This window comes from Salvelinus namaycush, chromosome 11 (genome assembly GCF_016432855.1).
Source record: "Salvelinus namaycush isolate Seneca chromosome 11, SaNama_1.0, whole genome shotgun sequence".
NCBI lineage: Eukaryota > Metazoa > Chordata > Actinopteri > Salmoniformes > Salmonidae > Salvelinus > Salvelinus namaycush.
Genome location: NC_052317.1, coordinates 10,989,539 through 11,048,159, shown reverse-complemented (window position 1 = coordinate 11,048,159; position 58,621 = coordinate 10,989,539). Strand labels below are relative to the sequence as shown.

The 58,621-nt window shown below is 45.0% G+C and overlaps 3 protein-coding genes across 9 annotated transcripts; 2 read left to right on the top strand and 1 right to left on the bottom strand.

The window, feature by feature from the left end:
* The first annotated feature begins 27,652 nt into the window (after positions 1 to 27,652).
* On the top strand, positions 27,653 to 38,354 carry LOC120055808 (E3 ubiquitin-protein ligase MARCHF2-like). 7 transcript variants are annotated; one of them, XM_039003791.1, is made up of 7 exons: positions 27,653 to 27,997; positions 29,684 to 29,747; positions 30,159 to 30,338; positions 35,989 to 36,184; positions 36,276 to 36,485; positions 36,796 to 36,958; positions 37,614 to 37,726. In XM_039003791.1, exons 2-6 carry the CDS (start codon positions 29,695 to 29,697, stop codon positions 36,943 to 36,945), a joined length of 789 nt encoding a protein of 262 aa, XP_038859719.1. In that variant the 5' UTR covers positions 27,653 to 27,997; positions 29,684 to 29,694; the 3' UTR covers positions 36,946 to 36,958; positions 37,614 to 37,726. The 7 variants fall into 7 exon arrangements, with proteins under 7 accessions (XP_038859719.1, XP_038859718.1, XP_038859717.1 ...); XM_039003790.1 differs by having other exon boundaries at positions 27,654 to 27,997; positions 36,796 to 36,992; positions 37,614 to 37,725; XM_039003789.1 differs by having other exon boundaries at positions 27,655 to 27,997; positions 36,796 to 37,728.
* A 428-nt stretch (positions 38,355 to 38,782) lies between these two features.
* LOC120055510 (ras-related protein Rab-11B) lies at positions 38,783 to 46,815 on the bottom strand. Its single transcript, XM_039003373.1, has 5 exons — positions 46,625 to 46,815; positions 43,530 to 43,725; positions 39,714 to 39,907; positions 39,219 to 39,299; positions 38,783 to 39,075 (listed from the first exon to the last, which is right to left on the bottom strand). Exons 1-5 carry the CDS (start codon positions 46,662 to 46,664, stop codon positions 38,933 to 38,935), a joined length of 654 nt encoding a protein of 217 aa, XP_038859301.1. The 5' UTR covers positions 46,665 to 46,815; the 3' UTR covers positions 38,783 to 38,932.
* A 2,326-nt stretch (positions 46,816 to 49,141) lies between these two features.
* Positions 49,142 to 56,197, top strand: LOC120056278 (mitochondrial import inner membrane translocase subunit TIM44-like). Its single transcript, XM_039004525.1, has 13 exons — positions 49,142 to 49,171; positions 51,617 to 51,721; positions 51,857 to 52,030; positions 52,319 to 52,399; positions 52,979 to 53,128; positions 53,432 to 53,565; positions 53,721 to 53,806; positions 54,098 to 54,190; positions 54,410 to 54,534; positions 54,838 to 54,888; positions 55,362 to 55,451; positions 55,638 to 55,748; positions 56,007 to 56,197. Exons 1-13 carry the CDS (start codon positions 49,142 to 49,144, stop codon positions 56,124 to 56,126), a joined length of 1,350 nt encoding a protein of 449 aa, XP_038860453.1. The 3' UTR covers positions 56,127 to 56,197.
* Positions 56,198 to 58,621: the final 2,424 nt, after the last annotated feature.

The following is a 58,621-nucleotide window of genomic DNA, read 5'->3' as shown; positions in this document are numbered from 1 at the left end:
GAGGCAGCGAAAGAAGAGAGGCGGCGATATGAGGAGGCAGCACGGAAACAAGGCTGGAAGCCCGTAAGTCAAACCCAAAAATTTCTTGGGGAGGGGGCTCTCGGGTAGTTTAGTTGGGTCAGTCGGGAGACGTGAGCCAACTCCTCCTGTTTACCGTAAGGAGCCGGTGAGGGCGGATTTGGAGGAGAGTGACGCAGAGACAGTAAAGGAGTTAATGGAGAAATTGGAGGAGAGAGTTATGAGGGATGTATTGGTTTGGTGCATGAGGCACGGCATCCGTCCGAATGAACGTGTTGGTGACTTAATGTCACCGGGAACAGCTCTCCATACTCGTCCTGAGGAGCGTGCTAGCCGTCTGGTTAAGACAGTGCCTACAGCACGCACAAAGCCTCCTGTGCGTCTCCAGAGTCCTGTACGTCCTGTTACTGATCCTCGCACTAGCCCTGTGGTGTGTGTTCCCAGCCCAGTACCACCAGTGCTGGCACCACGCACCAAGCCTCCTGTGCGTCTCCAGAGCCCTGTACGCACTGATCCTTCTCCCCGCACTCGTCCTGAGGTGCGTGCCCTCAGCCCGGTACCACCAGTTCCGGTACCACGCACCAGTCCTATAGTGCGCCTTGAGAACTCAGTGTGCCCTGTCCCTGCTCCCCGCACTAGCCTTGAGGTGCGTGTCTCCAGTCCGGTACCACCAGTTCCGGTACCACGCACCAAGCCTCATGTGCGTCTCCAGAGCCCTGTACGCACTGTTCCTTCTCCCCGTACTCGCCCTGTTGTGCGTGCCCTCAGCCCGGTACCACCAGTGCCGGTACCACACATCAGGCCTATAGTACGCCTTGAGAGTCCAGTGTGCCCTGTTGTTGTTCCCCGCACTAGCCTGAAGGTGCGTGTCCTTAGCCCGGTACCTCCAGTTCCGGCACCACGCACCAGGCCTACAGTGCGCCTCAGCCGGCCAGAGTCTGCCGTCTGCACAGCGGTGCCTGAACTGCCCGTCTGCCAAGCGCCATCTGAGCCATCAGTCTGCCCAGCGCCATCTGAGCCATCAGTCTGCCCAGCGCCATCTGAGCCATCCGTCTACCCAGCGCCATCTGAGCCATCCGTCTACCCAGCGCCATCTGAGCCATCCGTCTGCCCCGAGCCGTCAGAGCCGCCCGTCTGTCCCGAGCCGTCAGAGCCATTCGTCAGTCAGGATCTGCCAGAGCCGCCAACCAGACAGGATCTGCCAGAGCCGCCAACCAGACAGGATCTGCCAGAGCCGCCAACCAGACAGGATCTGCCAGAGCCGCCAACCAGACAGGATCTGCCAGAGCCGCCAACCAGACAGGATCAGCCAGAGCCGCCAACCAGACAGGATCAGCCAGAGCCGCCAACCAGACAGGATCAGCCAGAGCCGCCAACCAGACAGGATCAGCCAGAGCCGCCAACCAGACAGGATCAGCCAGAGCCGTCATCCAGCCAGGATCCGCCAGCCAGCCAGGATCCGCCAGAGCCAGCCAGCCAGGATCCGCCATCCAGCCAGGATCCGTCCCTCAGTCCGGAGCTGCCGTCCCTCAGTCCGGAGCTGCCCCTTATCCTGGTGCTGCCCCTTAGTCCGGTGCTGCCCCTTAGTCCGGTGCTGCCCCTTAGTCCGGTGCTGCCCCTTAGTCCGGTGCTGCCCCTTAGTCCGGTGCTGCCCCTTAGTCCGGTGCTGCCCCTTAGTCCAGTGGGGTTAATGTGGAGGGTGGCTATTTGGAGGAGGCTACGAAAGTGGGTAGTGACTATGGTGGGGTGGGGACCACGACCAGTGCCAGAGCCGCCACCGTGGACAGACGCCCACCCAGACCCTCCCCTAGACTTTATGCTGGTGCGCCCGGAGTTCGCACCTTAAGGGGGGGGTTATGTCACACCCTGGCCTTAGTTTTCTTTGTTTTCTTAAGTATTTTAGTTAGGTCAGGGTGTGACATGGGGAATGTATGTGTTTTTGTAGTGTCTAGGGTGGTTGTAAGGTTTAGGGGGTTTATTAGAGTAGTTGGGTTTATGTTTAGTATAGAAGTCTAGCTGTGTCTATGGTTGAGTAGGTATCTAGGAAAGTCTATGGTTGCCTGAATTGGGTCTCAATTAGAGACAGCTGGTTATTGTTGTCTCTGATTGGGAGCCATATTTAAGGCAACCATAGGCTTTAGCTGTTTGTGGGGAATTGTCTATGTTGAACGTAAGTAGCTTGTGTGTGCACTTTCGTTTGTAGCTTCACGGTTGTTTGTTGTTTTGTATAGTTTGTATAAGTGTTTCGTTTCATGTTCATCTTCATCTTCAAAATAAAGAGAAGATGTATTTTGCACACGCTGCGCCTTGGTCCATTCATTCACCTCAAGACGACCGTGACAGAATTCCCCACCAAACATGGATCAAGCAGCGTGAGCGGAACCAACAAGAGCGGCAAAGTAACCAGGACTCATGGACATGGGAGGAAATATTGGACGGAAAGGGACCCTGGGCTCAACCAGGAGAATATCGCCACCCTAAAGCTGAGCTGGAGGCAGCGAAAGAAGAGAGGCGGCGATATGAGGAGGCAGCACGGAAACAAGGCTGGAAGCCCGTAAGTCAAACCCAAAAATTTCTTGGGGAGGGGGCTCTCGGGTAGTTTAGTTGGGTCAGTCGGGAGACGTGAGCCAACTCCTCCTGTTTACCGTAAGGAGCCGGTGAGGGCGGATTTGGAGGAGAGTGACGCAGAGACAGTAAAGGAGTTAATGGAGAAATTGGAGGAGAGAGTTATGAGGGATGTATTGGTTTGGTGCATGAGGCACGGCATCCGTCCGAATGAACGTGTTGGTGACTTAATGTCACCGGGAACAGCTCTCCATACTCGTCCTGAGGAGCGTGCTAGCCGTCTGGTTAAGACAGTGCCTACAGCACGCACAAAGCCTCCTGTGCGTCTCCAGAGTCCTGTACGTCCTGTTACTGATCCTCGCACTAGCCCTGTGGTGTGTGTTCCCAGCCCAGTACCACCAGTGCTGGCACCACGCACCAAGCCTCCTGTGCGTCTCCAGAGCCCTGTACGCACTGATCCTTCTCCCCGCACTCGTCCTGAGGTGCGTGCCCTCAGCCCGGTACCACCAGTTCCGGTACCACGCACCAGTCCTATAGTGCGCCTTGAGAACTCAGTGTGCCCTGTCCCTGCTCCCCGCACTAGCCTTGAGGTGCGTGTCTCCAGTCCGGTACCACCAGTTCCGGTACCACGCACCAAGCCTCATGTGCGTCTCCAGAGCCCTGTACGCACTGTTCCTTCTCCCCGTACTCGCCCTGTTGTGCGTGCCCTCAGCCCGGTACCACCAGTGCCGGTACCACACATCAGGCCTATAGTACGCCTTGAGAGTCCAGTGTGCCCTGTTGTTGTTCCCCGCACTAGCCTGAAGGTGCGTGTCCTTAGCCCGGTACCTCCAGTTCCGGCACCACGCACCAGGCCTACAGTGCGCCTCAGCCGGCCAGAGTCTGCCGTCTGCACAGCGGTGCCTGAACTGCCCGTCTGCCAAGCGCCATCTGAGCCATCAGTCTGCCCAGCGCCATCTGAGCCATCAGTCTGCCCAGCGCCATCTGAGCCATCCGTCTACCCAGCGCCATCTGAGCCATCCGTCTACCCAGCGCCATCTGAGTCATCCGTCTGCCCCGAGCCGTCAGAGCCGCCCGTCTGTCCCGAGCCGTCAGAGCCATTCGTCAGTCAGGATCTGCCAGAGCCGCCAACCAGACAGGATCTGCCAGAGCCGCCAACCAGACAGGATCTGCCAGAGCCGCCAACCAGACAGGATCTGCCAGAGCCGCCAACCAGACAGGATCTGCCAGAGCCGCCAACCAGACAGGATCTGCCAGAGCCGCCAACCAGACAGGATCAGCCAGAGCCGCCAACCAGACAGGATCAGCCAGAGCCGCCAACCAGACAGGATCAGCCAGAGCCGCCAACCAGACAGGATCAGCCAGAGCCGCCAACCAGACAGGATCAGCCAGAGCCGCCAACCAGACAGGATCAGCCAGAGCCGTCATCCAGCCAGGATCCGCCAGAGCCAGCCAGCCAGGATCCGCCAGCCAGCCAGGATCCGCCAGAGCCAGCCAGCCAGGATCCGCCATCCAGCCAGGATCCGTCCCTCAGTCCGGAGCTGCCGTCCCTCAGTCCGGAGCTGCCCCTTATCCTGGTGCTGCCCCTTAGTCCGGTGCTGCCCCTTAGTCCGGTGCTGCCCCTTAGTCCGGTGCTGCCCCTTAGTCCGGTGCTGCCCCTTAGTCCGGTGCTGCCCCTTAGTCCGGTGCTGCCCCTTAGTCCGGTGCTGCCCCTTAGTCCGGTGCTGCCCCTTAGTCCGGTGCTGCCCCTTAGTCCGGTGGGGTTAATGTGGAGGGTGGCTATTTGGAGGAGGCTACGAAAGTGGGTAGTGACTATGGTGGGGTGGGGACCACGACCAGTGCCAGAGCCGCCACCGTGGACAGACGCCCACCCAGACCCTCCCCTAGACTTTATGCTGGTGCGCCCGGAGTTCGCACCTTAGGGGGGGGGGTTATGTCACACCCTGGCCTTAGTTTTCTTTGTTTTCTTAAGTATTTTAGTTAGGTCAGGGTGTGACATGGGGAATGTATGTGTTTTTGTAGTGTCTAGGGTGGTTGTAAGGTTTAGGGGGTTTATTAGAGTAGTTGGGTTTATGTTTAGTATAGAAGTCTAGCTGTGTCTATGGTTGAGTAGGTATCTAGGAAAGTCTATGGTTGCCTGAATTGGGTCTCAATTAGAGACAGCTGGTTATTGTTGTCTCTGATTGGGAGCCATATTTAAGGCAACCATAGGCTTTAGCTGTTTGTGGGGAATTGTCTATGTTGAACGTAAGTAGCTTGTGTGTGCACTTTCGTTTGTAGCTTCACGGTTGTTTGTTGTTTTGTATAGTTTGTATAAGTGTTTCGTTTCATGTTCATCTTCATCTTCAAAATAAAGAGAAGATGTATTTTGCACACGCTGCGCCTTGGTCCATTCATTCACCTCAAGACGACCGTGACACAAACATTTATCTTTTCCAGTGATGAAGACATGGATGTCTTATGTATGGTGGGTTATGCAAAATAGGTCCACTTTGAGCACCTTTTATCTCTTTAATGTTTTGGCATTCAGGTTCCAAAAGTTACTTTCTGAGCAGTTCTACAACTGGCAAATGTGTATGGAAGGTTTCATTTAAATCAAAAGGGGTGCTGTCAAAAAGTGATTGAATTCAATTGGATTTACCCAATATCCATCTCCCTTTGTTGTTATCTTGCACAAGTAAATCAACAATGGACACTGCAATACAGTGATAGCGGAGAAACTGGCAACCACAATACAGGACATGGAAAAAGGGTAATGGGTTGCTATTGACAGTTGAGATGACGAATGATGGTACTGGACTGGCAACCAGTGGCGTAGGACGCACCCACGCAGCCCTCCCCCAGTTGCCAGTTCAAAACCTTGGTCATAATTCTGCATTTTTAGTCAGAATGCTCTCGATGGTGCAGCTATAACATTTTCTAAGGATCTGAGGGGCCATGCCAAATCATTTCAGCCTCCTGAGGGAGAAGAGGCACTGCCGTGCCTTCTTCACGACTGTGCTGGTGAGATGGACACTGAGGCTTGAAGCTCTTGACCCTCTTCACCGTGTGCACCCACCTCCTCCGCATTTCAATAATCCCATTGCTGCAATCTCGTGATTCTGATGAGGTTCTTGGCATGAGCTAAAGTGATCATGGTTTGGCATGAGCTAAAGTGATCAAAGTACGTTTATGTAAGTCACCTTGCCGTGAGGACGAGAGCACAGTAAATTAATGAAATATAATTACATAATTTTTTTCCAATACAAAGTTGTCTGCGGTTTCTCAAACTAACAGTATAAGAGAATCACAGTCGTGAAGAAGGCACGGCAGTGCCTCTTCTCCCTCAGGAGGCTGAAATGATTTGGCATGGCCCCTCAGATCCTTAGAAAATGTTATAGCTGCACCATCGAGAGCATTCTGACTGACTGAAAAATTGCCAAAGACTCCAGCCACCTGAGACATGGACTGTTCTCCATGCTCCCGTCCGGCTGGGGTTACTGGTGCATCAAGGCTCATACCAACAGACTCCTAAACCACTTATATCCATAAGAACGTTAAATGGCTAATAACTACTGCTCTTCCTCTCCCACAGACTACCCACACTGACTATGCCCATCCACAGGTCTCTACCCACTCAGACACAAACACCTTCATTATCACTCTTACTCTTACTCACACTCACAAATACATACTCAGATACACCCTCACTCACTACTGATGCCACAGACACACACACCTATGCTGCTGCTACAATGATTATTGATTGGATTTATTACTACCATAACCATTAGTATCTATCTATTTATCCTGCTACAGGTCACTATTACTCCTGTTTACATGTACAGTCTTCATTAAACAGTACCCGCAAAACACCAGTCTCAATGTCAACAGTGAAGGCGACTCCGGGATGCTGGCCTTCTAGACAGAGTTGCAAAGAAAAAGTCATATCTCAGACTGTCCAATAAAAATAAAAGATTAAGATGGGCAAAAGAACACAGACACTGGACAGAGGAACTCTGCCTAGAAAGCCAGTATCCCGAGTCGCCTCTTCACTGTTTACGTTGAGACTGGTGTTTTGCGTGTACTATTTAATGAAGCTGCCAGTTGAGGACGTGTGAGGCGTCTGTTTCTCAAACTAGACTCTAATGTACTTGTCCTCTTGCTCAGTTGTGCACCGGGGCCTCCCACTCCTCTTTCTATTCTGGTGAGAGCCAGTTTGCGCTGTTCTGTGAAGGGAGTAGTACACAGCGCTGTATGAGATCTTCAGTTTCTTGGCAATTTCTCGCATAGAACAGCCTTCATTTCTCAGAACAAGAATAGACTGACGAGTTTCTTTGTTTCTGGGCATTTTGAGCCTGTAATCGAACCCACAAATGCTGATGCTCCAGATATAATTTTACCTGTATTTAACTAGGCAAGTCAGTTACGAACAAATGTTTACCTTGTCAGCTCAGAGATTCGATCTTGCAACCTTTCGTTTACAAGTCCAACGCTCTATCCACTAGGCTACCAGATACTCAACTAGTCTAAAGAAGGCCAGTTTTATTGCTTCTTTAATAAGAACAACAGTTTTCAGCTGTGCTAACATAATTGCAAAAGGGTTTTCTAATGATCAATTAACCTTTTAAAATGATAAACTTGGATTAGCTAACACAACGTGCCATTGGAACATAGGAGTGATGGTTGCTGATAATGGGCCTCTGTACGCCTATGTAGATATTCCATTAAAAAATCTGCCGTTTCCAGCTACAATAGTCATTTACAACATTAACAATCTCTACACTGTATTTCTGATCAATTTGATGTTATTTGAATGGACAAAAATGTAACTTTTCTTTCAAAAACAAGGACATTCCTAAGTGACCCCAAACTTTTGAACAGGAGTGTACGTATACTGTGTATTACCATTAGTATATTACCATAAGTATTTATATATTCCTGCTACCAGTCACTTTCCATCCCTGTTTGCTTTCCAGCCACCTACACTGACACTCTTGCACATGCACACTAACACTCAAACACACTCACACTAACACTCAAACACACTCACACTAACACTCAAACACACTCACACTAACACTCAAACACACTCACACTAACACTCAAACATACACACACACACACTCACACCAACACTCAAACACACTCACACCAACACTCAAACATACACACACTCACACCAACACTCAAACATACACTCACCACTACGCAGGCACCCACCCAGCACTTATGCTGCTACGATATTGTTTACTATTTGTTTTTTTGTGTTATTATTATTTATTCTGCTACCAGCCACTTTCTCCTAATCTCTACCGACATGTACATACTGTCTCTACCTCAACTACTCCAGTATCCCTGCACATTGTACATTTGGTACTGGCACCGACCCTGTATACAGCTTACATTCTTTAGTTTTTATCTTCTTCTTCTTCCCCTCTTATTGCTTATTTTTCCTGTTGTTTTTGTTCTAATATTTTGATATTGAATACTACACTGTTGGGAAGGGCTTGCAAGTTAAGCGTTTCACTGTACTTGTGCATGTGGCAAATGCAACTTGAAACTTGTTATGCAACCATTCTTTCCACAATTTAGTGTGAAAACACGAGAACGTGTGTGTAAGTATCAGCTAACCACATCATATACTAGCAATGTGTCAGTCGATGACACAGTCGATGAGGTGGATACGCAACCATTGGTTGATGCATGCAACGTCTGAGCAGGGGAAAGTGATCATTGTCACTGGGTCATGTTTACTTTTGATTCATGTAGCTGACAACAACTTATAAGTCATAGCTGAACAAATTCCATTCAAATGGCAGACTGACCCCAGACATTTTGATGGAGAACCAATCGTTCATGGGAACATTGTGACACCATGAAACATTAATAACCCAATCATAATGCAATTACTTTGAAGGTCATTGAAACGGGCAATCTGCAGTTAATACATCCATTTTGGAACTTATACATTTAATTATATTTACCCATTGATTCTTGAAGAATATGCACTACATGAGCAAAAGTATGAGAACACCTGCTCGTCGAACATCTCATTCCAAAATCATGGACATCCAATATGGAGTTTGTCCCCTCTTGCTGATATAACAGCCTCCACTCTTCTGGGAAGGCTTTCCTCTAGATGTTGGAACATTGCTGAGGGGACTTGCTTCCATTCAGCCACAAGAGCATTAGTGAAGTCGGGCACTGATGTTGGGCGATTAGGCCTGGCTCGCAGTCAGCATTCCAGTTCATCCCAAAGGTGTTCGATGGGGTTGCGGTCAGGGCTCTGTGCAGGCCAGTCAAGTTCTTCCACACCAATCTCGACAAACCATTTCTGTAAGGACCTCGCTTTGTGCACAGGGGGCATTGTCATGCTGAAACAGAAAAGGTCCTTCCCCAAACTGTTGCCACAAAGATGGAAGCACATAATCGTCTAGAATGTCATTGTATGCTGTAGCATTAAGATTTCCCTTCACTTGAAATAAGGGGCCTAGCCCCAACCATGAAAACAGCCCCAGACATTTATTCCTCCTCCACCAAACTTTACAGTTGGCTCTGTACATTGGGGCAGGTAGCGCTCTCCTGGCATCCACCAAACCCAGATTTGTCTGTCGGACTGCCAGATGGTGAAGCGTGATTCATCACTCTAGAGAACGTGTTTCTACTGCTCCAGACTCCAATGGCAGCGAGCTTTACACCACTCCAGCCAACGCTTGGCATTGCGCATGGTGATCTTAGGATTGTGTGCGGCTGGTCGGCCATGGAAACCCATTTCATGACACTCCCGACGAACAGTTCTAGTGCTGATGTTGCTTCCAGAGGCAGTTTGGAACTCAGTAATGAGTGTTGCAACGAGGACAGGCAATTTTTATGCGCTTCAGTACTCGGTCATCCCATTCTGTGAGCTTGTGTGGCCTACCACTTCGCAGCTGAGCCGTTGTTGCTCCTAGACATTTTCACTTCACAATAACAGCACTTACAGTTGACCAAGCAGCTCTAGCAGGACAGAAATTGGACAAACTGACTATTTGGATAGGTGGCATCCTATGACAGTGCCACATTGAAAGTCACTGAGCTCTTCAGTAAGGCCATTCAACTGCCAATGTTTGTCTATGGAGATTGCATGGCTGTGTGCTTGATTTTATACACCTTGCAGCAACCGGTGTGGCTTAAATAGCCAAATCCACTAATTTGAAGGGGTGTCCACATTATTTTGTTTAAATAGTGTAACTTATAAATGCCTCATGAGCTTAGTTCAACTGTCCCAAAACCCAAAACACAAGCTTGTATTACTCCAATGTTTGTAAACAAAGTAAATGTAAGCAAACACTATATAGCCTCAAAACATGGTTAAAACTATCCATTTGATATCAGTCCTTGCATCCATAGTGGTTACATTTCTCCAGCCCCATCCCAAAGCTTTTCCCCAAAACAGGGACTGTCAGTAAGAAAATGTACTGTAGGTTAAGATTAAGAAAGTGCATTACACATTAGAGAAAGTGAGATGGTTGTGTTACACTCTGCTAAGTGCTAACACACATCTCATGATATCCCACCAACACACATTGAGACTTTGTGCTCCAGTCTCATGACTCCCACTGGACTCTGATCGAGGAGAAACCATCTAATGGGAAGCACGCTTCAAAGTGTTTTTATAGATTTAACTATGTTAGCCAATGGGTGGATAGAAGACTGTGCCATCAATAATAGTGACCTTTGGGGCCTCTGTGTAATATTGGAGTAATTAATACTGTTATATCATCTGTTAAAACCAATTTATTGAATGTGGGATTGAACACATGATCATAGTATATTATGGACAGCCTTTGAAACGTTAAAGGTAAAGCTAATAATATCCATCATCTCCAGCGCCATCCCAACATCAACATATGTAAAAATTGTGCACTTCTATGTTTTCACACGATGCACTGGTGTGATTTTGACCAATTTTGAGAAGGCATTGCCTACTAATTGGTTGATGATGTCTTTGGAAAAACTTAGAAACTTAGAGAAAGATCATGCCTACTCACAATTGTTTAAAATCACACGATGCACACCAGTGTCCTTGTAAACACTTATCTTTTTTACTACAGAACATAGAAATGCACCATTTTTACATACAGTGGCAAGAAAAAGTATGTGAACCCTTTGGAATGACCTGGACTTCTGCATAAATTGGTCATCAAATTTGATCTGATCTTCATCTAAGTCACAACAATAGTCAAACATAGTGTGCTTAAACTAATAACACACAAATGATTGTATTTTTCTTGTCTATATTGAATACATAATTTAAACATTTACAGTGTAGGTTGGAAAAGGTATGTGAACCCCTTAGGTTAATGACTTCTCCAAAAGCTAATTGGAGTCAGGAGTCAGCTAACCTGGAGTCCAATCAATGAGACGAGATTGGAGATGTTGGTTAGAGCTGCCTTCGCCCTATAAAAAACACTCACAAAATTTGAGTTTGCTATTCACAAGAAGCATTGCCTGATGTGGGGAGGCAGGTAGCCTAGTGGTTAGAGCATTGTGCCAGTAACTGAAAGGTTTCTGGATTGAATCCCCGAGCTGACAAGGTAAAAATCTGTCGTTCTGCCCCTGAACAAGGCAGTTAACCCACTGTTCTTAACTGACTTGCCTTGTTAAATAAATAAAATGTGAACCATGCCTCGAACAAAAGAGATCTCAGAAGACCTAAGATTAAGAATCGTTGACTTGCATAAAGCTGGAAATGTCACGTTCTGACCATAGTTTGCTTTGTATGTTTCTATGTTTTATGTCTAGGTTGTCTATTTCTGTGTTTGGTCAGGGCGTGAGCTGGGGTGGGCATTCTATGTTGTTTTTCTATGTTTGTGTTTTTGTGTGTGGCCTGGTATGGTTCTCAATCAGAGGCAGCTGTCGATCGTTGTCTCTGATTGAGAATCATACTTAGGTAGCTGGTTTTCTCACTATGGGTTGTGGGTAGTTATTTTCCGTTTCAGTGTTTGCACCATACGGGACTGTGTCGGTTTTCAATTTTTCCCTTGTTCTTTTTTTGTATTTTGTATTCATTCTTGATTAAACAATATTATGGATACGTACCACGCTGCATTTTGGTCCTCCTCTCCTTCCACCAACGAAAGCCGTTACAGGAAACGGTTACAAAAGTATCTCTAAAAGCCTTCATGTTCATCAGTCTACGTTAAGACAAATGGTCTATAAATGGAGAAAGTTCAGCACTGTTGCTACTCTCACTAGGAGTGGCTGTCCTGTAAAGATGACTGCAAGAGCACAGCGCATAATGCTCAATGACTTACAGAAATCTCTGGAACATGCTAACATCTCTGTTGACGAGTCTACGATACGTAAAACACTAAACAAGAATGGTGTTCATGGGAGGACACCACGGAAGAAGCCACTGCTATCCAAAAAAACATTGCAGCACGTCTGAACTTTGCAAAAGTGCACCTGGATGTTCCACAGCGCTACTGGCAAAATATTCTGTGGACAGATGAAACTACAGTTGAATTGTTTGGAAGGAACACACAACACTGTGTGGAGAAAAAAAGTCACAGCACACCAACATCAAAACCTCATCCCAACTGTAAAGTATGGTGGAGAGAGCATCATGATTTGGGGCTGCTTTGCTGCCTCAGGACCTGGACAGCTTGCTATCATCGACGGAAAAATGAATTCCCAAGTTTATCAAGAATTTTGCAGGAGAATGTTAGTCTATCTGTCCGCCAATTGAAGCTCAACAGAAGTTGGGTGATGCAACAGGACAACAACCCAAAACACAGAAGTAAATCAACAACAGAATGGCTCAACAGAAGAAAATACACCTTCTGGAGTGGCCTAGTCAGAGCCCTGACCTCAATCCGATTGAGATGCTGTGGCATGACCTCAATAGAGCGGTTCACACCAGACATCACAAGAATATTGCTGAACTGAAACAGTTTTGTAAAGAGGAATGGTCCAAAATTCCTCCTGACCATTGTGCAGGTCTGATCCGCAACTACAGAAAACGTTTTGTTGAGGCTACTGCTACCAAAGGAGGGTCAACCAGTTATTAAATCCAAGGGTTCACATATTTTTTCACCCTGCTCTGTGAATGTTTACACGGTGTGTTTAATAAAGACATGAAAACGTATGATTGTTTGTGTGTTATTAGTTTAAGCAGACTGTTTGTCTATTGTTGTGACTTAGATGAAGATCAGATCAAATGTTATGACCAATTTATTCAGAAATCCAGGTAATTCCAAAGGGTTCACATACTTTTTCTTGCCATTGTATGCTGGGGTGGCGCTGGAGATGATAAATATGAAGTTGAAACATTTAGAAATTTCCCTTTATTAACAAACAATGTTGACTAATGTCCTATTTATTAGAGATGCTCAGCTTGCCTCATGCTTTGCAGTGGTGTACTCATATTCATTGCCAATATTTTTGTCAGACCACTCATGTCACACATTAACCTGATTAATAATGAGTCCAAAGGGGAGAATAGACTACAATAGGATTTACAGCCTTGGCAACAAGGTCTACAGTCTGTCTGGAACTCAACCACTGAAGTGAGACTCATAGAATGCCATGAAGGATTTCTTTGAACTTAGAATGCCCAATCATTTTCTTGTTTGTTGAGCTCATCAATCTACTTTTATAATTTTTTAAATAGAAATTTCACTTAAGGACTCATGAATGGGGAAATTACAGTTTATTGAAGGAAGTGAAAGGACGCTTCATGGGCCTCTCCTTCCTCATTGGTGAGCAGGAGGCAAGTTCTTCTTCTGGTGATGGTGAAGTGGCGTAGGATACTGAACAAAATAATGTAGATCAATAGATAATAGCAAATATAGATAATACTGATCATGCATAGCACTACCTGCATGTTGTATGTCTCACCCTGGATGGCCTGAAGGTCACCCGGAGGATCCTTATTGGTCTCACCCTGGATGGTCTGAAGAGGAACGAGATCTACTTACCTTTTTGTTGAGACAGATCTTTGGAAGCTTTGTGGAGGAAATTAATATGTGAAAGGAGAGTTTTGAGGTGTCAGTTTTAAAAGAGTTGAAAAGACTGGTTGACAAAAAAACTATTATTGCCAAATCAGTGACAGCAGGAAATGTCAGGACTGAGTTGAAACGATTGATGGTTATGGCAGTGAAAAAAGGAACTCTTCTTGAGCCTCGCCTTCCTCTTTGTGGATTAGGAGGCAAGATGGTCCTCTTGTCGTGGTGCATTCTCTGGTGTTGTAGTAGTGCAGAATGCTGTGATCAAAGAATGTGGTGTTAGAAAATAGATGATAGCAAATACGCCTCATGATCATGCACAGCACTAACTGTATGCTTTTGAAAGCAAAGTAAGAAGTCTCCCACTGGGCACAAACTGGTTGAATCAATGTTGTTTCAACGTACTTTGACAACTTATTGTGACGTGTAATCTATGTGGAAAATGCATTGGATTTGAAAGAACGTCCTCAACGTAAACTGTTGTTGTGAGGGTGAAATTTCAACCACAGGATTATGTCATCATGGTCACCAAATTTCAACATAGACAAACCTTGTATTAAAATATGTTGAATTTGTAACTTTAAAACAACGTCAGATCTTTGACGGTATATCCACTATCAGAAAAAAAACAGTAGGCTGGGCAGCACCTACTGCAGAATATATCTATCAACAACTATCCTCAGGTCTCCCATTTAGGGTTTTAATCAAGCCCAGCTTTGCTATTATATTTGTCACTGACTGCTATCAATGTGCTATCGTGAGAATGATTGTTGAAAGATCTCCACTTAAAAACGAAATAGATTAACTGTTGCTGTCGAAGTGATTCCAAAGAATAGGTTTAACAGAGCAAATGAAATGTGACTATACTTTATCATTCATATATCATTAATGATGCTGTTTAGGCCTATATATCATTTGCAACGTCATCAACGGCTATGGTTTCAACAAAAAATAGACAATACAATAGGCTTAGGGTTTTTTCAAGCTCTGGTTGATTTCAAATGTAATGATATTTACTGATATTGAATTGTGTTTGGTTGTCAACGCAACAAAATATCAACATTTCAAGGAGATGTATCTTCTGATTTGATAGGATTATAGCTCCCGTTCAAATGTTGTTAATGATACACACAAAACAAAAATATAAACGCAACATGTAAAGTGTTGGTCCCATGTTTCATGAGCTCAACTAAAAGATCCCAGAAAATTTCCATAATATGCACAAAAAGCTTATTTCTCTCAAATATTGTGCACAAATTTGTTTACATACCTGTTAGTGAGCATTTATCCTTTGCGAAGATCATCCATCCACCTGACAGGTGTTGTGCTATATCAAGAAGCTGATTAATTAAACAGCATGATCATTACACAGGTGCACCTTGTGCTTGGGAAAATAAAATGCCACTCTAAAATGTGCAGTTATGTCACACAACACAATGCCACAGATGTCTAAAGTTTTGAGGGAGCATGCAATTGGCATGCTGACTGCAGAAATGTCCACCAGCGCTGTTGCCAGATAATTGAATGTTAAATTCTCTATCATAAGCCGCCTCCAACGTAATTTTTGAGAATTTTGCAGTACGTCCAACCGTCCTCACAACCGCAGACCACATGTAACCATGCCAGCCCAGGACCTCCACATCCTGCTTCTTCACCTGCGGGATCATCTGAGACCAGCCACCCGGACAGCTAATGAAACTGAAGAATTTCTGCACAAACTGTCAGAAACCGTCTCAGGGAAGCTCATCTGCATGCTTGTCGTCCTCACCAGGGTCTTGACCTGGCTGCAGTTTGGCGTCGTAACCGACTACAATGGGCAAATGCTCACCTCCGCCACTGGCATGCTGGAGAAGTGTGGTCTTCACTGATGAATCCCGGTTTCAATTGTACTGGGCAGATGGCTGACATAGTGTATGGAGTCGTCTGGGCGAGCAGTTTGCTGATAATGCCCCATGGTGGCGGTAGGGTTATGGTATAAGGCAGGCATGAGCTACGGACAATGAACACAATTTGTATTTTGTCGATGGCAATTTGAATGCACAGAGATACCGTGACAAGATCCTGAGGCCCATTGTCATGCCATTCATCCACCGCCATCACCTCATGTTTCAGCATGATAATTGACCCTTGTCACGTGTAACCATGCTGTCTAAATGCATATGATGTATTTGTAAAGCAATGAATTTACCATTTTGCAACTAAACACATTTTAAAGCAAAAATCTATTAATAAAAAATCTGAGAATAGCAATATTTTGCACACACATGAAGGTACTCATAAGCATTCATTAATGAAAAAACACAAATGTAAAAGAATTGTGGATAATGCGCTGTGACTGTCATATACCTGTTTATGACCTGTTTTCAACTCTTGCAAGAATGAGAATGAAATTGATAAAAAAAAATGTACCTTTATTTAACTAGGCAAGTCAGTTAAGAACAAATTCTTATTTACAATGACAACCTACCCCTGCCAAACCCAAGCCCGGACGACGCTGGGCCAGTTGTGCGCCACCCTATGGGACACCCAATACAGCCTGGAATCGAACCAGGGTCTGTAGTGACGCCTCTAGCACTGAGATGCAGTGCCTTAGATCGCTGCATCACTCGGGAACATAACATAGGCTGTCACAGAATCAGTCAAACAAAATGAACTTATAATTTTGATTGACAGGTGGTGGGCGACCATACACCATTGCAATACCCCTCTTCGAAATGGGGCTGATTTCCACCCAGAATGGGGCTGATTTCACAGTGTCCATGGCCAATACTCTATACAATACAATATCCTCCTCCTGATGAGTACTGGGGAATGATATCCTGTCTAAGGTGAATGAAGTTGTCACGATCTTTCAAGATCGAACCCAGAAGCAGACCAGGACAAGGAGCGTAGGAAGAAGGTGAGTATTTATTTACAGTGAAATGTGAAAAGGTAGATATATCCAGATGGCGTAGCGGGCAGCGGTGGTGAGTAGATGAGGAAATAGGTGAATCCAATGTAGTAGCAGAATCCTCTGTCAACCAGGCGGGAATGGAGTGAATGATCCAGGTGAGTAACTGAAGACAAAACAAACGGAGGTAAGTTCAAGGCAAGCAATACGTAAATGAAAACAACAAAACAAATTCTATCCAACTGGAGTCTGGTACTCAGGCACAACATACTGTTCATGGCTAACGATCCGGCAGGGAATGGAAGTCAGGTCAGAGCTTTTGAAGGGTAGAGATGATGATCAGGACAGGTGTGCAGATTACTGACGGGAAACAGGTGCGGGTGAAATCAATCTCCCAATGAGCTAATTCGCCCGGCAACCAGACAGGGTGCGTTCCAGGACACCTGAAACACACTCCAGGACAGACACACAGGCAAACCCAGACTCAGGAAGCGGGATTCGTGACAGTACCCCCCCTCCGACGAACGCCACCGGGCGGACTACCTGGAGCGCCAGGATGGAGGCGGTAGAAGTCACGAATCAGGTCGTCATCCAGAATCTGTCGCCGAGGAATCCAACTCCTCTCCTCTGGACCATATCCTTCCCAGTCCACTAGAAACTGGTACCCTCGACCCCGCCGTCTGGAGTCCATGATGCGGCGCACCGTGTAGACAGGACCACCTCCGATCATCCGAGGAGGAGGAGGCAACAGAGGACTGAGGTGAACCGGCTTGAGACAGGAGACATGAAAAGTGGGATGCACTCTAAGTGTTGCAGGCAACTTGAGTCGAACCACCACAGGATTTATGATTCTCTCCACTACAAACGGACCAATGAACTTAGGTGACAACTTCCTTGACTCCGTCCGTAGAGGAAGATCCCGTGTAGCCAACCAAACCTTATCTCCAACCGTATAAGCTGGGGCAGGAATACGGCGACGGTTCGCCTGTATCTGATACCGGTCAGAAACTCTAAGGAGAGCCTTCCTGGCCCGATGCCAGGTCCGGTGGCAACGACGAATATGGGTCTGGACAGAGGGAACCGAGAGATCCCTCTCCTGAGAAGGAAACAAAGGAGGTTGGTATCCGTAAAGGCATTGGAAGGGGGACATCCCAGTGGCAGATGAAGGAAGGGTATTATGGGCATACTCAACCCAGGGTAATTGAGATGACCAAGAGGTGGGATCAGAGGAGACAAGACAACGCAGCGTGGACTCCATCTTCTGGTTGGCTCTCTCCGCTTGACCATTAGATTGTGGGTGAAATCCAGAAGTGAGACTGACTGTAGCTCCAATGGCCAAACAGAAGGATTTCCAGACAGCAGAGGTAAACTGAGGACCACGGTCAGACACAATGTCACTGGGCAATCCGTGAACCCTGAAAACCTCCCTGACCAGGATCTCGGACGTCTCCGTAGCCGATGGAAGCTTGGAGAGAGGAACAAAATGAGCAAACTTGCTGAATCTGTCCACAATGGTCAGAATGACCGTGTTCCCAACAGAAGGGGGCAATCCCGTGACAAAATCCAGGGCCAGATGCGACCAAGGTCGCCGAGGAATAGGTAGGGGGTGAAGAAGCCCAGAGCTGGGCCGATTGGTACTCTTGTTCTGGGCACAAACAGGACATGCGGCAACAAACCTCCGGGTATCTTCTCCCATGGCAGGCCACCAAAAACGTCTGCGCAGTAGTGCCATAGTCCGAGCAACGCCAGGGTGACAAGCTATCTTGCTGGCGTGGGACCACTGAAGGACAGCAGAACGGACCGACTCGGGTACGAACAACCGACCGGGTGGACCGTTACCGGGGCCGGGCTGCGTCCGAAGGGCCGCCATCACATCCTCCTCTATCCTCCATGTAACGGCTCCCACGACAACATTCTGGGGAAGAATCGTCTCAGTCTTGACCCCACTCTCCTCCGTCTTAGAGAACATCCGGGACAGGGCGTCCGCCTTCCCGTTCTTAGACCCAGGTCGGAACGTCAGGGAAAAATTGAAACGTCCAAAAAACAAGGCCCACCTAGCCTGACGGGCGTTGAGACGTTTAGCCGATTGTACGTAAGCCAGATTCTTGTGGTCAGTCCAGACCACAAACGGTTGCTCCGCTCCCTCCAACCAGTGCCGCCACTCCTCCAAGGCAAGCTTCACAGCGAGAAGCTCCCGGTTACCCACATCGTAGTTTCTTTCAGCTGGAGAAAGACGACCAGAGTAGAAAGCGCAGGGATGGAGTTTACCGTCAGTGGAGCTACGCTGGGACAGGATGGCGCCCACACCCACATCAGAAGCATCCACTTCCACAACGAACTGACGGGAAGTGTCAGGTTGAGAGAGAATCGGGGCGTTGGTGAATCGGCTCTTCAAGTCCAGAAATGCTCGGTCTGCCTCAGGAGTCCAACAGAACTTTCTGGTGCAAGACGTCAGGGCAGTTAAAGGTGCAGCCACCCGGCTGTAGTCACGGATAAACCTCCGATAAAAATTCGCAAACCCCAGGAATCTCTGGAGCTGCAATCTTGTACCGGGCTGGACCCAATCCCGAACCTTCTCTTGGTCCATCTTGATCTCTCCCCTGGATATGATGTACCCGAGGAAGGACGTTGTATGGGCGTGAAAATCACACTTCTCCGCCTTCACGAACAGACGGTTCTCCAATAACCGCTGCAGGACCTGCTTGACATGCAGAACGTGGCTAGAAAGCTCCTTTGAGAAGATGAGGATATCATCCAGGTAAACGAACACAAAAATACCAATCATATCTCTCAAAACGTCATTCACCATACTTTGGAACACCGCCGGAGCGTTGGTCAGTCCAAACGGCATCACCTGGTACTCAAAATGTCCCATCGGAGTATTGAACCCAGTCAACCACTCGTCCCCCTCCTTGATCCGAACCAAATGATAAGCATTACGTAAATCAAGCTTCGTAAAAACCGTAGCACCCTGTAAGGAATCGAAAGCCGAGCTCATCAAGGGCAGGGGATACTTGTTCTTAACCGTAATCTCATTCAAACCCCGATAATCAATACACGGTCGAAGAGAACCATCCTTCTTTCTCACAAAAAAAATCCTGCTCCCAAAGGTGATGACGATGGCCGAATGAGACCTGTAGCTAGAGACTCCTTGATGTAGGTCTCCAAGGCCTCACGTTCCGGTCGAGAGATACTGTATAACCGTCCCTTGGGAAAGGCAGATCCAGGAAACAGATTAATCGCACAATCATAAGGTCGGTGGGGAGGAAGAGACAGAGCCTTCTGTTTACTGAATACCTCACCCAACTCGTGATATGTTTCTGGAACCAGGGACAAATCAGGAGGAGCAGAGTCACTGACCTGACTGGAAACAGCAGGAGAACAGGCAGTCCTAAGGCAGTTAGCATGACACTCAATGTTCCAACTAGTTACCTTCCCTGTCACCCAATCAAACGAGGGATTGTGTTCCTTCAGCCAGGGGTAACCAAGAACCAGAGGAACATGGGGCGAGGACAAAATGAAGAAAGAGAAACTCTGAATGATTTCCCGACACCAACATCTTAACCGGTTCAGTCCTCATAGTGATCCGTGCCAGACTACTGCCGTTCAGAGTGGTTGCTTCAATGGCTTCCGGCAATTGCTCCTTGGAAAGCCCCAGCTGTTCCACCAAGTCGGCATCCATAAAGTTGCCATCGGCACCTGAATCGATAAAAGCGTTCAGGTCAAAACTCTGATCCTTATTCATAAGGGTCGCAGGAAAACGGGGTCTGACAAGATCCTTGAGAGATTGAAACTGGCTCGCTAAAATTCCTCCCAAATTTAGCGAGCCGGGCAGTTTAACGGGCACTGTGGACAAGCGGAGTTGTAATGTCCCGATCTACCACAGTAGAAAGAGCTATTGGTCTCACGTCTACGTTGGCGCTCCTCCTTAGTTAGCCCGTGTCGCCCCACTTGCATTGGTTCAGAATCTGGTGGCAAGACTCCTCCACTAATCCCGTGTGGAGAATAACGATCAATACGTCCTGGTTCACCTCCTGAACCGAATGGTAACCGAGTTACAGATTGATTGGATAGACCCCACTGCTTCTCCCTCCTTCTCTCTCGGACTCTATTATCAACCCGAATAGATAAAGCGACCAAGCTGTCTAAGTCACTAGGCTCTGGATAAGAAATCAGCTCATCCTTAAGTTCATCTGACAACCCCTTGTAAAAAACCGCTTGTAGTGACTCCTCATTCCAACCACTCTCCACAGCCAATGTCCTGAACTCAATCATAAAATCTGCCACACTGCGATCTCCTTGGCGAAGAGAGAACAAACGTTTAGCTGCGTCCTTACCTCGGACTGGATGATCAAAAAGCTTCCTCATCTCTCCCGTGAACTCCTGATATGAAGCCGTGCAGGTTCCCTGTCGTTCCCAAACGGCTGAAGCCCATTCCAGAGCTCTTCCACGCAACAGTTCAATAACCAAGGCTATCCTAGCCTTGTCAGTGGCGTAAGAATGGGGCTGTAGATCAAACACTAACCCACACTGCATAAGAAACGAACGGCATTTTCCCAAATCCCCTTCATATTTATCAGGCGTCGGTACCTTGGGTTCACGAAATGGAACCGCTTCAGACACGGCAGGTGAGATGGGTGAAACCGGTGGTGAATGAATCACCTGCAAACTGAGCTGATCCTGGACTTGTGTCAAGCTAGCAGATAAATTCTGGATCGAACTCGCTATCTCCTGTAGCGCCGTATTGTGTTGTCCCAATTTCTTCTCCTGCAGGGTAATGGCATGGCAAACGGAGTCCAGGTCCGCTGGGTTCATTACTGGCCGGATCGTTCTGTCACGATCTTTCAAGATCGAACCCAGAAGCAGACCAGGACAAGGAGCGTAGGAAGAAGGTGAGTATTTATTTACAGTGAAATGTGAAAAGGTAGATATATCCAGATGGCGTAGCGGGCAGCGGTGGTGAGTAGATGAGAGGAAATAGGTGAATCCAATGTAGTAGCAGAATCCTCTGTCAACCAGGCGGGAATGGAGTGAATGATCCAGGTGAGTAACTGAAGACAAAACAAACGGAGGTAAGTTCAAGGCAAGCAATACGTAAATGAAAACAACAAAACAAATTCTATCCAACTGGAGTCTGGTACTCAGGCACAACATACTGTTCATGGCTAACGATCCGGCAGGGAATGGAAGTCAGGTCAGAGCTTTTGAAGGGTAGAGATGATGATCAGGACAGGTGTGCAGATTACTGACGGGAAACAGGTGCGGGTGAAATCAATCTCCCAATGAGCTAATTCGCCCGGCAACCAGACAGGGTGCGTTCCAGGACACCTGAAACACACTCCAGGACAGACACACAGGCAAACCCAGACTCAGGAAGCGGGATTCGTGACAGAAGTGAAGTCAATATCGAGTACGATGCCCTTAGCTGCTGGCACCTTGACCTCTTCCTTGTTTCCCTGGCCATCATCAGCCCCATGTGTGTCAACAGAACAGTAATGGATCCACAATAGACAATGTACAACAACATTGGGTTTATACAGATAACTTTCATAAGTCTAGGACTTGTTTTCAACTCTCACATTTAAAAAGCTACTGAACACACCGTTTGGCACGTTTGTTTGTCTGTTGCTCATTAGAAAAATGAGATTTCAGTCTTGGAGGTGTTTCCTGACCGATTCCACGTTTGGTTGGTGATGTTTCTCCCCCATGACACACAGCAGATGCGGAAGCCTATTTCACTTCCTCAAAATCCCCAGAACTCAAGAAATCTGTAATGAATTTTGCTATTTTTGCTGAGGATGTTTTAGTTGCGCAATTTTACACCGTTGGTGGCCTAACGCCCTATTAAGACACTATGTTGGTGTTTCCTTTATTTTGTCAGTTACCTGTAGATAGGATACCAACCTATAATCTACAATAGGCTATCTCATGCTTTTAACTAGACCCAGAAGATTAGAAGAATACCAATTATGCTCTAACTTTCTTTGACAATTTCAATAGTAATTTCTCACTGTGTCTTCCATTGCTCCAACATAGGACAGATCTGTCACCGGCAGGACAACGGTTGGGTTTTGGTTTTTGTGTCACGCCCTGGCCATAGAGAGGGTTTTAGTCACTATTTTGGTTAGGCCAGGGTGTGATTAGGGTGGGCATTCTATTTGTTATATTTCTTTGTTTTTGGCCGAGTGTGGTTCCCAATCAGAGGCAGCTGTCTATCGTTGTCTCTGATTGGGAATCATACTTAGGCAGCCTTTTTCCACCTGTGCTTTGTGAGTAGTTTTCTGTTTTGTGTCTGCACCAGACAGAACTGTTTTGTTTTGTTCTATTTTGTTATTTTGTTTCAGTGTTCAGTTTGAATAAATTATCATGAACACGTACCACGCTGCGCTTTGGTACTCTTCTTCAGACGAGCGTTACATTTTGAGTGTCAGTTTCTAGATCTATCTGTCTATCTATCTACAGCCATGCAATCCCCATAGACAAACATTGGCAATAGAATGGCCTTACTGAAGAGCTCAGTGACTTTCAATGTGGCACCGTCATAGAAAGCCACCTTTCCACAACAAGTCAGTTCATCAAATTTCTGCCCTGCTAGAGCTGCCCTAGTCAGCTGTAAGTGATGTTATTGTGACATGGAAAAGTCTCGGAGCAGCAACGGCTATGCCGCGAAGTGGTAGGCCTCACAAGCTCACAGAACGGGACCGCTGAGTGCTGAAGTGTGTAAAAATGTTCTGTCCTCGGTTGCTAAGCAACCTACTGAGATTCAAACTGCCTCTGGAAGCAACGTCAGCACAAGAACTGTTCGTCGGGAGTGTCATGAAATGGGTTTCCATGGCCGACCAGCCGCACACAAGCCTAAGATCACCATGCGCAATGCCAAGCGTCGGCTGGAGTGGTGTAAAGCTCGTCACCATTGGAACCTGGAGCAGTAGAAACGCATTCTCTGGACTGATGAATAATGCGTCACCATCTGGCAGTCCGACAGACGAATCTGGGTTTGGCGGATGCCAGGAGAACGCTACCTGCCCGAACGCATAGTACCAACTGTAAAGTTTGGTGGAGGAGGAATAATGGTCTGGGGCTATTTTTCATGGTTCGTGCTAGGCCCCTTAGTTCCAGTGAAGAGAAATCTTAATGCTACAGCATACAATGACATTCTAGATGATTCTGTGCTTCCAACTTTGTGGCAACAGTTTGGGGAAGGCCCTTTCCTGTTTCAGCATGACAATGCCAAATGCACAAAGCGAGGTCCATACAGAAATGGGTTGTTGAGATATGTGTGGAAGAACTTAACTGGCCTGCACAGAACCCTAACCTCAACCCTGTCGAACACCTTTGGGATGAATTGGACTGCCGACTGTGAGCCAGGCCTAGTCACCCAACATCAGTGCCCAACCTCACTAATGCTCGTGGCTGAATGGAAGCAAGTCCCTGCAACAATGTTCCAACATCTAGTCAAAAGCCTTCCCAGAAGAGTGGAGGCTGTTTTAACAGCAAAGAAGGGACCAACTCCATATTATTGCCCATGATTTTTGAAAGAGATGTGTGACGATCAGTTGTCCACATACTTTAGGCTCCTTGGGACCATCTCCCTCGATCTTCACAATGTAGTCAGACATTTTCAGAATGAAGTTATCTGAAGATAAACAGATATCTTATTTCCACAATTAAATACGAATTCATTTTCAGGTTTTAATAGAAATGTTTTAAAGAATGTAGCCTATAGTCCCACCACACGGTGGCAACAGACAATTCCCTGGGGCTTCACATCATCAGGGGCCTTGTGAAGTTGGCATCATTTGATTTAATAATACATGGTTTCTCTGTTATCTTGCCTTCCTCCTCCGGCATGCGCTATTTAGTGGCTATGACCATCTCTGGTTGTGACAAATGGAGCGGTTTCTGATTTCTTCCCCCAAATGTTGCTCTAGCTTTTGAACTGTTGGGGACGATTAGCTATTAAGACTCTCATGAACACGTATCTTCTATTCCCCTCTACGATGCTCACAGGCTTCACAGAACACATTTGAAGGGACCATGACAAAGCGACAATTGAAAACTGTGCAGATATTTTTTTCTCAACGACTTTCCAATACCTTTCTGATGCAATTTACTCACTTTTGAATGGAAAAAAAGATTGTTGCACCTTTTCTATGTTCAACTCATTTGACATATTTTCTTATTAGCCTTATGAACATAGACATTTGGTTGCTGTTTGTATCTGTGCTAAAATGGTTAAAAATGACCTAAAATGAAAACAATGATCAAATTGGTCGATATTGCAAATAAAATATCAGATATAGGTATTATCCCAGAATCAGTCCAGCCCTAACTAAAACCAAATAGAAAGTGTGTAGAAATGATAATGGACTGTATTAGCTTATATTTTTAAACAACAAGCCTTCTTCTTGCCCACAAATTGCTTTTGACAAACAAATCGATCTGGAAAAAATCTGTGCGTTGAAATCCCGAAGTGGCCCTCAAGCCAAAATGATTGCCCACCCCTTTTCTATGTGATGCCAAGACTTACTAGTGAAGGGCATTTCAACTCTCTTCAGTTTGCCTTTTCATTCTGTTTCGTTCACCTAAAAGCTGGCACCGATAGACATAGACATCGGGGGGGCTCAGACTGGCCTCTGCCTGGGACCTCCAAATCCCTAAGTGGGCCCCTGCCACCACTAATATCATGTATTTTCTTTGACATCCTTGTAGGGGTTCATCTTCAAAGTGCCCAGTTAGCAGAACGTTAACAGGGAACAGCAAACAGTTTATCAAAAATCGAGAACTCCGGTGGCAACAGTTTGCAAGCGGGCAAAGTTTAAACCGGAGAACGTTTTATTTGCCTAGACTCTGCCAGTCTTTTAACTTGCGAAGGAACACATTGATGGGCAACGCCGCTGGTGAAATCGCAGGGGCCTTCATAAACTTACCTCATTCATTGATAAGCTTGCATCTGATACTGTCTGACTTGACCTCACGAAGTCTGTGCTGGTGTTCTTTCCTGGCTGAAGTGACATACTGACTGAGTCCGTAATGAACTACCGACATCTGAAGTGCTGTCACATATTAGTGGTGTAGAGTCCACTCCAAAAATCCTGGAGTCATTCACCCTGTGTAACATTCACGTTCAAATTATGTATTTGTTGACCAGATTACATCATATGCGACATATGTGTAAACTAAAGCCGCGTTCAAGTGCTAGTCGGAACTAGGAAACTCAGAAATTTCCGACTTGGAAATTGGTTGAATGTGGCACGTGTATAACTACAACCAGTTAGCAAATCTGACATTTCCGAGTTTCCTAGTTCCGACTAGCACTTGAACGCGGCCTAACAAATGCATGATGCAATGAGGAGACATGCATGACAGCAACAAAACCGTTGACAAAGGTTTTCTAACTTTGCTAGATGCCGCGTTCAAAATAACTGGAACTTGGAAATTTCCGACTTCTGACTTCAGTGTGTTCAAGACGACTAGGGAAATTTTTTTGAACGGTCATCCATGTCGGGAACTCTGGCCTCTTTTTTAGAGCTTCGACTTTCCGACCTGAAGATCACTGATGTCATGAATTGTCCTTTGTTATTTCAGAATTCCCAGGTGTCTTGAAAGCACCAAGAAATCTTGTTCATTTTCTTTGTCATGGACCAGATTAAAATGGTTTCCTCCCTCTAGTGGACTTTCTTTAAATAGCAGCTCGTGGCTGCACTTTCTGTGCTTGTGATGGGAGCAGAAGACGAATCCAGAAAGCAGTTTTGTTGTTGTTAGCTATAAATTCGGCATAACTCTATGTCAGGGAGGGGCAACTGGCGGCCCACGGGCTGCATACCCTCTTTTGAAGAACATTGGATTAATTCCCCATGAGGGGTTTCAGCTTACTGTTGCGAGTTAGAATAGTAAAATACACAAAGTGCAATTTTGATTGTGCATCACCAGTTTTTCTCTTTTGTCAGTCACTGATAGTCAGTCAATTATCCCATGTCAGCTAACCTTTTTTTTTATTGATATGTTCGTTTAGCGGCCAGCTATCTAAATTTGTTATCATGGTTGAATTAGCGGACAGTAATTTTGTTAGTCATCCTCTCTAACATCATATTAAAAACTGCAAACATTTCTCTACACCCTATGGCAAAAAAGTTGTGTGTGTCAACTGTAGGGGTGCCCGTGTTGCTGGGGATCGAAAAAGTCCAGTGCAAGAGAGGCAGATTGAGGTCGCCAGGGTCAGAGTAGTGCAGAAGATGTCATATGCTGAGGCAGTGAAGAAAGTAGAGGAGGATGGGTCAATGGCGAGGGATCCTGAGAGGATCCCTGTGAGTAGTAAATCTGTGCCAGCACAGAGGGATAGGCCATTCATAGCAATGGTTATTAACTGTACTGCAGAAATGGAATGTAAATCACAGAAAGTATATGTTGTGGCAGATGTAAAGAAGTACTTGGGTGTATTAGATTTGACTTCAGACGAGTTACAGGGTGTGTTGCATGGTGGTGTGCCGTCCTCCCAGGCCGTTGGCACGATGTAGGAGCAGGCAGGGTCAAAGTAGTGGAATGGGGTAGTGGGTCTTGAATGTTAGTCGAAAGTGTTTTTATTTTATTTGTATCTATTTTTTACAAAGTGTAATGAATTTACAATCATGTCCAGTTGGCGGCGGTAATGCACCTTATGATTGCCAACCGCAATTTAAAGACCAAAGAAGAATAACAAAAAAAATTAAGATGAAGAAGAAGGGACGCAGATAGAGCAATGAGCCAGATATTTCACCGGATGTATAAATGTGAAGCATCTGGTTGGCGTTTCCATTCACTTTCAAATATGGTGATGAGAAGAAGTCCAGTTGCCGGAGAAGATGTAGCGAGATGGATTTTGGCCAACTTTTGGTCATTTCTAATCGATTAACATTTGATCTCCATACAGTTTTCTGTTTCCAAAACTACGAGCTGTAACAAACAGAGTGGACTAAGTTTTGTAGACTTTACCCTTTGCCAAACTTGTAAAAAATAAAAATAAAAAGTGTTGTTTAAAAGGAATGCAAATGAGTTATTGCAGACGCGCACTTCACAGGTAAGGCGTTCCCTAACGGAAATATGCAAATAAATGCTTAGCAGGCGCCAATAGGATCTCACTAGCTCGTGCTTGGCTCTGCCCACCTCCTTGTTTGTTATACCCACTATGATTTAATTTGCTCACGTTGGAAACGACAGGCGCTGGTCTATCTTGGATTAGCGAGTTATACAAATCTTTGATAGGGACGTCCCAAGGATCCCGGATAGCTTGGACCATAATGATACAGCAGTGCACAGCTGATAGCTGTTAGCCAGCCAGGCAGTGTAAAAATGTAAACAAGCTAGCTGTCACAAATCCGTGAAAGATACACCGTTTCTGTGAGGAGACTGCTACAAACAAGTAAATGATTCGGCCAACAATGGAGCAGATACACGGCTTGTCATCGTCTTTTGTATTCTTCCCGAACCATCGTTTTGGCTAAATGTCAATGTCATCTCATACAGCTAGCTAGCTAAATAGCTAACTAAGGCCAGGGAGAGCTTGCTGGTGACTACGGTACGTTATCCCTTGTTGTTTAGGTTGTTTAAAAATATATATATTTAGCTAAGCTAAGTGATCACCTTCATATATTTTCACTGTATTGTATTTCTTTATCTACCTAGCTTGGTTGCTAACTTTAGTTAGCTAGCTTTCTAGCGTTTAGAGGATGTGAAAACATGAAAGTCTTAACTAGCTAACGTTATCTTTTCCCCTGCCTGGTTGTGTCTGTTGATTATTTATTGATTCATTGGAACCAAGCTTTGTCTATAACTGACAGCCTGTTAAAATTGTATGTTGATGGTACAATGTAACATTGTTACAAGCTCATTCGTAAATAGTATGGCTGTGACGTGAGATGCATGACATAGTAAACATGCTATCTAGTTTACTATAGTAAACATGCCATCGATTCCCCACCACATACAGTACCAGTCAAAAGTTTGGACACATCTACTCATTCAAGGATTTACATGTATTTTTACTATATTCTACATATGAAATAACACACATGGAATCATGTAGTAAGCAAAAAAGTGTTACAAATATTTTAGATAATTCAAAGTAGCCACCCTTTTCCTTGATGAAGGCTTTGCACACTCTTGGCATTCTCTCAACCAGCTTCATGAGGAATGCTTTTCCAACAGTCTTGACGGAGTTCCCACATATGCTGAGTACTTGCTGGTTGCTTTTCCATCACTGCGGTCCAACTCATCCCAAACCATCTCAATTGGGTTGATTTTGGTGATCGTGGAGGCCAGGTCAGATGCAGTACTCCATCACTCTCCTTCTTGGTCAAATAGCCCTTACACAACCTGGAGATGTGTTTTTGGTCATTGTCCTGTTGAGAAACAAATGATAGTCCCACTAAGAGCAAACCAGATGGGATGGCGTATCGCTGCAGAATGCAGTGGTAGCCATGCTGGTTCACGTAAGTGTGCCTTGAATTCTAAATAAATCACAGACGGTGTCACCAGCAAAGCACCCCCACCATCACACCTCCTCCATGCTTCACGGTGGGAACTACACATGCAGAGATCATCCATTCACCTTCTCTGCGTCTCACAAAGACACGGCGGTTGGAACCAAAAACCTCACATTTGGACTCATCAGACCAAAGGACAGATTTCCACCGGTCTAATGTCCATTGCTTGTGTTTCTTGGCCCAAGCAAGTCTCTTCTTATTGGTGTCCTTGATTGGTGGTTTCTTTGCAGCAGTTCGACCATGAAGGCCTGATTCACGCGGTCTCCTCTGAACAGTTGATGTTGAGATGTCTGTTACTTTAACTTTGTGAAGCATTTATTTGGGCTGCAATTTCTGTGTTGCAGTTAACTCTATTGAACTTATCCTCTGCAGCAGAGATACCTGTGGCTCATGTACCTGTGGCTCTTCCTTTCCTGTGGCGGTCCTCATGAGAACCAGCTTCATCATAGTGCTCGATGTTTTTTTACGACTACACTTAAAATTTTCTGGATTGACTGACATTCATGTCTTAAAGGAATGATGGACTGTCGTTTCTCTTTGCATATTTGAGCTGTTCTTGCCATAATATGGACTTGGTCTTTCACCAAAAGGAACTATCTTCTATATACCACCCCTACCTTGTCACAATACAACTGATTGGCTCAAACGCATTAAGAAGGAAAGAAATTCCACAAATTAACTTCTAACAAGGCACACCTGTTAATTGAAATGCATTCCAGGTGACTACCTCATGAAGCTGGTTGAGAATGCCAAGAGTGTGCAAAGCTGCCATCAAGGCAAAGGGTGAGTACTTTGAAGAATATAAAACATATGTTGATTTGTTTAACACTGTTTTGGTTACTACATGAGTCCATGTGTTATTTCATAGTGAAGACACCAAAACTATTATTCTACAATGTAGAAAATAGTAAAAATAAAGAAACCCTTGAATGAGTAGGTGTCAACTTTTGACTGGTACTGTACTTGTCAAAATGGTCTATGATTTAAAGAATGTCCCTGTTAATAGATTCAAATTCTCTTTGTTACATGAAGTTATCTATGTCAATTCTGGTTTTGACACTGCAAAGAGTTGTTGTAACAATGCTACATTATAACATTTTCACGCAGTCCAAACAGTTGCCCAACAGTGGGAGGAGAGGTGTGTGACTGACTCCTTGACTGCTGGCTCCTCTGGCATTTCACCACCACCAACAGAGCCATGACTACATCAGGTTGCTGCCACCTGCCTGGCTCCCTGTGTGACTACTCAGGCAGCGCCGACCTGCCCAAGGTGGTAGAGGAGCCAGATGCTGGCCAGGCCCAGTACGTCGCCAAGGTTACGGCCAAAGATGGTCGCTCACTCTCCACTGTTGTCAAAGCTGTGGGCTCACAGAGGTAAGGTGGTTCCTCGAGAGGGTTCTACTCAGACACATTTCAGTTGAATGCCTTCAGTTGTACAACTGACTAGGTATCCCCCTTTCTGTGTATGTATGGCTTCCTGAGACGGTCCCTTTGCTTCTGACATTAACCTAACATAGCAGGCATAAAATAGTAGCATTTCTTTCTTTCTTGTCCTGACAAGAAAAAAATAAACTGTTGGAGGTTCTCTTCTGCACTGTTGAACCAATCCAGTTAATGTGGAGGAGGAAGTTAAGATGGAGTGTCGCCAAAAGCGGAAGTCACGTCACAGGCTCTCATTCTATTTCCTCGGAATACCGGATGCATTTGGTTGTTACCGACCGTGCAGAGGGTGATCTGATATGTACACAATTTCTTCGTTGGAGATCAACAATGGACAAATATACAGTTGAAGTCGGAAGTTTACATACACCTTAGCCAAATAAATTTTAACTCAGTTTTTCAAAATTCCTGACATTTAATCCTAGTAAAAATTCCCTGTCTTAGGTCAGTTAGGATCACCACTTTATTTTAAGAATGTGAAATGTCAGAATAATAGTAGAGAGAATGATTTATTTCAGCTTATATTTCTTTCATCACAGTTCTAGTGGGTCAGAAGTTTACATACACTCAATTAGTATTTGGTAGCATTGCCTTTAAATTGTTTAACTTGGGTCAAACGTTTCAGGTAGCCTTCCACAAGCTTCCCACAATAAGGTGGGTGAATTTTAGCCCATTCCTCCTGACAGAGCTGGTGTAACTGAGTCAGGTTTGTAGGCCTCCTTGCTCACACACGCTTTTTCAGTTCTGCCCACAAATTTTCTATAGGATTGAGGTCAGGGCTTTGTGATGGCCACTCCAATAGCTTGACTTTGATGTCCTTAAGCCATTTTGCCACAAGTATGCTTGGGGTCATTGTCCATTTGGAAGACCCATTTGCGACCAAGCTTTAACTTCCTGACTGATGTCTTGAGATGCTGCTTCAATATATCCACATCATATTCCTGCCTCATGATGCCATCTATTTTGTGAAGTGCACCAGTCCCTCCTGCAGCAAAGCACCCCCACAACATGCTGCCACCCCCATGCTTCAGGGTTGGGATGGTGTTCTCCGGCTTGCAAGCATCCCCCTTTTTCCCCCAAACATAACGATGGTCATTTTGGCCAAACAGTTCTATTTTTGTTTCATCAGACCAGAGGACATTTCTCCAAAAAGTAGGATCTTTGTCCCCATGTGCAGTTGCAAACCGTAGTCTGGCATTTTTTATGGCAGTTTTGGAGCAGTGGCTTCTTCCTTGTTGAGCGGCCTTTCAGGTTTTGTCAATATAGGACTTGTTTTACTGCGAATATAGATACTTTTGTACCTGTTTCCTCCAGCATCTTCACAAGGTCCTTTGCTGCTGTTCTGAGATTGATTTGCACTTTTAGCACCAAAGTACGTTCATCTCTAGGAGACAGAATGCGTCTCCTTCCTGAGCGGTATGACGGCTGCGTGGTCCCATGGTGTTTATACTTGCGTACTATTGTTTGTACAGATGAACGTGGTACCTTCAGGCGCTTGGGAATTGCTCCCAAGGATGAACCAGATTTGTGGAGGTCTCCAATTTTTTTTCTGAGGTCTTGGCTGATTTCTTTTGATTTTCTCATGATGTCAAGCAGAGGCACTGAGTTTGAAGGTAGGACCTTGAAATACATCCACAGGTACACCTCCGATAGACTCAAATTATGTCAAATAGCCTATCAGAAGCTTCTAAAGCCATGACATAATTTTCTGTAATTTTCCAAGCTGTTTAATGGCACAGTCAACTTAGTGTATGTAAACTTCTGACCCACTGGAATTGTGATACAGTGAATTATAAGTGAAATAATCTGTCTGTAAACAATTGTTGGAAAAATTACATGTCATGCACAAAGTAGATGTCCTAACTGACTTGCCAAAACTATAGTTTGTTAACAAGAAATTTGTGGAGTGATTGAAAAACGAGTTTTAATGACTCCAACCTAAGTGTATGTAAACTTCCGACTTCAATGAATATATATATATATATATACACTGCTCAAAAAAATAAAGGGAACACTTAAACAACACAATGTAACTCCAAGTCAATCACACTTCTGTGAAATCAAACTGTCCACTTAGGAAGCAACACTGATTGACAATAAATTTCACATGCTGTTGTGCAAATGGAATAGACAAAAGGTGGAAATTATAGGCAATTAGCAAGACACCCCCAATAAAGGAGTGGTTCTGCAGGTGGTGACCACAGACCACTTCTCAGTTCCTATGCTTCCTGGCTGATGTTTTGGTCACTTTTGAATGCTGGCGGTGCTTTCACTCTAGTGGTAGCATGAGACGGAGTCTACAACCCACACAAGTGGCTCAGGTAGTGCAGCTCATCCAGGATGGCACATCAATGCGAGCTGTGGCAAGAAGGTTTGCTGTGTCTGTCAGCGTAGTGTCCAGAGCATGGAGGCGCTACCAGGAGACAGGCCAGTACATCAGGAGACGTGGAGGAGGCCGTAGGAGGGCAACAACCCAGCAGCAGGACCGCTACCTCCGCCTTTGTGCAAGGAGGAGCAGGTGGAGCACTGCCAGAGCCCTGCAAAATGACCTCCAGCAGGCCACAGATGTGCATGTGTCTGCTCAAACGGTCAGAAACAGACTCCATGAGGGTGGTATGAGGGCCCGACGTCCACAGGTGGGGGTTGTGCTTACAGCCCAACACCGTGCAGGACGTTTGGCATTTGCCAGAGAACACCAAGATTGGCAAATTCGCCACTGGCGCCCTGTGCTCTTCACAGATGAAAGCAGGTTCACACTGAGCACATGTGACAGACGTGACAGTCTGGAGACGCCGTGGAGAACGTTCTGCTGCCTGCAACATCCTCCAGCATGACCGGTTTGGCGGTGGGTCAGTCATGGTGTGGGGTGGCATTTCTTTGGGGGGCCTCACAGCCCTCCATGGGCTCGCCAGAGGTAGCCTGACTGCCATTAGGTACCGAGATGAGATCCTCAGACCCCTTGTGAGACCATATGCTGGTGCGGTTGGCCCTGGGTTCCTCCTAATGCAAGACAATGCTAGACCTCATGTGGCTGGAGTGTGTCAGCAGTTCCTGCAAGAGGAAGGCATTGATGCTATGGACTGGCCCGCCCGTTCCCCAGACCTGAATCCAATTGAGCACATCTGGGACATCATGTCTCGCTCCATCCACCAACGCCACATTGCACCACAGACTGTCCAGGAGTTGGCGGATGCTTTAGTCCAGGTCTGGGAGGAGATCCCTCAGGAGACCATCCGCCACCTCATCAGGAGCATGCCCAGGCGTTGTAGGGAGGTCATACAGGAACGTGGAGGCCACACACACTACTGAGCCTCATTTTGACTTGTTTTAAGGACATTACATCAAAGTTGGATCAGCCTGTAGTGTGGTTTTCCACTTTAATTTTGAGTGTGACTCCAAATCCAGACCTCCATGGGTTGATAAATTTGATTTCCATTGATAATTTTTGTGTGATTTTGTTGTCAGCACATTCAACTATGTAAAGAAAAAAGTATTTAATAAGAATATTTCATTCAATCAGATCTAGGATGTGTTATTTTAGTGTTCCCTTTATTTTTTTGAGCAGTGTATATACACACACAGTACCAGTCAAAAGTTTGGACACCTACTCATTCCAGGGTTTTTCTTTATTTTTACTATATTCTACATTGTAGAATATTAGTGAAGACATCAAAACTATGAAAAAACACACATGGAATCATGTAGTAACCAAAAAAGTGTTAAACAAACTAAATATATTTTAGATTCTTTGAAGTATCCACCCTTTGCCTTCATGACAGCTTTTCACACGCTTGGCATTCTCTCAACCAGCTTCACCTGGAATGCTTTTCCAACAGTCTTGAAGGAGTTCCCACATGCTGAGCACTTGTCCGCTGCTTTTCCTTCACTCTGTGGTTTGGAATGAGTTGGACCATCTCAATTGTGTTGAGGTCGGGTGATTGTGGAGGCAAGGTCATCTGATGCAGCACTCAATCACTCTCCTTCTTGGTCAAATAGCCCTTACACAGCCTGGAGGTGTGTTGGGTCATTGTCCTGTTGAAAAACAAATCATAGTCCCACTAAGCGCAAACCAGATGGGATGGCGTATCGCTGCAGAATGCTGTGGTAGCCATGCTGGTTAAGTGTGCCTTGAATTCTAAAAAAATCACTGACTGTGTCACCAGCATAACACCCCCACCATCACACCACCTCCATGCTTCACGATGGGAACCACACATGCGGAGATCATCCGCTAACCTACTCTGCGTCTCACAAAGACATGACGTTTGGAACCACAAATCTTAAATTTGGACTAATCAGACTAAAAGACCGTTTTCCACTAGTCTAATGTCCATTGCTCGTGTTTCTTGGCCCAAGCAAGTCTCTTCTTCTTATTGGTGTCCTTTTTGTAGTGGTTTCTTTGCAGTAATTCGACCATGAAGGCCTTATTCACGCAGTCTTCTCTGAACAGTTGATGTTGATGTGTCTGTTACTTGAACACTATGAAGCGTTTATTTTGGCTGCAATTTCTGAAGCAGTTAACTCTAATGAACTTATCCTCTGCAGCAGAGGTAACTCTTCCTTTCCTATGGCGGTCCCCATGAGTGACAGTTTCATCATAGCGCTTGATTGTTTTTGCGACTGCACTTGAAGAATCTTTCAAAGTTCTTCACATTTTCCAGATTGTCTGACCTTCATGTCTTAAAGTAATGATGGACTGTCATTTCTCTTTGCGTATTTGAGCTGTTCTTGCCATAATATGGACTTGGTTATTTACCAAATAGGGCTATCTTCTGTATACCACCCCTACCTTGTCATAACACAACTGATTGGCTGGAACGCATTAAGAAGGAAAGAAATTCCATAAATTAACTTTTAAAAAGACACCTGTTAATAGAAATGCATTCCAGGTGTCTACCCCATGAAACTGGTTGAGAGAATTCCATGAGTGTGCAAAGCTGTCATCAAGGCAAAGGGTGGCTACTTTGAATCTCAAATAAATAAATCTAAATATTTTTTAGAACATTATTTTTTTTGGGGTTACTAAATGATTCCATATGTGTTATTTCATAGTTTTCATGTATTCACTATTATTCTGCAATGTAGAAAGTAATAAAGAAAAACTCTTGAATGAGTAGGTGTCAACTTTTGACTGGTTATATATGGCCTAATTCTCAATATACTAAGTCATCTCATATTTAGCATATCTGATAAATGAATTTTGTATATTGATTAAGTAAATGTCTCCAATTTATATGTACGTTATGAACTGGGTGGTTCGAGCCCTGAATACCATGGCTGTCAGCCAATCAGTATATCAGACTGTATACCGTGGGTATGACGAAACATTTATTTTTACTGATCTGATTGGTAACCAGCTTATAATAGCAATAAGGCACCTCGGGGGTTTGTGATATATGGCCAATATACCACAGCTAAGGGCTGTTTCCAGGCACTCTGCTTTGACGTGTATATTAACAGCCCTTAGCCATGGTATATTGACCATATACCACACCACCTTGGGCCTTATTGCTTAAGTATATCATGTGTAATGTGTTTTGAAATGAGTGGTCACTAGGCACAATTTTCTCCCCTATTTGTCCAGTAATGAAGGCATGTGTCGGATCTGCCACGAGGGGGCCGGTGGTGAGACGCTGCTCTCCCTTTGCGACTGCACAGGGACCCTGGGTAAGGTGCACAAGAGCTGCCTGGAGAAGTGGCTGTCGTCCTCCAACACCAGTTACTGTGAGCTCTGCCACACAGAGTTCACTGTTGAACGGCGACCCCAACCCCTTACACAGGTACAACATTGGCACTGTGTGTGTGTGAGCCACCATAATAATGACGGAAAAAGACTGTAATAATAGTGGTCCTTTCCTTGCATCCTCCCAGTGGTTGCGGGACCCGGGGCCTCGCAGTGAGAAGCGCACGCTGCTGTGCGACATGGCCTGCTTTCTGCTCATCACGCCACTGGCGGCCATCTCAGGCTGGCTGTGTCTGAGGGGAGCCCAGGACCACCTGACCCTCAACAGCCGGCTGGAGGCCGTGGGACTCATTGCCCTTACCATCGCCCTCTTCACCATCTACATCCTCTGGACACTGGTAACTAGGCCCTACACACAGACCAGATACACATGACATTTTAGTAATTTATCAGGCGCTCCTATCCAGAGTGACTTATAGTCAGTGCATTCATCTTGAGATAGCTAGGTGGGACAACCACATATCACAGGCATAGAAATTACATTTTTCCTCAACGTAGAGGCAAGTGCTGGTTAAGTGTTCTTTTTTTGTTATTTATATATATATATTTTATGAGGTGGGGGTGGTGAGGAGGAGGATTATTTAAGATACTGTTTGAAGAGTTATGGTTTCAGATGTTTTTGGAAGATGGGCAAGGACTCTGTCCTAGTTTCAGGGAGCAGCTGGTTCCACCATTGGCGTGCCAGAACAGAGAAGAGCTTGGGCTGGGCTGAGCGGGAGCTGCCCTCCCATAGGGGTGGGAGGGCAAAGAGACCTGAGGTGGCAGAACGGCGTGCTTGGGTTGGGGTGTAGTGTTTGAGCGTAGTCTGAAGGTAGGGACGGGCAGTTTTGCTTGCTGTTCCGTAGGTAAGTACCATGGTCACACAGAACACACACACACCTTATGGATTACTTTACACCACCTTTGTTAATTGGCAGCATTTTTTTTGCAGTATAAATATGTGCTTTACAATAGCTATTAGTACATTTTGTAAGACGAATAAGACATTTGTGTTTGATTTTTTTCTTGTCTGTGGAATTCTGTGCACTTCCCATTTTATGTTCAGGAGAGACAAGTAATGTGCCAACAGAAATATTTTTGGTCTGCTACAATCTTTTGTGTCTACTCTAGAAAGACTACTGTACTCTGAAACAATACTTACAATAGTTACAAAATCAGCAACTGAAGCGGAACCATTTTGTAGACCAAATACAAATGTCATGCAATATGTTTCACATCGTGTTTTGAGCAGAGTTGGGGTCAATTCCATTTTAATTCCAGTCAATTCAGGAAGTACACTGAAATTCCAATTATCTTCAATGCTTTTCAATTAGGAAGAATTGGAAATAGGTTTGCTCTCTGAATTGAAATGGAATTGATACCTGGTTGTGCGTGCCTGCAATAGCAACCATATATTCAGAGAATCTGCTCTGTGCAGGTCATATCAAATGTCTAGTTTCATTGACGTCTGTCTCCGTGCCCCTCAGGTATCGTTCCGCTATCACTGTCAGTTATACTCAGAGTGGAGGAGGACCAATCAGAAAGTGCGCCTGCTAATGCCCGACATAAAAGGAGCGCACTCCACCCAACATTCCGTGCCGATGAAGTCAACCAAGAAAATGACTGACGAAACCATCGTATGAGCACCGAGCGACGTGTTCTCGCAAATAAAGTGTTTATATAACTCGAACCTCTGCGCTTAAGGACCATTCTGGGGGATTCTTTTTCCATATTCATTTTTGAAGCACTTGAGCCCAGATATGAACTATAACCATTTTGATTTTGGGACATTATGGACTCGTAGAAGGACGTGTCACTGATGTCATCGCCGGATTATGAACACTGGACTGGAACATAAGGTCACAGCCAATAGTGGGATGCAGCATGTTAATACAGTAGATCTGAAACATACTACCCCCCCCCCCCCCTCTCCTTCACGATGTATTTAGCTTTTTTTGGACAACTGCCATCCAATAGACTCATGAATTTACTCACTCAGAACGACCATGTGAACGACCAAGTCTAAATATGATGTTCTCTGTTTTTAAAATCTTTGTCCTTTTTGTAGCTGGTAGAAGATGGGGGGAGGAGAGAGAGAGAGAGCGAGTGGGCTTTGGTGTCAGTCAATGTATGCAAAAGTATTTGATGTAATTTTAGTCTTCCTGTTGCACTCCTTTGAGTAAGCTTGGGTCATTGTGGAATAAAATATAAGGGACTCTTGTACAATGGCTTGCATGTGTAAAATGTCATGTGTGCTGAAACTCTTTGTGCTACTTATACAGGAGTATTGGATCTGTAACGATCTAGCTCCGCGTGGCGCAGGGGAGCTAGATCTGCATCTCAGTGCAAGAGGTGTCACTACAGTCCCTGGTTCAAATTCAGGCTGTATCACTTCCAGCTGTGATTGGGAGTCCCATAGGGCGGCGCACAATTGGCCCAGCATCGCCCAGGTTTGGCCGGGGTAGGCCGTCATTGTAAATAAGAGTCTGACTTGCCTATTTAAATGTAAAAAAAAAATATATATATATATATATATGTACCACTCCATACCTCCACCTAGTGGATATTTATGGGATTACTCTCCTTGCAGGTCCAGAAGGTACTGAAGGAGTAAAAAGTAAACGGGTACCATGAAAGAGCTCCACTCAACTACTTGTATTGTAAAATTTAATTTCATGGCATTAATATAATGTGAGTGAACAAGCTATCAAAACCCAAATATTATATATTACACAAAATGAAGGAAGTCGGCACACACAACACTTTGAGATGACAGAAAGGGAGGGACGATGATGGTCGTCATGGGTTACAGGTTCTGGCAGCACTGCAGTTTGTTCCCTTTCTGGTCTGTGGTGGGTGGAACACTTATGTCCACCACATTGTTTCCAGGGGACTCGTCATGGGCAGACCGCTCAGCGATCTGCTTCTGCGATACGATGCGATAGATTTCTGCGGAGAGTAGGCCAGACTGTTGTGGTGGATCTCAATACTTCAAAGAGGATTTCTTTCCTATTCTCTAGTCTACCTAATCTGCACGGGTCTAAAATAAGTTGGGAAATGTGAAAGCAATTAGCTTTGCTCTTCTACTGTACCTGTAAGGATGTTTTTGAAAGCTTCCTCTACATTTGTTGAATCCAAGGCTGAAGTTTCAATAAAGGATAGAGTGTTCTTCTCTGCAGGGTTAAAGAAAAGGCAAAGTGAGTCACACATCAAGAAATTGTTCCAGGACAGAATCCTTCTGAATTACACATTGAGGCTCACTCAATACGCTGCTATGTCCCAATACTATATTCTCCTCCCTTCCCTTGTGATGACCACTGATTATAAAAGTTCCAGATAGGTGAAAGCAACTATATGGTGTTGCTCTCATTTCACTTTCACACTATCCATCTCTTCAGTGGTCACTTAGGACCACAAAATATAAAGAGGAGAGTCTTCCAAGATTGTCCCAACAAGCCCTTATACCCCTGAGCCTGGTCCTAGATGCCATGGTCCTACATGCCATGACAATGACCATAGGAGTTGGCAAGACGGCACAACTAGATCTGGGACCAGGCTATGTTTCCTCTGCCAAAAGATGCAAGTACCTGCAAAAGCCCGGGCCTCGTCCGTGGGCACGGCCCTGAGATGGCGCAGGTCGCTCTTGTTGCCCGCCAGCATGATGACGATGTTGTTGTCTGCATGATCCCTCAGTTCCTTCAACCAGCGCTCCACGTTTTCATAGGTCAAGTGCTTGGCGATGTCATACACTAGGAGAGCACCCACTGCCCCTCTGTAATAGCTGTAGGAAAGAGACTGTGTATCAATCTCAATGCACAAACGGACAACAATGTATGAGTCCCAAGTGAGGCTCCCAAGTCAGGCTCTGATTGATGAGGCTGGTAATCGGCTAGTGCTCAACAAACCCGATCTCGGAGAGCTATAGGGTATGCAGGTTTATGTTCCACACTTCAAACCAGCACTAAAACACCTGATTCAACTAATCAAGGACTTGAGCAGTTGATTGATTTGAATCACCTTTTACCTCTCTGAGACTGATTTGAGACCACTACATTATACATAAAATGGCGCCGGAGAAGAAAGCAGACGTTTTTTTGTTGTTTTTTTTGCGTTGTTTGTAACTTATTTTTTTAAACTTATTTTGTACAGGATGTTCCCGCTACCGTCTCTTATGACCGAAAATAACTTCTGGACATCAGGACTGCGATTACTCACCACGGACTGGCAGAATCCTTTTTTTCCCTTTAACGAGTCTAACGAGCTTGACGCGAACGATATACTGCTTTCTCGGGAACAGGCCCAGATCCCCATGATTTCCGTTAAGAGGAGGCAGAGAAAAAGGGGCCGGAGGGCGGGCTGCCTTCTGAGAATTTGTAGACGATGGAATAAACCCCCACTTCCTTCCATTCTGCTAGCAAACATGCAATCTTTGGACAATAAATTAGATGACCTACGTGGAACATTAAACTACTAACGGGATATTCAAAACTGTAATATCTTATGCTTCACTGAGTCGTGGCTGAACGACGACACTATCAACATACAGCTGGCTGGTTATACGCTGCACCGGCAGGATAGAACAAAGGCGTCTGGTAAGACGGGTGGTGGGCTATGTATTTTTGTAAATAACAGCTGGTGCACGATATCTAAGGAAGTCTCAAGCTATTGCTCGCCTGAGGTAGAGTATCTCATGATAAGCTGTAGACCACACTATCTACCGAGAGAGTTTCCATCTGTATTCTTTGTAGCTGTATACATACCACCACAGACAGGCTGGCACTAAGACAGCATAGAATGAGCTGTATTCCGCCATAAGCAAACAAGAAAACGCTCACCCAGAGGCGGCGCTCCACGTAGCTGGGGACTTTAATGCAAATTTCTATCAGCATGTTAAACGTGCAACCAGAGGGAAAAAAACTCTGGACCACCTGTACTCCACACACAGAGACACATACAAAGCTCTCCCTCGCCCTTCATTTGGCAAATCTGACCATAATTCTATCCTCCCGATTCCTGCTTACAAGCTAAAGTTAAAGCAGGAAGCCCCAGTGACTAGATCCAATAAAGTGGTCAGATGAAGCAGATGCTAAGCTACAGGATTGTTTTGCTAGCACAGACTGGAAAATGTTCCAGGATTCCTCCGATGGCATTGATGAGTACACCACAGCAGTCATTGGCTTTATCAAGAGCATCGATGACGTCGTCCCCACTGTGACCATGCATACATACCCCAACCAGAAGCCATGGATTACAGGCAACATCCGCACCGAGCTAAAGGCTAGAGCTGCCGCTTTCAAGGAGCTGGACTCTAACCCGGAAGCTTATAAGAAATCCAGCTATGCCCGGCGACGAACCATCCAACAGGCAAAGCGTTAATACAGGACTAAGATTGAATTGTACTACACCAGCTCTGACGCTTGTTGGATGTGGCAGGGCTTGCAAACCATTACAGACTACAAAGGGAAGCACAGCCGAGAGCTGCCCAGTGACACGAGCCTACCAGACAAGCTAAACTACTTCTATGCTCGCTTCGAGGCAAATAACACTGAAACATGCATGAGAGTACCAGCTGTTCCGAAAGACTGTGTGCTCACGCTCTCCGCAGCCGATGTAAGACCTTTTAAACAGGTCAACATTCACAATGCCGCAGGGCCAGATGGATTACCAGGACGTGTACTCCGAGCATGCGCTGACCAACTGGCAATTGTCTTCACTGACATTTTCAACCTCTCCCTGTCGGAGTCTGTAATACCAACATGTTTTAAGCAGGCCACCATAGTGCCTGTGCCCAAGAACACTAAGGTAGACTGCCTAAATGACTACTGACCCGTAGCACTCACGTCTGTAGCCATGAAGTGCTTTGACAGGCTGGCTCACATCAACACCATCATCCCAGGAACCCTAGACCCACTCCAATGTGCATACCGCCCCAACAGATCCACAGATGATGCAATCACTATTGCACTCCACACTGCCCTTTCCCACCTGGACAAAAGGAACACCTTTGTGAGAATGCTATTCATTGTCTACAGCTCAGCGTTCAACACCATAGTGCCCTCAAAGCTCATCAATAAGCTAAGGACCCTGGGACTAAACACCTCCCTCTGCAACTGGATCCTGGACTTCCTGACGGGCCGCCACCAGGTGGTAAGGGTAGGTAACAACACATCCGCCATGCTGATCCTCAACACGGGGCCCCTCAGGGGTTCGTGCTCAGTCTCCTCCTGTACTCCCTGTTCACTCACGACTGCACGGCCAGGCACAACTCTAACACCATCATTAAGTTTGCCGATGACACAACAGTGGTAGGCCTGATCACCGACAACGACGAGACAGCCTATAGGGAGGAGGTCAGTGACCTGGCCGTGTGGTGCCAGGACAACAACCTCTCCCTCAAACTGATCAAGACAAAGGAGATGATTGTGTACTACAGGAAAAGGAGAACCGAGCACGCCCCCATTCTCATCGACGGGGCTGCAGTGGAGCAAGTTGAGAGCTTCAAGTTCCTTGGTGTCCACATCACCAGCAAACTAACATGGTCCAAGCACACCAAGACAGTCGTGAAGAGGGCACGACAAAACCTATTCTCCCTCAGGAGACTGAAAAGATTTGGCATGCGTCCTCAGATCCTCAAAAGGTTCTACAGCTGCACCATCGAGAGCATCCTGACTGGTTGCATCACTGCCTGGTATGGCAACTGCTCGGCCTCCGACCGCAAGGCACTACATAGGGTAGAGCGAACGGCCCAGTACATCACTGGGGCCAAGCTTCCTGCCATCCAGGACCTCTATACCAGGCGGTGTCAGAAGAAGGCCCTAAAAATTGTCAAAGACTCCAGCCACCCTAGTCATAGACTGTTCTCTCTCAGTACCGCACGGCAATCAGTACCGGAGCGCCAAGTCTAGGTCCAAGAGGCTTCTAAACAGCTTCTACCCCCCCAAGCCTTAAGACTCCTGAACACCTAATCAAATGGCTATCCAGACTATTTGCAATGCCCCCCTCTCGTACACCGCTGCTGCTTTCTGTTGATATCATCTATGCATAGTCAATTTAATAACTCTACCTTCATGTACATATTACCTCAACAAACAGGTGCCCCCGCACATTGACTCTGTACCGGTACCCCCCTGTATATAGCCTCGCTATTGTTATTTTTGCTGCTGCTCTTTAATTACTTGTTACTTTTATTTCTTATTCTTATCTGTATTTTTTTTAAACTGCATTGTTTGTTAGGGGTTCGTAAGTAAACATTTCACTGTAAGGTCTACACCTGTTGTATTCGGCGCATGTGACAAATAAAATTTGATTTGATTTTGATTACTCTTTTCTGTGATCCTTGCTGACAATCATTTCATTTTCAAGAGGCCTCAACAGGCCGTCTTGAGGGATCCCACACGACTTACGCGGAGGTGATGGCTCTGTAACGTTCCTGTCCAGCCGTGTCCCATATCTGGGCCTTTATCGTCTTCCCATCCACCTGGATGCTGCGGGTGGCAAACTCCACCCCGATGGTGCTCTTACTCTCAAGGTTGAACTCATTCCGTGTGAACCGAGAGAGCAAGTTACTCTTTCCGACGCCCGAGTCCCCAATTAACACAACTGTTGATGAAGAAACAGAGAGAGATATGGAGAGAATGAGATAAAGACTGAGAAAACACACTGGCTGAAATGTATTTAGCCTAATGTCAGATGAGGTAGCCTAGTCAACAGGTATTTCACAGATGTACTAGTATCCCAGGATCCTGGGCTAGAACTTGGATGTCTGCAATCTTCACCGTATGTAACACGGCCCTCCCACCTACGACCGTGTTACATAATGCAGATTTTCTTTTTCAATCCTTCACTCCCATTGACAATATTGAATAAGTGGATGGCTGAAATCGTCCCATTTTGAAGTGGCAAGTGTCTGTATATTTCTGTCAATATTTCTATGCGCTTATGGGTCTTTTGGTTAATCGGTTGCCCTTAATTAACCAAGGAGACATAATAGTTGATGCACAGTTGGAGTGATATCCAACATGTACACAGTGGGACCCCATGGTCACTGTTGAGAAGCACTGAGCTCAATGATACAATAAGAGGCTGACAGAAACAGCCTATTATATTTAGCTGAGATGTCAGGGTTAGGCCTGGCAGTCAGAATGGGGCTGTCGAGGTGGAGTCCTTTTTGTTTTCTCTCAGTACAGGAAATCAAGGTGAACTTTGGCCCTGTGGCATCACGCTGCTGCTGCAGGAAGCTGATTACATGCTCCATCAAACCTATGTTGACAGTTGTGGGACACTTTTTGGTTTCCTGTTTTCAACAGGGTTTCTAAATTATGGCGAGGGAGGAAGAGCAGAACTCTTCATTCTCAGATGTCTAGTCCACAGGGATACTCTGTGTCACATCATAAATAGACCTCTATATGGGGTGTCAGTGGCAAACTGCAGGGTCATTCGATATCATTTCAGCAAGCCATGTCACCCACCATCTCAGATTGTTCTGAAATTGTTTCTGTAGTTATAAACAGATAAGATTAGCTTTCCTGAAACATTATTTTGTTGAAACATAATTTGATCTTTGAGAAATTAAGCTAATTGATTGCACCTAAATTGGCCATTTTTAATTTAAAGGATTCATATCATCGTCAATAAATATATTACCTAACATCTGATTTGGACCATAATTCTATCTAACAATGATTAAGACATGAGGAATCCCCAAAAATGATCAATAGCCACCCACAGACCCCCCACACCAATCCCACCCCAACAACCAGTGCTTTAAAAATATGTTGTGTCATAAATGCTCACATGATACACTACATGACCAAAAGTATGTGGACACCTGCTCGTCGAACATCTCATTCCAAAATCATGGGCATTAATATGGAGTTGGTCCCCCCTTTGCTGCTATAACAGCCTCTACTCTTCTGGGAAGGCTTTCCACTAGATGTTGGAACATTGCTGTGGGGATTTACTTTCATTTAGCCACGAGCAGTAGTCGGGCACTGATGTTGGGCAATAAGGCCTGGCTCGCAGTCGGCGTTCCAATTCATCCCAAAGGTGTTTGATGGGGTTGAAATCAGGGCTCTGTGCAGGCCAGTCAAGTTCTTCCACATCGATCTCGACAAACCATTTATGTATGGACCTCGCTTTGTGCACAGGGTCATTGTCACGCTGAAACAGGAAAAGACCGTCCCAAACATTTGCCACAAAGTTGGAAGCATAGAATCGTCTAGAATGTCGTTGTATGCTGTAGAGTTAAGATTTCCCTTCACTGGAACTAAGGGACCTAGCCCAAACCATGGAAAACACCCCCAGATCATTATTCCTCCTCCACCAAACTTTACAGTTGGCACTATGCATTTATGCAGATAGCGTTCTCCTGGCATCCGCCAGATTCGTCCGTTGGACTTCCAGATTAATCACTTCAGAGAGCTTCCACCGCTCCAGTGTCCAATGGCGGCGAGCTTTACACCACTCCAGCTGACGTTTGGCATTGCGCATGGTGATCTTAGGCTTGTGTGTGGCTGCTCGGCCATGGAAACCCATTTCATGAAGTCCCCGACGAACAGTTATTGTGCTTAAGTTGCTTCCAGGGGCAGTTTCAAACTCGGTAGTGAGTGTTGCAACCGAGGACAGATGATTTTAACGCCCTACGCGTTTCAGCACTCAGTGGTCCCATTCTGTGAGCTTGTGTGGCCTACCACTTCGCGGCTGAACCGTTGCTGCTCCTAGACATTTCCACTTCACAATAACAGCACTTACAGTTGACCGGGGCAGCTCTAGTAGGACAAAAATGTCACGTCTGAGTTGTTAGGATGCCACCTTTCTATGACGGTGCCACATTGAAAGTCACTGAGCTCTTCAGTAAGGCCATTCTACTGCCAATGTTTGTCTATGGAGATTGCATGGCTGTGTGCTCGATTGTATACACCTGTCAGCAACGGGTGTGGCTGAAATAGCCTAATCCACTCATTTGAATAGGTGTCCACATACTTTTGTATATATAGCGTATGTCAAAACATTTCACTGTCAGCTGAACACAATAAACATCCACAGTTACAGTAGGTCTAGGCCTAGATAAATGCAAAATTTGCATATTGGCCTATAGGCTACAAGTAACTACACAAAATGTAACTTCATATAGCTCTTTAAACCATAAAAGGGAAAACAGAGTTCTTGTCAGTAACCGATTTACAAATAGTAACTCTTTTATGGGTTTATCAAAGTTGATCAAGTCAAAGAGGCAACGCAGATAGGGCGTTTGTTGCATCTTACTTATAGATATAATTGCGGGCGTTGTTACAATGTTACAATGACAGCATTTATGTAGCCATAGTAGCAAACGTTTTCCACCAGAGACTGATACAATGTTTCTTTCAAAACCATTCCTCCAAACTATTTGTTATGATTCGTTCAAAAAAAGGCTGATGTCTGATTTGTCTTTAGAATTAAACAATCACATAATTATTGAAGGTGCTATCAACGGGGGGCTGCAGTCATCAACATGTACCTTTGAACAAGAAGTCGTATTCATCGTCTCTGTTCCCCATTCTAGACGAGGCCGCTCCAACGCTTCTTCCGGAAAATAATTAGTCAAATAGTTTGTCTCTGAATTACCTGTATGTACAGGAGAAAATGACATAAATTTGAAAGACAATGCGCCAATGCTGCCTGTCAACCAGGCTGACCGCAGGAAGAGCGTCTCCCCGAAATCTGCAGAAGGGGAGGAGTCCCTGTTTCCATGCCTTCCACACGGTGCCGCTGCTGTTTGTGATACTAATAGGAAACAAAGCACAACCTATGCCTCCTGTGAGCAATTGAAGGGGTGTTGGACGCTCAGTTTGCTTATCACACGTTAACTGCTTCATACATATAGTTCATGTCCTAAATTGGCAGTGGGCCGTTGTGCTAATGGCTGATCCCTGCTACTGCATTTCTTCACTGTAGCCTACTTGAAGGTCTGCTTATAAACCTAACCTGTCTGCAAAGCATTGTCTCATACATAAATGATTATTAATATTAGACAATAAATGTAGGTATACTATGAGCATCTGCAATGTATATTCATTTTCATTTTTAGCAGGTCTTTTAACCAAGTACAGGTTGGAAGGTACAGACCGTCAACTAAATTGTTACAGCTGTCTCATGAACATTAACGACTCTCAATACTTACATCAATTTAAAATATATATGTATATTTATTACTTATTAATATTACTAAAGTATATTCTCTCTCCTCATGTATCTTATAGTGGCAATCACAATCAAGAGAAAGTCAGGCTGAGAGGTGAGGTATTGCAGACTGCTATTACAATGTCATTACCACATTCTCTGCCAAGGTTTTTAAGCAGGTCAACACTCGTAAGGCTGCGGTGCCGGACGGCATTCCAGGGCGCGTTCTCAGAGCATGCGCAGAACAGCTGTCAGGCATATTCACCATCCTTTTCAACCTTTCCTTGTCCCAGTCTGTAATCCCCACGTCTCAAGCTGACCACCACCACCATTCCTGTTCTCAAGAACTCTAACGCTACCTGCCACAATCACTACCGCCCTGTAGCACTCACATCTGTGTGATCATGCTCTCCGTAGCCGATGTAAGACCTTTAAACAAATTACCATTCACAAGGCTGCAGGGCCAGAAGGATTGCCAAGACGCACACTCAGAGCATGTGCTGATCAGCTGGAAAGTGTCTTCACTGACATTTTCAACCTCTCCCTGACCCAATCTGTAATACCTACATGTTTCAAGCAGACCACCATAGACCCTGTGCCCAAAAACATCAAGGTAATCTGTCTAAATGACTATCGCCCCGTACTGTAGCACTCACATCTGTAGCCATGGAATGCTTTGAAACGCTGGTCATGGCTCACCTCAAAACCATCATCCCAGCCACCCTGGATCCACTCCAATTCACATACTGCCCCAACAGGTCCATAGACAACGCAATCTCAATTGCACTCCACACTGCCCTCACCCACCTAGATAAGAGAAATACCTATGTGAGAATGCTGTTCATTGACTACAGCTCAGCGTTCAACACCATAGTCCCCTCCAAGCTCATCACCAAGCTTGTGACCCTGGGACTGGGACACACATTCATACTGATGTTACATGCACGGGGACACACACACTCACATACAATCATCATATATGCTGCTGCTACTCTGTTTATCATACATCCTGATGCCTAGTCACCCTATCCCTATACATATCTACCTCTACCACTCCAGTATTCCTGCACATTGTAAATATGGTATTGGCACTGACTCTGGAACTGACCCTGTATATAGCTTACTTACTTTCTCTTGTTCTTATTTCTATGTCTTGTGTGTTTTTGTTCTACTTGACTTTTAATTGTTTTTGTAGTAGTACTGATATTGATTACTGCAATGTTGGGAAAGAGCAAGCAAGAAATGTATTTCACAATAAAAACTTCAAACTTGAAATTTGAGAGGGAACACCCAGACTTTCGTCAACAAGAACTAGGACATTACAAATATTTTCCAAGGTGTGAGATAATTAGCTTGTTCTCTGTAATAAGGAATATCGTATAGCTTTGGAATCATGACATTGCATACTTTCGAGGAAAATAGGCAGGTTTCTCATACCCCGAGAAGGGATTGCGTGATGATTAGCTTAGCAACTCCGTGACGCAGCATGACAACGTGAACGCGATTGGTCGACAGTCAGTTGCTTGCTTGCATTCATTGCCAATGGGATTCCTATTTCTCCATTGATCTAATGTCTCTTTTGCGGAGGATCGTCCCTAGTTACCACGGACACAGTCGAAATTATGGCTAAACCTCGCCCATTTCTACAATGTATCTTCTTAAAATCTGATGTTAACACTAACCTTAACCACACTGCTAACCTTATGCCTAACCCGAACCTTAAACTAAGACCAAACATCTATTTTTTGTTTTCATAAATGTTTATGATACAACCAATTTTTGACTTTTGGTAACTAGTGAAAACCTCAGCGGAGTTACACGTGGTCACGTCACGTGCGTTATCATTCAGATCAAGATGGCAGCCTCCGTGTGTCGGTGCTATGAGGTGAGATTATGCACATTCGTTTTCACATTTCTCCCCCTGGCTTGCACTGCTGAAGAGTGGATGTTGACGAAATTGTTTTAGGGATCTATATTTAACGTTTAAGAGGAACACTCATTTTACGTTATTTCGTGAAAACGTTATATCCTCTGAAGACAGTTATGAATGGATGAATGGGCCAGTCGGTGTTCGTTCGATAGCTAAACATGTCAAGCATTCTTCATAGCCTATTAATATTGTACATAACTGGTCAGTTCGTCTGCTTGTCGGAAATAATTCGTACATCAAACAGGTCTGTAAATAATAGCTCACCATAGCCAGGACAGTTAGAGCATGTTTTGTAATATTGTAACGACCCTGTGTTTATAAGCGCGGAAATCGACTCTGCCGCTTGAGCATGCTTTTGCGGCACAGTCGATAGCGCGCCGGACTTCGGGCTAGGAGGTCGAGGGTTCGAGACCTGCTCCCTGCTGTTTCATTACACTGGTGTCAGAAGTGATCGGACCTCGCATCCACGACAGTGCGTGTGCTTGGCCGGTGAGCGCGTTCCTGTAAGACGTAAAGTCGCAAGCTAGCGCGAGGACGCGCTCTTTGAAAGGAGGGAGTAGTGTAACGACCCTGTGTTTATAAGCGCGGAAATCGACTCTGCCGCTCGAGCATGCTTTTGCGGCACAGTCGATAGCGCGCCGGACCTCGGGTTAGGAGGTCGATGGTTCGAGACCCGCTCCCTGCCTGTTTCATTACACTGGTGTCAGAAGTGATCGGACCTCGCATCCACGACAGTGCGTGTGCTTGGCCGGTGAGCGCGTTCCTGTAAGACGTAAAGTCGCAAGCTAGCGCGAGGACGCGCTCTTTGAAAGGAGGGAGTAGTGTAACGACCCTGGGTTTATAAGCGCGGAAATCGACTCTGCCGCTTGAGCATGCTTTTGCGGCACAGTCGATAGCGCGCCGGACCTCGGGCTAGGAGGTCGAGGGTTCGAGACCTGCTCCCTGCTGTTTCATTACAATATCTTTAATGGGAGTGTTTTTTAATTGAACCTTTATTTAACGAGGCAAGTCAGTTAAGAACAAATTATTATTTACAATGACGGCCTACTCCAGAACCCCCCCCTTTCTAATTTCCTTAATTTTGTGGCTAGACTTTAAAAAATACTAGTCGAATAAGACATTGGAGAGGACGAATTTTGGCAAAGATAAATATTTATAGACGAATACAAATCAGTAGCGGATTTAGGTACGGGCGGCATCTTGCCGGGGCTGAAGGGGTGGTTCGCCCCATACAAGCTAGAACCGCCACATACACCAAACCGAAAACTGCAGACAAAAATAAAATGCTTTGTGCTACTAAGATCAGTGAAATGTAGGCTAAACTGACAACAGAGTGAAGAGTAGAAATCTCATCTAGCAAGCAAGTCGCAGCAATGAAGAACGCGATGGGGGGGAGATTTTCTGCACAATCACGGCCTGGATTCGAACCAGGCCGAGATGCAGTGCCTTAGACCGCTGCGCCACTCGGGAGCCCAATAGGAATGTCTTCAGTAGGATTTGTCTTGTCATAGCGTCAGTAGAAATGTCTTGTCATAGCGTCAGTAGGATTTGTCTTGTCATAGCTTCAGTAGGAATGTCTTCTCATAGCTTCAGTAGGAATGTCTTGTCATAGCTTCAGTAGGAATGTCTCGTCATCGCGTCAGTAGGAATGTCTCGTCATAGCTTCAAGTAGGAATGTCTCGTCATAGCTTCAAGTAGGAATGTCTCGTCATAGCTTCAAGTAGGAATGTCTCGTCATAGCTTCAAGTAGGAATGTCTCGTCATAGCTTCAAATAGGAATGTCTCGTCATAGCTTCAAATAGGAATGTCTCGTCATAGCTTCAAATAGGAATGTCTCGTCATAGCGCCAGTAGGAATATATTTTGGAAATCAGACTGGGTCTCAATTTACTGCTGCGAGGTGGAATTTTTTTAGGTTGCTAAATTAGTTTTGCAGCCAGCTATCTAAACTTGTTATGGTTGATTTACCTGGGGGCCCCACTGATTTTGGTAGTCACTCACTCAGACATAATATTTAAAAAACTGCAAACATTTCTCTCCACCCTACGGCAAAATGTGTAGAATGGCAGGAAATTAGCTGTAAAATAGCACATTTTCCTCTCCGCCCCATGGCAGAATGAGTTGAATTGCAGGAAATTAGTTATAACATTTCTAAATCTTCTCTACACCTCATGGCAAAATGTGTACAAATGCTCGAATTAACTCTAAAATGTAAAAATATTTTCTCTGCTGTCAAGAGCGGGGCCACTAATGTTTTGCCCGCAAGAGGGTGTGTATGGATGTGGGTACGCAGATCCGCAGGGTACGCAGATCCCAGCTCCTCATGATGAGTTCAGATTTTTTGTGGCCCCCACCCCCATCAAAGTTGCCCATCCCTGGCCTATGTTGTTCTTCTCTTTAGCTGGTCGGAAGACGTCTTCTGCTCCTGCCATCCCGTGCTGTCGTCTCCTCATTCAAGAGAGGAGATACCTACAGGATATGTGGGTCTCCGGCTGTCCCTGTGCAGGTAAAGACCAAAGCATTATCATCATTGACCTTCAATTAATGAACGATCTGGAGGTAGCTAACTAGCGTTAGCTAACACACAAACTCTTAACATGGTTTCTGTCATTCACTCATAATTGTGCCCTCTTTCTCCCAGGTGCGGTATGCGTCAGAACGACCTAGTCGTAAAGGCTTTTTCAGGGAGTTTGTGGAGAACCTGAGGCAGGAGTTTGGGAAGGACAAGGAGATGAAGGAGAACATCAAGAAGTTCAGAGAGGAGGCCAAGAGGCTAGAGGAGTCGGATGCCCTGCAACAGGCTCGGAGGAAATTTGTAAGCTTAAATTTTTATTTTGGAATGTGATGTACCTGTAAGGCAATGGTACCAACCTTGGTTGTGCAGACTTTTTTTCACCAGCCCATCCCTAACCTTCAACTAGTGAAGGTCTTGACAATAAGTTCAAAAGGTTGTGTCAGTGCTGGGCTGAAACAAAAGCCTGCACACGCTGTTGCTGTCCTGGACCGGGGTTGGTGACAACTGGATAAACATTTTTAACCTGTGTTACAAACACATACTTGTAATCAAGGATACTCATCAAGCTCAATTCTTTATTTCCTCCAGAAAACCATTGAGTCTGAAACCGTTAAGACCTCTGAGGTGTTCAAGAAGACCTTTGGGACTCTGTCTGAAACTGTGAAGGAGGTGAGTCATTTTCACTCTTTCAAATGATTTATAGAAGTAATTGACATTAGGCCTAAGTGCAAATATTTCAAGTCCTTTATATCTTATCAATGGGGTTTATCTATATTTGAAAAAATAAATAAAAATGCTCCATGAAGTAACCCAAAAATGTTTACCCCACCATCTTGCCTGTTTCAAATCTTCTCTCATTGATCGAGACAGGTGAGTGTCTACACTTTGGGGTGGAATCACCAGTCTCAATCAATGAGAGAAGATTTGAAATAGACATTGTTGGATTGCTTTGGCGCATTTTCTAAATTCAAAATGAACCACCTGCAACTGGACACAGACATGTTATAAGATGCATGTTTGGCCAAATCGAGAACGAAGATAGTATCGCCAAGTTAAGGTTGGTCGAAAATTCGCGGTGCTACAGTGAAACAGTACTGTCCTGTAACGATTAATGGCGAGTCAAATTAGCCCGTTACAAATCTGTAGCTATGTTTTTAAAGTAGCTCACCACAACTCTTTCTGAAGTCTTTCTCACATCCATGATAATGCCTGAACTCTAAAGTCATTCTATTGTCTATGTTTGTCCAGGGCCTTGAGGAGGTGACCCGTACAGACCTGGGGAAGAAAATTAAGGAGGGGGTGAAGGAGGCAGCCAAGACTGCCAGGCACTCGGTTGAGTCTGTGTCCAAGGGGGGAGAGAAGCTGGGAGCGACCAGCGCCTTCAGGGCCATCTCACAGGTCAGAGACTGACATTAAAACAAGCAACCCACCTCTCCATTGAAGGAAATGTGTTAATGCTTTATTTATTTTTAGTTCTTGGTCTGCTTTTAACCCAGCTGCTGCTTAAGAATTGACTTGGTTACATGGTTATTACTGATCATTAAGCACCAGAATGTAGAAGGTGTTACCAGTTGTTCTGGGTAAATACCAGCTGTTGAAGGACATTGAAGCATGACCTCGAGGCTGAAAATGGTGTAAAACGTCATGGATTCTATGGAATCATTTTACTGATCTCATCTGTTCCCCTCTTTGTGTGTACAGGGGATGAAGTCAGTGAAGAGAGAGATTGATGTGGTGGACGATGGTACTTATAGGGCTCCTTCTCAACTCAGGAAGAGGAGGGAATTTTCCTCCAAGGGAGGTGACAGCGACAACCGAGTGTTTGAGGCCAACGAGTATGTCCCTTGTTCATAGCCATGACATAGTTATAACAGATACGTTTTCCCATTCACTGACAATGCTATGGGTGTCCATTCAGCCATGCTTGAAACTATTAGGAAATACAACCTATTGATGTAACTAGTCTATGTTGATCTATGTTGATTTATAGAGAGGATGTGGGTGTTGTGCTGCACAAGGATTCTAAGTGGTACACACAGTGGAAGGACTTTAAAGACAACAACATGGTTTTCAACAGTAAGATAATGTTATTGTGTTTCATCAGAGGTAGTTACATGAGTGATGTAATCATAGGTCACATTTTATGGTTGAGTGCACTTCACTGGCTTGTCAGCAGGTGGCACTATATTCATGGGCAATTTAATACCTCAATGTCAAGTATATCTGAAATGGGATTTTTCCTGATCAAGAAACATTTTCTATGACATTGTATCTTATTCCATGTTCTGTGGATGGTCCCAGAGTCTTGGAAGTCTTTGGGATATTTTCAGCTCGGTGTTTCTTATGTTGCTTCCCCTCTCTCCTCAGGGTTCTTTGAGATGAAAATGAAGTATGACGAGAGTGACAACGCTCTTGCCAGAGCATCTCGAGCTGTGACCGACAGAGTCACCGATCTACTAGGTAAACAACCTCTCCGTTTTTGTTTTTTTATTCTGTCTGTTGAATAATCCTATCAGTCTGAGGGGTTTAATGGGTGTATTCATTTTCGCTTTTATATTGTCTGGTTTGTCAATGGCCACAAGGTGACTACCCTCTTTTCTTTCGTAAGTTCTGATAGATGGTAGGACTACAGAGGTTTCCACTATTTTGCCATTAAATCCGTGTTTATTTGGTTGGCAGGTGGTCTCTTCTCCACCACGGAGATGTCTCAGGTGCTGACAGAGATCTTAAAGGCAGATCCCAGCTTCGACAAGGACTCCTTTCTCAAACAGTGCGAGAAGGACATCATCCCCAACATCCTAGAGGTAAGGGGCCCGAACACTTCCTTTAACACTTTTTAAGCATTTTTGTACATCAATGTTTTGCTATTTTCAATTGTAATAATACATGAGTACTTTTAGCTATTTTAACTTTTGAAATGCGTAACACTAGTGCAGTCTATAGGCCACTAGAGTTGAATAGATGTTTCAAACATATAGATACTGCATGCTAAATATCTATGTAAAGTAACTACATTTACATGCATCCAGAGCGACTTACATTTCATACTTTATTTTCTCTCCATACTAATGTCCTCGAACGCACCTTTGTCCTTCTGTCTTCTGCAGGCTATGATCCGCGGTGAGCTTGAAATGCTGAAAGACTGGTGCTATGAAGCCGTGAGTACTTTCATACAGACAGCATGCTTTCTTTTCCTTTCCCACTTTCCACTTTTCTTGATGTCTGTACAAAAGGGTTTACTTTGTGTTTGTCCGAGATATTTTGTGTTCGTTTTTCTTAGCAGGTCACGTACTTTTCGATTGAAAGGAACCTCTTAAAAGTTCTTGTTCCAAATAGCTTTCTTCCTTCAGAGGTGGTCCTGCGTGTTTTTTATTTTTTTTAAAAATAAGTATTTTACCTTTTATTTAACTAGGCAAGTCAGTTAAGAACAAATTCTTATTTTCAATGACAGCCTAGGAACAGTGGGTTAACTGCCTTGTTCAGGGGCAGAACAACAGATTTTTACCTTGTCAGCTCGGGGATTCCATCTTGCAACCTTTCGGTTACTAGTCCAACGCTTTAACCGCTAGGCTACCCTGTGTGGTTGATGTCTTGTGAATGTGTTTTAACCCTCCTCTCTCTCCGTCCTCAGACATACAGTCAGCTGGCCCACCCCATCCAACAGGCCAGGGCCCTGGGTCTAATGTTCCAGTCCAAGGTCCTAGATATAGACAACATAGATGTAAGTACATGACTGTGTCTCTCAGGCCCAACCGGGCAATGTCCTGTACAAGTCACCAACGTTTTGGACGCATGCTGATTTAGTCTTTTTTACAGGTTTAACATTTTTCTATATCTCTGTTATATACGTTCTCTTCTCTCCTCACTCATTTATTCATTCAGTTACTCTTTAATCTCTGTCTCTCAGTTGGCGATGGGGAAGCTCATGGATCAAGGCCCCGTGTTGATCATCACCTTCCAGGCCCAGGTGGTCATGGTGATTCGTAGTCCCAAGGGAGACCTGGTGGAAGGAGATCCGGTGAGTTACTTCCTAAAAGGGTACTCTCTATCCTGGCAGATTTTGTCCGGGTCACTTTGCCCCACAACCGGTCTCTCTCCTGCCTTCGATGGTATCTTTTGTTCTACTTCCCTAACCCTGTTTCTAACTCTGTTTCTTCTATTCCATTCTTCTAACCGTTGCCCTTTTTCGTCGACTGCTGGTGATATGTCTTGTTGCTCCCACCTTTTCCTTCTCTCCTAACCTTTTCTCTAACGTTTTCTCTCTCCCCTCCCCCAGGAGAAGGTGTTGAGGATGATGTACGTGTGGGCTCTGTGTCGTGACCAGGAGGAGCTCAACCCCGACGCGGCCTGGAGACTACTGGACATGTCTGCCTCCAGCACCGAGCAGGCTCTTTGAGAGATGAGGGACCAGACAAAGGGACGCTCCCAGGACACACACACACGTCCAGGTTCTACACACACAAGCCAGTGTACACCGCAACATCACACATATCCAGGAGCCACACTGTATGTCAAGAGGACGTGGCGGCATGTCACTTTCCAGATGTGTACTAGAGTGGTGTGTTTGTGGTTAGTCCTTATGACGCAGATGGGATCTTCTACTGGTGTGTGTGGTCTTGGAAACGAAATGGTGTATACGGACACGAAGTGAAAGGACAGTTTGTTTTCAGTTGTGCGCCGGGGCCTCCCACTCATCTTTCTATTCTGGTTAGAGCACGTTTGCGTTGTTCTGTGAAGGGAGTAGTACACAGCGTTGTACGAGATCTTAAGTTTCTTGGCAATTTCTCACATGGAATAGCCTTAATTTCTCAGAACAAGAATAGACTGACGAGTTTCAGAAGGAAGTTCTTTGTTTCTGGCCATTTTGGCCTGTAATCGAACCCACAAATGCTGATGCTCCAGATACTCAACTAGTCTAAAGAAGGCCCGTTTTATTGCTTCTTTAATCAGAACAACAGTTTTCAGCTGTGCTAACATAATTGCAAAAAGGTTTTCTAATGATCAATTAGCCTTTTAAAATGATAAACTTGGATTAGCTAACACAACGTGCCATTGGAACACAGGAGTGATGGTTGCTGATAATGGGCCTCTGTATGCCTATGTAGATATTCCATTTTTTTTTTAAATTGGCGTTTCTAGTTACAATAGTCATTTACAACATTAACAATGTCTACACTGTATTTCTGATCAATTTGATGTTTTAATGGACAAAAATGTGCATTTCCTTCAAAAAAACAAGGACATTTGTTTGAATAGTGATATTTATGCTTTTTACAGAAAGGCAAAAAAACTGTTAAGATAAATAGGATATCTATGTATGTTTAAAGATCCATTTTGTCACGTGTACAAATATTAATGGAAATTCAGACTAACTGTAAAATATGTCAAACTGCTTCATTGCAAGCTAGGGTGGGACCACAGTCAGGCTTGTCGTAAGGCAGCTACTTTTTCAGCTGAACCTCATTGACATTGCACTAATGTTCTCAGTACTTCCAGATGTACGTATATGGTACTGTACGAGAGATGACTGCCTACAACGGGTATGTTTATGGCTGTTTTTAGATTTTAGATTTTTCTTTGCATTTCACGTTTATTTTTTGATTGTATTACAAGATTTTCACATCAGGAAACTGGAATACTGGTAACAAAGTGTTATTTTTGTTAACCATAACTCAATAACAGAAAATAATATTTCAGGAGGTGTTGTAGCCAACTGATTTGAGTGTTCCATTCAGAGTTGGTTCTAGCATGGGGGAATGTGAAGTCTCATGACCGGGCATAATCATATTTCAGCCGTCTATATAGATGTAAATCTAATGCTCTGAGATGGATTATTCATCAAAACAAGGACCATCATTCTAACAAAAATATGGTTTAATGTTGTGACCTCTAGGATATAAACCTGGAGTTTTTATGGGAACATTTTACTTGGACCATGAATGTGTTGACAGAAGGTCAGTTTCTAACAGACGAGAAACTGAATATATATATATATATATATACACACACAGTGCCTTCGGAAAATATTCATATCCCTTGACTTATTCCACATTTTGTTACGTTACAGCCTTATTCTAAAATGGATTAAATAAATACAAATCCTCAGCAGTCTACACACAATACTCCATAATGACAAAGCGAAAACAGGTTTTTAGAAATGTTTGCACATTTATTAAAAACGGAAATACCTTATTTACGTAAGTATTCAGACTCTTTGGTATGAGACTCGCAATTGAGAGCAGGTGCATCCTGTTTCCTTTGATCATCCTTGATGTTTCTACAACTTGGTTGGAGTCCACCTGTGGTAAATTCAATTGATTGGACAACAAATTGGGAAGGCACAGACCTTCCCACAGTTGACAGTGCATGTCAAAGCAAAAACTAATCCATGAGGTCGAAGGAATTGTCCGTAGAGTGCCGAGACAGGATTGTGTCGAGGCACAGATCTGGGGAAGGTTACCAAAACATTTCTGCAGCATTGAAGGTCCCCAAGAACGCAGTGGCCTCCATCATTCTTAAATGGAAGAAGTTTGGAACCGCCAAGACTCTTCCGAGCTGGCCGCCTGGCCAACTGAGCAATAAGGGAGGTGACCAAGAACCCGATAGTCACTCTGACAGCGCTCCAGAGTTCCTCTGGAGATGGGAGAACCTTCCAGAAGGACAACCATCTCTGCAGCACTCCACCAATCAGGCCTTTATGGTAGACTGGCCAGACGGAAGCCACTCCTCAGTAAAAGGCAAATGACAGCCCACTTGGAGTTTGCCAAAAGGCACCTAAAGACTGACCATGAGAAGCAAGATTATCTGGTCTGATGAAACCAAGATTGAACTGTTTGGCTTGAATGCCAAGCGTCACGTATGGAGGAAACCTGGCACCATCCCTACAGTGAA

Coding starts and splice junctions, on each gene's coding strand:
- LOC120056278 (XM_039004525.1), top strand. CDS start 49,142: ATGGCAGCCTCCGTGTGTCGGTGCTATGAG. Junction 53,807..54,097: donor CAACAACATGGTTTTCAACA/GTAAGATAATGT, acceptor CTCTCTCCTCAG/GGTTCTTTGAGATGAAAATG. Junction 54,889..55,361: donor AAGACTGGTGCTATGAAGCC/GTGAGTACTTTC, acceptor CTCCGTCCTCAG/ACATACAGTCAGCTGGCCCA.
- LOC120055510 (XM_039003373.1), bottom strand. CDS start 46,664: ATGGGGAACAGAGACGATGAATACGACTTCTTGTTCAAAG. Junction 39,300..39,713: donor CGAGGCCCGGGCTTTTGCAG/GTACTTGCATCT, acceptor TTAACCCTGCAG/AGAAGAACACTCTATCCTTT. Junction 39,076..39,218: donor TTTCAAAAACATCCTTACAG/GTACAGTAGAAG, acceptor TACTCTCCGCAG/AAATCTATCGCATCGTATCG.
- LOC120055808 (XM_039003788.1), top strand. CDS start 29,695: ATGAAGCTGGTTGAGAATGCCAAGAGTGTGCAAAGCTGCCATCAAGGC. Junction 29,748..30,158: donor AGCTGCCATCAAGGCAAAGG/GTGAGTACTTTG, acceptor CACCACCAACAG/AGCCATGACTACATCAGGTT. Junction 36,486..37,613: donor TCTACATCCTCTGGACACTG/GTAACTAGGCCC, acceptor CGTGCCCCTCAG/GTATCGTTCCGCTATCACTG.